Genomic DNA, 72,089 nt, shown 5'->3' with positions numbered 1-72,089 from the left:
GGTGATATTTCAAAAATGCCAGTCAGTAATAAGATGCTACCAACACATCTGGACTTCAAACTACACTACAACCTCCTCTTTAGTCTTTATCCTGCTTTGCTTAATCTTTTAGTCTTTGTTTCTGTTAGAAGAATAGAGTTGGATAATATGGAAACAAGATCACAAAGATACAATGGTGCAGATGGTATAATAAATTTCATTTACATAGTTGTGAAAAATAAGGTGTCCAATAAGGATCTGACATTCAACCAGGCCCTTGATTTTTACCTACAGCACATAAATGATTCTAGAAACTACCTTTAACGTATGCTAGAAAGGCTGGATAATTCAATATGTGCAAAGCATACAGAAGATGTGGCTGTGCATTATGTACAATTGGAGTAACTACATTCATTATGATTATTAGGACTGGCTTTCTTAGGGTTAATTTTTTATTTTTCAAAAATGTCAATTTCAACAATTTACTTAACAGTAATACTGTTGCATGTTTTAAGCTGAGTGTGGTGGAACATGCCTCTAATCCAGTGGCAAGGGCTGAAGCAGGAGGATTGTTAATTTATAGCCAGCTTCACCAACAGTGAGGCACTAAGCAACCCAGTGAGACTCTATCTCTAAATAAATACAAGATAGGGCTGGGGATGTGGTTCAGTGGTTGGGTGCCACAGGCCTGGTACCAAAACAAACAAACAAAGGGTTTTAAAACATGAAATTCCTTTGATGAGTGATATAAGTTATATCAGTATCATGGATCATCCTAATTTTTCACAATGTTCAGAAGCTATGAAAGACAACTTCAAATACCTTTAGTAAATATTTAAAAATTAATTAAAAGTACATGGCATTTATAAGATTGAAATTAGAAAAAAGAAAAAAGAAAAATGCTTTCTGGGACAGAGAGATAAACAAGAAAACCTAGTTAGGCAGACTCCAGGGTAATAGAAGGAAAACTTGGAAATAAGTTGTCCTCTTAACTATAGTCCATGAAAGCAAAGTTATGAAATCTTTATGTTTTCATTAAAATTTGGAGGCATAGAAACATCATAAAGTTTTGATTAAGTCATCTGAGAACAAACAGCAGTCAGAATTATTTAATTGAATTTTATTTTCTTTTACAACTTAAATTACACACAATTGTACTTGAAGGTTATCTTTAACAAAGAGCTTATTCACTTTCAGAAGAAAGAGGCCCACTGAAGATTTCCATCTTTCTGTTTCCTGCACTTAGTAATTCACTGCAAAATACAAGTAGACTCATGATGGTCCTCATAAAATAAAAAATGGTGTGCAGGGCAACCCAAATATGATCCTTCAATGCCAATTTATTTCTTATCAAAGACTCAAAAGAGTTTTCTCTCAAGTATTCTCTATGGGGTATATTAAAACTAAATATTTTCCCTCAGCTGAAATATTCATGTTATTTTATTGTGAAACTCAATATATCATAAAGACTAGATATTCAGGTTAAAATGTCACAAATTCCAATATGATAGTTGCCAATCCTAGAATGCTTTCAGTAGATCCTCACAGAGAAGTATTGAGATATTTATTTTATTTCTCTAAACAGGTAAAAATTTCAGGTATTATGTATTCTCATTATTACTTTTTCCAACCTCTCTTAATGTTTTGCCTCATTTCTGTCATTTTTTTTTTTTAATGTAAACTGGGCACAGTGGTGCATGCCTGTAATCCCAAGGGCTTGGGAGGCTAAGGCAGGAGAATCACAGATTCAAAGCTAGCCTCAGTAACTTAGTAAGGCCTTAAGCAACTTAGAAAGACCCTGTCTCAAAAAAAAAAAAAAAAAGGTGAAGATAGGGCTCAGTGGATAAGCACTTACACACACACACACACACACACACACACATACACACACACAAACACACACATATTTAAAAATATGGTGATTCAGGCCAGGCATAGTGGTATACACCTGTAATCCCAGTGATTAGGAAGGCTAGGAAGGCTGAGGTAGGAGGATCACGAATTCAAAACTAACTTCAGAAACAGCAAGGCACTAAGCAACTCAGTGAGACCCTGTCTCTAAATAAAATACAAAAAGGATACAGATGTGGCTCAGTGATGGAGTGCCCCTGATTTTAATCCCTGGTACCCACCCACCCCCCCAAAAAAATAATGAAATAGCTACTACAGTTCTTACATGCACTGGTTGAGATTCTCACCATGACTTTCAAAGTTCCCTGTACCACCATCTGCCTTTCTATTTGTCCTCCTGCGCTTGAGCTCATGTATGTGCCATGAGCTCCTGTTCCTCTTGAATACATTCCCTGATCACTCCCTATCTCACACCATCATACTCTGCTCTCACCTCCACTGTCCATTTCTACTATGGACAAAGCACCAGTTTAAATACCTTCCCCTCAGAAAAACCTTCGCAGACTGCACCAGGCAGGTAACTTACTTGCTAATGTCCTCCACTATTAAAACATGCACATATTTGTCAAATCATATAATCTTGAAGACATCATGCTCTCATTTTTACTTTAACAATTTTTATTTAAAATATTTTACAATACATTAAAACCATGGTGCACAGCTAAGGCTAAACTGAATTGATAGAGTTTTGTAGGGAACATCAGAGATCCAGGATGAGAACCTGTGTATTCAAATTCCATGAAATGATACTCTAATACACCACCCCACATGCCACACAAAGCCCCATGATCCAACCATCTAGGTAGAGCCAATATAAAATCAAGAAATCAGAGACAGAGGAGAAAAACAAAGCAAACAACAACAAAAACACTAGTCTGTTCTTATGTTTTGACTGCACTAATGGACGCAATCTTCAGCATGGCTCAAAGAGAATGTAAAGTGTATATGCATATTTGAAAAATGATAGTGAGGAAAAAAAATTAAATAATTACAGTATAAGGGGAGGAGTCAGAGCCAAAGGGAAAAGAATTACATTTTTACAAAACACCAGAGCATAAAGAGAATAAGGGAATCAGGGTAACACTCAAAAGTGCCAGAGTGAGTAATGATGCACATAGCAGGCAAAGAGTAGTTTAAGAGGGAAATCCACTGTAAGACATTGGACAAAGTCAAGAATGTATCTGGCTAATCATTCCACAAAATGTCATTTCTGAAAAGTTTTTAAAATTAGGATCTTTGAAGAAAGAATAGTAGAACGAAACAGGCTTTAATACCCTATGGACATATATGACCATACAACTAGTGTGATTCTACATCATGAACAACCAGAGGAAAGAGAAATTATACTCCATTTATGTATGTTGTGTCAAAGTGCACATACTGTCATGTATAATTAATTAGGGCAAATTTTTAAAAATTAGGATCATGTTCTACATGTATTGCCTGCTTTCACATATCCAGAGACATTTTTTTTTTATAAATTCACGTCATTTACATTAACATAATGTGTTTCTGAAAACTCTTTGAATAACTACAGAAACCTTAACAGGTTAAATTATAATTAGCATATAGTTAGATGGCATAAAAGCTTTTCAGCATTGGAATGAGCTTCACCATGCCTAAACTAATCAATATCAAAAACAAAATGGAAAGCCAAAGCAACAATTGTTTGGGGAAGAATTTTGAATTATGTTCTTTAATAAACTAGTGGAAATGAAAAGAGTTTGGTAGATGTTTTTCAGTATTTGTTTATCCCCTTGCTGAATATTAGTGGATTTTTCTCCTTGTATAAATCTACAGAGTCCACAATAAAATGTTAGGCATTAGAATAATAATAAAAAAACTTGTTTGAATTTGAGCATATTGATGGAGCAGACATGAATTGGTATTTATCAGTGAGATTTGGCCAGAATAGTGCTTTACCCTATAACTACATTTCAAATCTTGGCTTTACAGATTCATAAGGCAATGGAACTAATTTAGCAAATCCACATTTCTTGAGCTAATTCTTAGACACAAATACACTGAAATATGAGGACCTTGGAAGGGAGAGGACATGAAGAAGCTACCCCTTCTTTTAAGACCTATAGATGTGAAGAAAGGGAAAGGCAAAGGAGAAGCACGCTGTCATTTCTGAGCCTTGTCACACTCTTGGTCTGCTGCGGGGCACGCACATTGTCCAGGAGAGATTGCAGATTCACAGTTTCATCTTTCGTGGACTTTTTTTTGATGATAAATGATATCACATGTATTTTTTGCATGTCTATCATGAAAATAAAGTAACATCATATACTCTTATACTTTAGTAATGGCCTATAAGATTAAATAGAGTAAAATAAAGACAACTTACTTTTTTTTTTTTTTGGCTGACAATACTCTCTAGTATGTTATCAGTGATTTTTTTTTTTTTTTTTGCTAGGGAAAAAATAAAATATTTAATTCTCAATAACTTCACTGCATGTGGCACTTGACAATCTGAGTCTAACAGATATAGTAATGACAGTAAATGTGTTTATAAATTTGAATGATATTCTTATTGATTATTGCTAAAATGAATTACTTGCACTTTGGTATATGAAATCAGGGAAATAAAAATCACCAATTAAACTGTAATTATATATTTTTTTGAAAATCTGCTTTCTTTTTAACATATTTTGCATTTTATTTTTAAAGGGTACATGCTGTCACAAATCTCAATATATAGTTATGTATAACAGACATAATAATTTTAAACTAACATTCACAAATAATGTATGGTAATTTCCTTAGGCTTATCATTAACCTTTAAGTAGTATTTTATTTATTTTTTATTTATTTACTTAGTTATTTTTTATTCTAAATTGTTATATATGGCAGCAGTCTGCTTTTATAGCTCATTCTTCTGGGTTCTATTCCCTCTGCAGGGCCATGAGGAAAGTGTGCTTCTTATACCTTTAAGTTTAAACTAGTACAGATATAGTGTGGTGTCTCAGGATTTGCTTCTGATAATAATAGAATAAAAGACCGTCATTGCTCACTTCCGTGAGGAATTGTTCCAACTTCTGTGACACAGCTGATTGGTATGAGGTGTCCACCTGACACAAGGGGATCACCCCATAAGCAGGACTGGACCAATCAGATTCTATCTCTCAAATTCAAGAAGAGACTCAACTGTACCAGATGGTAAAAGTTGAATCAAATGTATGAAATATGATATGTCAAGAGCTTTGTAATGTTTTGAACAACTAATAATAATATAAATTTTTTAAAAAACCCATTTATTATTATTATTTTTATTATAAACAACAAAAAATGAATATTGAAAATAGATATAGAGATAAACATACAAACATATATGCACATATATATATACATGTGTATATAGATACAAAAATAAAAGCACACCAAATTGAAGACAAATAATATTATATAAATATAAAATAACAATCATAAGTAGTTTTTAAAAAAGCATAAATACTTAATGAATTTGGTGTCAACATACCTTATATACAAACAGAGATATGATAAAAAAAGAAGAATTGAAATGATGTTGGTGCCTTGAGAACTTTTCTTTCTGAATTTTTTCTGTTTGCTAACTCCTGATGTTTTACATCAGAATCACTGATTTCAGCTCAGAGAAATTGTTCTTTTTACTTGAAATGTTCCTAATTTCTCATATTCTCTTTCACTAAGATTATTTTCCTTCAAAGCTTATAAAAAAATTCTCACAATTTAAATCACAGTTTTAATAGACATAAGAAAGTATAAAATTGAACTATCTTTGAGTTACATATGAGAGTATTAAGTAGGCAACACCTAGTAAAACTCTGATATCCAATTGAAAACATTTTAACTTACCCACACAGTACAATTTCCCCTTAAAATCATGTGATTTCTTTTTATGTAAGAAACATGAAAAAAGTATTTGAGTGTTTATCTAAATAAATACTAAGTTTTTTACACTTTATATTTTTAACTGTCATATATTATTTTTTATCATTAATCAACAACAGTTTTCAATAATTTCCTCATGGCATTTTTCACTTCCTTATTTCTCAAAGTATAAATCAAAGGATTCAGCAATGGAGTCAGGATGGTGTAAAATATTTCCACTTCTTTATCAAAAGAGAAGGCAGAAGGAGGTCTTGCATATATAAATATGCATGGGACAAATAACAAAACCACAACAGCAATGTGAGATCCACAGGTGGACAGAGCTTTCCTCCGCCCCTCAGCACTGTGTGTTCTCAGGGAGAACAAGATGACACCATAGGAAACAAGCAATAAGGAGAGGTTGATGATGCAGAGTAACCCACTGCTGGCAAACACCAGAAGACCTAGGACATGAGTGTCAGTGCAGGCCAGCTCCAGTAATGGGTACAGGTCACACATGAAATGATCAATGATGTTAGGCCCACAGAAGGGCAGCTGGAAAGTAAAGAGAATCTGTATGATGGAATGCAAGAAGCCCCCTGTCCAGGACACCCCCACCAGGATGCCACAGAGCCTCCAGTTCATGATGGCAGAGTAGTGCAAGGGCTTGCAAATGGCCACATAGCGGTCATAGGCCATGGCTGTGAGGGTAATCATCTCTGCTCCACCGAGGAAGTGTTCAGCAAAAAGTTGAATCATGCATCCTGTGTAGGAGATGGTTTTCCTCTTGTATAGGGAATCTGCAATCATTTTTGGTGTGATGACAGAGGAGAAGCAGGCATCCAGGAAGGACAGGAATGCTAAGAAGAAGTACATGGAGGAGCCCAGCAGTGCAGGGCTACAGAGGATGGTCACTACAATCAGCATGTTGCCCCCAATAGTTGCAATGTAGACCAACAAAAACACAACAAATACTATTTTCTGAACTGTAGGATTCTGTGAAAGCCCCAGGAGGACAAATTCAGTTATGAAGCTTTGGTTTGTCATGATTTCTCTTGAAATAGAGTAAAATTGATGATACAAATCTGCAAGTATAATAAAAAAAAACATCAGACTAGTTTTTAAAAGTAAAACCAAAAAGCTGATATGTACTTATGACAGTTTTGTTTTTTGTTTTGAATTTTTTGGTACCAGGAATGGAAGCCTGTGTTGCTAACCATTGAGACACACTCCCAGCTGTTTTTCATTTTTTATTTTGAGACAGAGTCTCATTAAGTTGCTTAGGGCCTTGCTAAGTTGGTGAGGCCAGCTTTTAAATCATGACCCACTTGGCTGAGCCTCTTGAGCTTCTGAAATTAGAGGAGCATGCCCAGGTGCTATAGTCCTCATGAAACTTTCATTATCATATGAGTACTACCTATTGAAATATTATCACTAAGAACAACATCAAGTAATCAAGGCCCGCCATAGCTCAGGGCTCACTGTCTAGGAGCTAATCTGGTTTAAGTGTTATTATCTTAATTTTACTAATGGAAAACTCAAGTTTAAAGAATGTAAGTTCAAGCAAACAGAAGATGCTTGACATGGGATGTCACACACAGCACCTTTGCCCTCACATCCAAGGCATTTCCACTGGATCAACAAGGAAATGATGGGATTTATATTTTCTATCAGAGACTTCAATGCAGGCTGATCTTTCTAGAATTTCTATCCACTTGTAAAACTTAAAGCCTCTGATTCTTTGTTTATGTTTCAATGAAGCATCTTGATAAAGGAAATCCAACAAATGATGAGGAATGAGAATCTACATCTGATCCTCTAAACATGCAAACCAGCAGCAACCACATAGCTAAGGAAGAGAACAGGTTAGCTGTCAGCCATAGTCTAGAGGCTTAATCAATCATTTGCCAATGCTTACATGACCTACTCTGATCAAGTATAACTCAAGATGAATGTTTCAAATTGTTGAGACTTTCTTATTGTCAGATGGAGATGTTCATTTATAGCTTACCTGCTCATCTCCAAGGGTTATCATGAGGGTCAAATTTGAAAGCGTGGAAATGTTGCTTTTATGATGACAATCATAAGGTTACAAATTGGTTACAAACTAACCAATTGTAGTTATTATATACTCACTTAAAGAAACCAGCTGCCTTGTTTGCAGAATGCTCTTCTGTGAAGCATCCACATAGTTACTTGAACTATTGATATCATAGTCCACAGACAGACAGAGTTTCAAAGAATGATATGTCCTCACCTGTATGTATAATCAAAATAAATCAGTGAAATAGCATATGTGTGTGACAATATTAAATTTTCTACATATATATGTATTTTAAAAAGGTTAATAGAAATATAATGGGTTCATGTGAGAATAAAAAAATGATTTCTATGACTCCCAGAAACAATTTAAAATTTTTACATAATATATATATTTATGTAAATTAATACTTATTTTTCACATTCTTTAAAACAATCATTTCCATTGAGTTCTCAGGTCTTTCCTGACCAATGTCTATATTTTGAACTTCATAGTCACTTAAAAGAAAGCAACAACATAAAAGAGCATCTGTAAGTTCATTGGATCAGGTAGAAAACACTTATTACAGAATAAAGAATAGCAATACATCATTCAGCAGTGTTCAACTTAGCCTAGCACCCAAAGCAAGAAAGTCAAAGAAAGAAAATGAGTGAGAACATCAGTGGATATGGGTTCAAATCCAGATCCTTCTGTTTATTCTATAGCATGGATCAGGTTACTTAAAATCCTTAAAATTCTGTAAGATTCTAGTTGTACCTCTGGTACTTATGGGTTTAATGTCTACAAATAGGTTTCTTGTGTAAGTCAGATAAAGTCATATACATAAAAACACTCATGTTCATTAGCACTGAAGAAATAATATTTTTAAATGTACTGTACTTTTAAATGTCTCAAGTAGCCCCTGACTGTATTATTGTGGACTCAGACCCACCTGTATCCATGCCTCCTTCAGATTGCTTCATTGTGCAATAGGAACCAATGGAGTGGGAAGTTGAAGACAGGACCCTAAAGTCATCTAATAATTATAGACATCTTATCTCTATACTTCTGTGTTCTGAGTGGTCTAAGAGCAAAACCATTGCATGACTAAAATGTTGTTTAATGTAAATGAAACAATCCCTTCTTTCCCAAATGAAAGTAATTCTTAATATTAGTGTTAAAAATCTAACATGGAGAATATGCTCTGCTCCATGGTTCACAATTACAAGGTTTAGAATTTTAAATCATTAAATGTTACTTATCTTAAATAAAATATACTTAGATTGAATCCTGGGGTATCTAAATGACAATATGGCAAAATTAGTGAAATACAAACAAAATCTGGTGTTTACTTATAAAAATGCATTTATATTTATGTCAGACAATGACAAATGCACCCATAATAAGGTAAGGTAATAATATTAAGGGAAATTGATATTCTATATAAATTTTCTGTATTTTTACAACTTTTTGGTTGATCCAAAATTACTCCAAATAAAATTTAGTAGGAAAAAAGGCAGTGATCAGTTTCTCCTATCAAAAGTCTACTATTCCAGCCTCATTGTCTAACAGCAATGTGCCATTTAACAAAGCCCTGTGCCTCAAGCTGCCTGCCACAGTGTCAAATACAGAGGAATTATAAATATGAAGTTCACAGTAGAAGTCAAAAGGAATATAAGAAACACTTATGTCATAATATTTAAGCAGCACAAGCATACACAAAGGGAAGTAAAGGACTGAATGAATCACAAAATTATTGATTGTAATAAAAATACTTTTTAAATGTAATGATATTGAAAAAAAATGACAAAAACTTCCACAATCATTTCCAGAATCATAAATGTGTTTTTATTCTTTCTACAAATTTTCTAAACCCTAAAAAATATTATGAAACTTAAATGACAGAGGGACATTTTATCATGTAAAATGCCATAGTGTCATAGGAAACATAAATACAGCTCAATGAGAAAGATGCCTATTTAATGATATAATTAATTATATAAAGAAATAAAGGTAAGAGATTTTGCATCAAGTTAAGAAAGAAACAAAAACATAATAATTACTCCTTCACTTGTATTAATATTTTAAATAGAATTTTACAAGCCAGAAAATAAAATATTACAGTGAGAAAACCTTAATCTGCAATAAATACCTGGATACAATTATAAGAATATTTATAATTGAACATAATTAACAAACACAAGACTCTCCATTATGGGAATGATTCAGAAAGAGGATGTGAAATTTGAGGGAAATTCATTTGCAAAGATGGAAGCAACACACTACCAAAAAAAGAATCTTAAATTAAAATTGCAACCCATTGTAAGGTCTCCATTAATGGCCCTGCCACAGGCCCAGCCCTCCCAATCTTTATGCATTTACTGATGACAGATTTAAATTCACAGTCTCCTACAGGTAGAAGTTGAATGTGTCTGCATTTGTCCTTATGGTTTCTAAATATTGTTATTGCACATTGAAATAATAAAGTACTATTTGTAATTACCCTGCCTGTAATTTCTTTAAATCAACCATATTTCATCAATTCTTTTTAGTTTCAGGTAATAATAGGGTTCATTTGATATAAACATAAAAAGCATGGGATATACTTAGCTTTATCTGTCCCCAGTGCTTCTCCTATCCTTCCTCTCCTTTGTCCTCCCTTCCCTTACCTCTACTCTATTGTTCTTTGTGCTGTTTACTTACAGGTTTTTTTTAACCATATTTTTGACCCAGGATGTTAATCAACAATAATAGATAAATACCCTCAGAATTCATAGCCTTTTTTTGTCCCTCAATGTTAATCTTTAGCTTAACCTAAATGTTTAATCATTTATACTTATGACATATATATTTCAAATATATATATATATATATATATATATATATATATATATATATAGAGAGAGAGAGAGAGAGAGAGAGAGATGTAGATACAGATCATATATATATATATATATATATATATGTATACACACACACACACATACATGACATGCTTCTGTAATTTGAGAAAAAAATTCTGTAATAAATATCTGGATACAATACAACAATATAATACAACCACTGGTATGCTTCCAAATGGAGGCCTGAGCTACCTTGCTTCCTTTTCTGTTGTCTCAGTGGTTTAGCACAATTTAAGGTAGAGACAATCCACAGTGGCAAGTGCTACAATTCAGAGCTTAGCCACTTAGATTTTTCTGAACAATTCTGATGCAAAAAACTAATGCTACTTAAAATATAGAATGCACATAGGAACAATTAAACAATTAGTCCTAAAGACTCCATTCTGTGGCTTAGTCACTCTTTTTTAGGCTTAATATTTATCCCTGGGCTTTTTAGTAGTGTGTTGTGGAAATAATGAATGTTATATTCTATATCTATGACCTGTGACTTTAACTGCAAGAATTATCTTTACTAGATCAATATGTCAGTACTTTTTCTAAAATGTCTGAAAAGACTACTTTTTATTCTAAAACATTACAATAATGCAAACATTAGCAGGCAAATGACCTGTTGTTACTTTTAAGTGGAAGCTAAATGAGCAGATCTCTCAGAACTAAAGAGAAGAACCCTGGTTCCTAAAGTTGGGAAAAGTAGGGTGGGAGGAGAGCTGCGGTGTCCTAAAATAGGCAGCATAGCTCCTACTTTAGGATAACCAGAGTTGAAACCAATTGACTGTGTATTTATAAAAAACTGGTAGTGATGATTTTGTGTTTTCATAAGTCAAAAACATAATACATATTTGAGGTGACAGGCAATGCTGATTACTTTGCTCTAATCAAACTGTTCCCATAAATATATACAATCCTTATGTGTCCATTAAAATAAATAAAGAAAAAAGTTAATAAGTATGAGTAAAGATCTACATATTTGGAGAAATATTTCATGTCCTTTTGAATTGCACTCAATGAAATAGAAATTCTCCCCCACTAAACCCACTCAAAAATATGCATTACATGTGTTTCTAAGTGTTTGAATTTATATTGAAGATAAATGCCTGAAAATGGGTCTTATTTCATCAGAGTTGGTTTTATCAATCTAACAAATCTCTCCCTCCAAAAAAAAAGATGCACTCCAAGAACCACTGTTCATTGTACATTTATTCTGTGTCAACTATGTTCTGTGTGCTCCTAATGTATTATTTATTGACTTCAAAATCCCTTGACCTTGCTAATCATATAATCTTCATTCAACATGCCTGAAGTCCTAAAGGTCATGCAGTTATACCAAGTGCACAGTTATTGACATATTGATCCTGTGCCCTGCTCTAAGCACTACCACATCAAGCACAGTTGTAAGCATTGCACCTTAATTTTCAAACATCCATGAAAATCAAAATCATCAATCTCACCATGTGTCAGTTCTTTTAAAAAATTCTAGTGATGGCCAACTCTATGGAGAAACATTTGCTCAGTGAGCTGCAAAATATGATGTCCATATCCAAGTCTTTATACCTAAGAAAGAGGAAGAGCTCCTGTGACAGTGAAGGTAGAGAATGTCCCCACTGCTCCTCCAAGTGGTCTCATAAATAAAGTAAAAGAGAGAAAAAGAAATGAGCAATATTTCCTCCTGGATTTCCATCTAGACTTTAAAGAATCTTCCCTCATCGGTCATGAACTTGTAGAATCACTCTTTGGTTTTCCCCAGGGAGAAATTTTCCATCAGCATGATACTCCAAAACACAATTTTGTGGTTTTTTTTTTTTTTAACTTGCTCATGTATCTGCAAAACTTTTTTCCCGAGCAATTAATTTTCTGTTTTCCTGTCTTACTGACCTTGGATTTCTATTGAAGATGCTTTCATTTCCCATGATACTCAGCAATAGAGCACTGGGTATTTGGGCAAAGAACATACTGTCTCTTGCAGTATTCAGGTTAAATCCTGGGCATCTAGTAAATATAAACACAAAATTCTATGATAAACCATCCATCCATCACTCCATATGGAAAACCTAACTATAGCAAAGAGTATTTATGAAACAAAATATTTCATATAAAACATGTGAAGAAGTATGCATTATTTGATTGTTAGTTTTCTCTCATAAACTAATCTCATAAAATAATAATTTAAAGAAATTTACAAAGAAGATTGAAGGAACTTTCCTTTTTTAATTTACTTGGAAGATGGTGTGGCAGATGTAACTAAGGTAAAGGAACACAGCATTTAAAATGATGTTTTGGGGAAAACTTGAGCACAGATGTTTAAATTGCTTCAGGAGGATCCTCACAAACAATTTGCTCTTATTGCAGAATTTAAATATTTCATTCTATCTAATTTTATGTCTCCTTACACACCGCAAAAAATGCATAATTTGAGTGATTTTTAAGAAATATTGAAATCCATAAGGACCATTAATTCCACAGTCTGTGGACTTAATCCCTACATTTTATAATGGGGTATTTGTAGACTGTGTCCCCAACTCTACAGCCATGCACTGCAATCAACAGGAAGAGAGAGTGGTCAGGCAATTTAAAACCACAAAAACTTCAATTTAGATCATGAGATTCTCAACTAGATTCTGATACACACAGACAAAACCAGACTGAGAAGTGTGTTATCTCAGTGATCAACATGGAGTTTGATGCCACCACTGCATCTGATCAAAATATATCCCACTGCCCACCAGAGATTTTCATTCAACAAATCATTTGATTTTCACTTGTAGAACAAAAATGATTCTAAAAACTACCTTTAAGGGATGCTAGGAATTCTACATAATTCAATATGTGCAAAGCATTTACAAATGTGGCTGTGCACTATGTGCAATTGGGGCAATTACATTCATCATGATCATTAGCACTGGCTTTCCAAGAGGTAAATTTCACTGTTGAAAAATGTGAATTTCAATTGTTCACTTACTTATAATGAAGATATTTGTACAACTGCTTTAAAACATGAAGTTCCTTTGCTGTGTGAAATAATTAAGTTATACCATAGATCATCCTAGTTTTTTGTCACAATGATCAAAGGTACAAATGACAGATCAAAATAACTTTAGTAATTACAAAAATAAAATAACTTTAATGTGTACAGCATCTTGAAGATTGTTGTAAATATAAAATAAAAGTGAAATAGTTTTTGGGTTGTGGAAAATACCGGTATATACAGATGAAAATATGAGGAGTGAAAGCTTTTTTAATGACAAAAAAAGAAACAAAGCTATGATGGAAATAAGAATAAAAACTCTTTTTTTGGGGGGGCAAATATTCAATTTGAAATTTTCAGTTATCCAAATTTCAAGTTATATTCATACAATGAAAATAATAATAAAACCTGGAACAAGTTATCCTCTTAGTAGGAGGCCATAAAAACAAGTTTATGAAATTTTGACAACTTTTCTTTTAGCAAGTATAAATGTTGGAGCCATAAAAACATGTTAGCAGCTTTTCAAGGATAAATCAGTACCAAAGAAGAAAAGTCACCCAAAATTATTTAATTGATTTTTTTAACCTAAGTTACCTACAACTAGAATTGGTGATTATACGTAATAAAGAACCTACTCCTTTTCAGATGCCAGACACCTACTGAAGACAGCCATCTTTTTTTGTTCCCTGCATTTAGTAACTCAATCCAAAATATTTAAGCTACCTCATGGTTGTCCCCATAAAATAAATGCTGGCATGAAGTGCTTCCAAAATACCATTGATCCATGGCTTTGGAGTTGTCAAGTTGCTTCTCATTGAAGACTCAGAAAAGTTACTATCAAGTGTTATCTGTGGGTGTAAAAAGACTAAACATCTTTCCTTAGCTTTAGGAGGATCATTTTATGTTTTTAAACATAGAAAATAAGATTTGCACACTATTTTTTTTTACTTATCAATTCTATATTAAATGTTGCATACAGTTAATGACAAACAAAATCTCTTTCACTTTGGGTGAGATAACCTTGGTTTTCATTGTGAAAATCATTGGAATGTGCTGACCAAATATTCATGTTGAGATTTTATAATTCTGGTTATGATAATGGTCAGTTCTAAAATCCTTTAAATAGATCCTCACAGGCTTTTATTAAGATGATTATTTTTTTATTTGAAGAAGGAGAAAATTCATGTATTACCAATTCTCACTTTTTCCAATCACTCCTATATTTTACTTCCTATCACTTGAAAAGTAAATGTGGGCAGTTAAAATGATGAATAAAAATAATAAAATAGTTGCTACAGTTCTCAGATTGAGATGCCCACCATGACTTTCAAAGCTGTCTGTACTGCCATCTGCCTTTCCAATTGTCCTCCTAGGGCTTAAGCTCATAAACTTTCCAGTCTAACAATTGCTGTCCCTCCTGAATACATTCCCTAATCACTCCATAACTCACCATCAACCTTGCCTCTGCCATCCTCCTCCCACTACAATGTCCATTTCTACTGTGGACATAGCAGCAGTTTAAACAATATGTCCACAGAAACCTTCCCAGATTGCACCAGGAAAACAAATTATTCACTAATGCCTTCCACTATTGAAATGGGTGTGCATGCATGCATGTGTGTTGAATTTAATATATAACTTTTAAGTATAATCTTCTTTAATTTTTGCTTCAACATCTTTTATTTAAAATACTTTATAATATATTATAAATGCTCTACACAGCTCAGATTAATTTGGGTGATAGAATTTTGTAGGGACAGAGATCCAGGATGAGAACCTGAGGTTTCAAATTTCATGAAATAACTCTCTAAAACACCACCCTACATACCATGAAATAACTCTCTAAAACACCACCCTACATGCCACACAAAGCCCCATATTCCAATCATCCAGAATTTCTGCATCAGAGAGAACATTCTTTTTACTTAAAATTCCTAATTTCAAATATTTTTTCCTACAAAGTTTTGTTTTTTAATGTGTAATATGAATGGAAATCATTGTTATATGCTGATTCCCTTCCAATTTTAATAAATGTAAGAAAGCATAAAATTGAACTGTCTTTTATTTATGTATGAGAATATTGAGAGACAACTCCAAATCAAAGTGTGATCTTCAATTAAAGTATAAGTTTTCACTGCTCCATTTAGTGTAATTTCTCCTCAGAATTATGTAATCTCTTTCCATATGAGGCACATGCCAGACAAAGTGTTTGTCTAAATAAGTACTAAGATTTTTACACTCTGCATTATATTTTTTTTATACTACAATACACCATTTTTTCTGCACAACCATCAACAGTCTATTCCACAATTTCCTCATGGCTGTTTTTACTTCTTTGTTCCTCAACGTATACACCAAAGGATTGAGTAAGGGAGTCAGGATGGTGTAAAATATTTCCACTTCTTTATCAAAAGAGAAGGCAGAAGGAGGTCTTGCATATATAAATATGCATGGGACAAATAACAAAACCACAACAGTAATGTGAGATCCACAGGTGGACAGAGCTTTCTTACGCCCTTCAGCACTGTGTGTTTTCAGGGAGAACAAGATGACACCATAGGAGACAAGCAAAAAGGAGAAGTTGATGATGCAGATTAACCCACTGTTAGCGATCACCAGAAGGCCTTGGACATGAGTGTCAGTGCAGGCCAGCTTCAGTAATGGGTACAGGTCACATAAGAAATGATCAATGATGTTAGGTCCACAGAAAGGCAGCTGGAAAGTAAAGAGAATCTGTATGATGGCATGTAAGAAGCCTCCTGTCCAGGACACCCCCACCAGAATGCCACAGAGCCTCCAGTTCATGATTGCAGAGTAATGCAAGGGCTTGCAAATGGCCACATAGCGGTCATAGGCCATGACTGTGAGGATAATCATCTCTGCCCCAGCAAATAAGTGTTCAGCAAAAAGTTGAATCATGCATCCTGTATAGGAGATGGTTTTCCTCTTGTACAGGGAGTCTGCTATCATTTTTGGTGTGATGACAGAGGAGAAGCAGGCATCCAGGAAGGACAGGACAGCCAAAAAGAAGTACATGGGGGAGCCCAGCAGTGCAGGGCTACAGAGGATGGTCACTACAATCAGCATGTTGCCTCCAATAGTTGCAATGTAGACCAACAAAAACACAACAAATACTATTTTCTGAACAGCAGTATTCTGTGAAAGCCCCAGGAGCACAAATTCAGTTATGAAGCTTTGATTTTTCATGATTTCTCTGAATGGTTAAAGTAAAACTGATGATAGAAATCTGCAAATACAATAACAGAGCATCAGACTAATTTCTAAAAGTCGCACCATGAAGCTGACATATATTTATGACAATTTTGTTTTGATTGATTTTTCTTGGTACCAGGAATGGAAGCCTGTGCTTTTTTTTTTTTAATTTTTTTTTTTTTATTTTGAGACACAGTCTCACTAAGGTGCTTAGAGCCTTGCTAAGTTGGTGAGGCCAGCTTTGAAATTGTTAGACTCTCAAGCCTCTGTGATTACAGGAATGTGGCCACATACCAGGCTATTTATGCCTATATTATTATTATTATGAATACTGCTTACTTAATTATTATCACTGAGTACAAAACTGAAAAATGTGTTGAAGAGAGTTTTCAGTGGTCATATAAAATTGAAGGAGGGATGAATTCTTGAATACTTCAAAATAACCTAGTTTTAATAAGGGGAAAGCAAAGCATACGCATATGTTAAAGAAGCAGAATAGTTTTTATTTCAAGTGACGCTGGTAATTTAACAGTGAGTTCCAGGGTAAAGGATTTAGAATCATTCAGAAACTATGGAAAGATTGTGATTTATTAACCATGCCTGCAATAGGTGTGAAACAGTGGAGAGCAGAATGCTAATTATTACCTGTGAGAGTTTTATCTATATAAAGAAATAGAAAAATATGCACCTTAAGAGGCACTCAAAAATGTTGACTATTCCTTCATTTTTTCTTTACAAATATGAAGTAGGAATGGGAAGGACAGTAAAATGAGATAGAATTTATTACTCTACATACATGTATTATTATTATTGCTTTTTAATTTGTTTTAATTAGTTACACATGACAGTAGAATGCCCTTATATACTTTGATATATATAGATGGGATATAATTTCTCATTTTTCTGAGTATACATATTGTAGAATCACATTGGTCATACAGTCACATACATACATAAAGTAATAATGTCTGTTTTAGTCTACTATCTTTTTTATCTCCACATCCCCTGCCTTCTCCTCCTTTCACTTATGTCTACCTAATCTAAGGTTACACTATTTTTTTTTTGCATTACAATTCTTAATTCACATGTATACCACAATTTTTGTATTTCTGTTTTTATGTAAAGTATATTGACATCCAATTCAAGTCTTCATACATCGTACATGTATTATTACACAACTGGTATGACTCAGCACAATGTACAGCCAGAGGAATGAGAAAGTTATACTCCATTGTACACTATGTGTCAGTATGAATTCTACTGTCATGTATAACTAATTAGAACAAATAACAAAAATATGAAGTGAATATGCTACTTTTAGTATTGTTATTTACTTTATATTTATTAAGTTTTTTAAAAAATTGTTCTTTCAGATGTACATGACAGTACAGTGCATTTTGACATGCATATATGGAGTCTAACTTATTCTAATTAGGATCCTATTCTGTGGTTGTAAATTATGTGGTTGTACATGATTCATATATGAACATAAGAAAGTTATGTCCAATTCATTCTACTATATTTTATATTCCCATTTTCCCTCCCAGAAGTATGTTTGATTACAAAAGGGGGAATAAAGTTAACTGAATTGACCTTTAAATGAATCAATTCATTTTTTTTAAAGAGGAGGATTTGGGGGAAAATAGCCAGGTGTATAAAAACCATGAAAATGAGTTTTGTGACTCCCATTGAGAATAAGCAGAATTATTTAAAACTTTTTCATAACTAATATATATTTGTGTAAATTAATACTTATTTGTTCACTTACATTAAAACCATAATTTTCATTGGGTTCACAAGTCTTTCCCCACCAATGTCTGCATTTTTAACTTCTTAGTCCTTTTAAAGAAAATAAAAATATAAAAGAAACTCTGAAATTTCATTGGATCAATTGGAAACCATTTACTACATAATAAAGAATAGCAATACCTCCTCTAGCAGTATTCACCTAAGCTTAAGACCAAATCAGGAAAGACAAAGAAAGGAAACAAGTGAGAAATTCTGTGCAAGATTGTGTGAATCTGGGTTAAAATCCAGATCCTTCTGTTTGTTCTATGGCATGAATCAGGTTACTTAAAATCCTTACAGTTCTGTAAGGCTCTGATTGTACTTTTTCTGGTAATGGACTTAATGTCTATCAATAAATTTCTTGTGGAAATCAGATAAATTAAAAAACATAAAAACACTGATGTTTATTAGCAGTGAAGGAATAATATTTTAAAATGCACTGCACTTTGAATATTCCTAGTAGTCCCTGACTATATTATTAGAGACTCAGACCCACCTGCATCTATACCTCCTTCAGATTGCCTCATTGTGCAATGAGAAACAAATGGAGTGGGAATTGAGGACAAGGCCCAGAAGTTCTCTAATTAGTATAAACATCTTATCTCTCTACTTTTGTTTTGTGGGTGATCTAAGAGCAATACAACTGCATGACTAAAATATTGTTGAATATAGATGAAACAATCCCTTCTTTCCCAAATGAAAGTAATTCTTAATATTAGTGTTAAAAATCTGACATGGAGAATATGTTCTGCTCCATGGTTCACAATAACAAGGTTTAGAATTTTAAATCATGAAATGTGAATCTTAAATAAAAAATATTTTCTTGGATTGAATCCGGGTATATCTAAATGACAATAGTGGTAACATTAGTGAAATATGAACAAAATCTGGTGTTTACTTATAAAAATGTGCTTATGCTCAATTCAGACATTGACAAGTATGGCCATAATAACGTAAGGTAATAATATTAAGGGAAATTGAGTATTCTATATAAATTTTCTGTATTTTTGCAACTATTTGGTTGATCCAAAACTAATCCAAATAAAATTTAGTAGGAAAAAAGGCAGTGGTAAGTTTCTCCTATCAAAAATCTACAATTCCAGCCTCATTGTCTAACAGCAATGTACCATTTAACAAAGCCCTGTGCCTCAAGCTGCCTGGCCACAGGGTCGAATGCAGAGGAATTATAAATATGAAGTCCAGAGTAGAAGTCAAAAGGAAACACTTAAGTCATAATTTTTAAGTAGCAAACATACACAAAGTGAAGTAAAGAACTGAATGAATCACAAAAATATCGATTGAAATAAAAATACCTCTTAAATGTAATGGTTTTGGGCAGGGGATGTGGCTCAAGCGGTAGTGCGCTCGCCTGGCATGCATGCGGCCCAGGTTCAATCCTCAGCACTACATACAAACAGAGATGTTGTGACCGCCGATAACTAAAAAATAAATATTAAAATTCTCTCTCTCTCTCTGTCTGTCTCTGTCTCTCTCTTTAAAAAAAAAATTAAAAAGAAATGTAATGGTTTTGAAAAACAAAATGACAAAAATTTCCAGAATCATAAATGTGTTTTTATTCTTTCTACAAATTTTCTAAACTCTAAAAATATATCATGAAAGTGAAATGACAGAGGGACATTTTATCATGTAAGATGCCATAGTATCATAGGAAACATAAATACAGTTCAATGAGAAAGATGTCTGTTTAATGATATAATTAATGATGTAAATAAATAAAAGGTAAAAGATTTTACAGCAAGTTAAGAAAGAAAGAAAAACATGATAATTACTCCCCCATTTATATTGATATTTTAAATAGAATTTTACAAGCCAGAAAATAAAATATTAAAGTGAGAAAATCTTAATCTGCAACAAATATCTGGATATAATTATAAGAATATTTATAACTGAACATAATTAACAAACACAAGACTCTCCATTATGGGAATGGTTCAGAAAGAGGATGTGAAATTTGAGGGAAATTCATTTGCAAAGATGGAAGCAACACACTACCAAAAAAAGAATCTTAAATTAAAATTGCAACCCATTGTAAGGTCTCCATTAATGGCCCTGCCATAGGCCCAGCCCTCCCAATCTTTATGCATTTACTGATGACAGATTTAAATTCACAGTCTCCTACAGGTAGAAGTTGAATGTGTCTGCATTTGTCCTTATGGTTTCTAAATATTGTTATTGCACATTGAAATAATAAAGTACTATTTGTAATTACCCTGCCTGTAATTTCTTTAAATCAACCATATTTCATCAATTCTTTCTAGTTTCAGGTAATAATAGGGTTCACTTGATATAAACATAAAAAGCATGGGATATACTTTGCTTTATCTGTCCCCAGTGCTTCTCCTATCTCTCCTCTCCTTTGTCCTCCCTTCCCTTACCTCTACTCTATTGTTCTTTGTGCTGTTTACTTACAGGTTTTTAATCATGTTTTTGATCCAAGATGTTAATCAACTTTAATAGATAAATACCCTCAGAATTCATAGCCCTTTTTTTTGTCCCTCAATGTTGCTCTTTAGCTTAACCTAAATGACTAATCATTTATATTTATGAAATATAGATTTCAAATATATATATATATATATATATATATATATATATATATATATATATATGACATGCTTCTTTAATTTGGGGAAAAAAAATTCTGTGTTTCCACTGGTATGCCTCCAAATGGATGCCTGAGCTACTTTGCTTCCTTTTCTGTTGTCTCAGTGGTTTAGCACAATTTAAGGTAGAGACAAACCACAGTGGCAAGTGCTACAGTTCAGAGCTTAGCCACTTATGTTTTTCTGAGGCAAAAAACTAATGATACTTAAGACATTTAATGCACATAGGAACAATTAAACAATTAAACTTAAAGACTGCATTCTGTGGCTTAGTCACTCTTTTTTAGGCTTAATGGTTTTCCCTGGGCTTTTTAGTAGTGTGTTGTGGAAATAGTGAATGTTACATTCTATATCTATGACCTGTGATTGTAACTGCAATAATTATCTTTACTAGGTTAATTTGCCAGTACTTTTTCTAAAATGTCTGAAAAGACCACTTTTAAATATAAAACATTACAATAATGCAAACATTAGCAGGCAAATGACCTGTTGTTACTTTTAAGTGGAAGCTAAATAAGCAGATCTCACAGAAGTAAAGAGTAGAACCATGGTTCCTAAAGGCTCAGAAAAGTGCAGTGGGAGGAGAGCTGATGGTTAATTAGTGCAGCGGTATCCTAAAATGGGCAGCATAGTTCCTACTTTAGGATAACCAGAGTTGAAACCAATTGACTGTATATTTATAAAAAGCTGGTAGTGATGATTTTGTGTTTTCCTAAGTTAAAAACATAATACATATTTGAGGTGACAGGTAATGCTGATTACTTTTCTCTAATCAAACTGTTACCATAAATATGTACATCATTATGTGTCCATTAAAATAAATAAAGAAAAAAGTTAATAAGTATGAGTAAAGATCTACATATTTGGAGAAATATTTCATGTCCTTTTGAATTGCACTCAATGAAATAGAAATTCTCCCCCACTAAACCCACTCAAAAATATGCATTTGATATGTTTCTAAGTGTTTGAATTTATATTGAAGATAAATGCCTGAAAATGGGTCTTATTTAATCAGAGTTGATATTATCAATATAAAAAATCTCATCCTCCAAAAAAAAAAAGGATGCACTCCAAGAGCCACTGCTCATTGGACATTTATTCTGTGTCAACTATGTATTGTGCACTCCTAATGTATTATTATATTGACTTCAACATCCCTTGACCTTGCTAATCATATAATCCTCATTCAACATGCCTGAAGTCCTAAAGGTCATGCAGTTATACCAAGTGCACAGTTGTTTGATCAACTGGTATCACTGCATAGGACAGTTTAATCCTGTGCCCTGATCTAAGCACTACCACATCAAGCAAAATTGTAAGCATTGCATCATAATTTGCAAACATCCATGAACCCAAATCACAAATCTCACCGTGTGTCAGTTCTTTTTAAAAATTCTAGTGATGGCCAACTCTATGGAGAAACATTTGCTCAGTGAGCTGCAAAACATGATGTCCATAGCCAAGTCTTTACACCTAAGAAAGAGGAAGAGCCCTTGTGACAGTGAAGGTAGAGAATGTCCCCACTGCTCCTCCAAGTGGTCTCCTAAACAAAGTAAAAGAGAGAAAGAGAAATGAGCAACACTTCCTCCTGGATTTCCATCTAGAGTTTAAAGAATCTTCCCTCATAGGTCATGAACTTGTAGAATCACTCTTTGGTTTTCCCCAGGGAGAAATTTTCCATTAGCATGATATGCCAAAACACAATTTGTGTGTGTGTTTTTTTTTAACTTGCTCATGTATCTGCAAAACTTTTGTCCCGAGCAATTAAAGGTTGTTTTTTCCTGTTTTCCTGTCTTACTGACCTTGGATTTCTATCTGAAGATGCTTTCATTTCCCATGATACTCAGGAATAGAGCACTGGGTATTTAGACACAGAACATACTGTCTCTTGCAGTATCCAGGTCAAATGTCTGGGAATTTAGTAAATATAAACACAGAATTCTATGAAAAACCATCCATCCATCCATCACTCCATGTGGAAAACCTAGCTACAACAAAGAGTATTTATGAAACAAAAATATTTCATATAAAATATGTGAAGAGGTATGCATTATTTGATTGTTAGTTTTCTTTCATAAACTCATCTTCTAAAATAATAATAAAAAAACAAAATTTACAAAGAAGATTTAAGGAACTTTCCTTTTTTAATTTCCTTGGAAGATGGCGTGGCAGATATAACTAAGGTAAAGGAACACAGCATTTAAAATGATGTTTTGGGGAAAACTTGAACACAGATGTTTAAATTGCTTCAGGTGGATCCTCACCAACAATTTGCTCTTATTGCAGAATTTAAATATTTCATTCTATCCAATTTTATGTCTCTTCACACACTGCAAAAATTGCATAATTTAAGTGATTTATAAGAAATGTTGAAATCCAAAAGGACCATTAATTCCACAGTCTGTGGACTTAATCCCTACATTCCATAATATGGTATTTGTAGAATGTGTTCACAACCCTGCAGCCACACACTGCAATCAACAGGAAGAGAGAGTGGTCAGGCAATTTAAAACCACAAAAACTTCAATTTAGATCATGAGGTTCTCAACTAGATTCTGATACACACAGACAAAACCAGACTGAGAAGTATGTTATCTCAGTGATCAACATGGAGTTTGATGCCACCACTGCATCTGATCAAAACATAACCCACTGCCCACCAGAGATTTTCATTCAACAAATCCTTTGATTTTCACTTATAGAACAAAAATGATTCTAAAAACTACCTTTAAAGGATGCTAGGAAGTCTACATAATTCAATATGTGCAAAGAATATACAAGATGTGGCTGTGCACTGTGTACAATTGGGGCTATTACATTCATTATGATCATTAGCACTGGCTTTCCAAGAGGTAAATTTCACTGTTGAAAAATGTGAATTTCAATTGTTCACTTACTTATAATGAATATATTTGTACGACTGCTTTAAAACATGAAGTTCCTTTGCTGAGTGACATAAAAAATTAAGTTAGTACTATAGATCATCCTAGTTTTTTTTTTCCACAATGATCAGAGGCACAAATGATAGATCAAAATAACTTTAGTAATTACAAAAAATAAAATAGATTTAATATGTACAGCATCTTGAAGATTGGTGTAAATATAAAATAAAAATGAAATAGGTTTTGGGTTGTGGAAAATATTGGTATTTACAGATGAAAATCAGAGGAGTGAAGGCATTTAAATGTCAAAAAAATAAACAAAGCTATAATGAAAATTAGAAGGAAAACTATTTTTTGGGGGGGAATTCAATTTGCAATTTTCAGTTATTCAAATTTCAATGTTATAGTCATACAATGAAAACAATAATAAGACCTGGAACAAGTTATCCATTTAGTAGGAGGCCACAAAAGCAAGATTATGAAATTTGAATAACTTTTTTTTTAAGCAAGGATAAATTTTGGAGCCATAAAAACATGATAGAAGTTTTTCAAGGTTAAGTCAGTACCAAAGAAGAAAAGTCACCCAGAATTATTTAATTGATTTTTTTAAACCTAATTTACCTATAACTAGAATTGTTGATTTATACATAATAAAGAACCTACTCCTTTTCAGATGTCAGACACCTACTGAAGACAGCCATCTTTTTTTGTTCCCTGCATTTAGTAACTCAATTCAAAATATATAAGCTGCCTCATGCTTAAAAAGTACCATTGATCTGTGGCTTTGGACTTTCCAAGTTGTTTCTCATTGAAGACTCAGAAAAGTTACTATCAAGTGTTATCTGCGGGTGTAAAAAGACTAAACATTTTCCTTAGCTTTAAGAGGATCATTTTACATTTTCAAACGTAGAAAACAAGTTTTGCACACTATTTTTTTACTTATCAATTCTATATTAAATGTTGCATACATTTAATGGAAAACAAAATCTCTCTCACTTTGGGTGAGATAACCTTGGTTTTCAGTGTGAAAATCATTGGAACTTACTGACCAAATATTCATGCTGAGATTTCATAATTCCCGTTATGATAATGGTCAATCCTAAAATCCTTTAAGTAGATCCTCACAGGCTTTTATTGAGATGATTATTTTTTTTCTTTGAAGAAGGAGAAAATTCATGTATTACCAATTCTCACTTTTTCCAATCACTCTTTTTACTTCCTTTCTATCACTTGAAAAATAAACGTGGGCAGTTGAAAATGATGAATAAAAAAAATAAAATATTTGCTGCAGTTCTCAGATTGAGATGCTCACCATGACTTTCAAAGCTGCCTGTACTGCCATCTGCCTTTTCAGTTATCCTCCTAGGGCTTAAGCTCATAAACTTTCCAGTCTAACAACTGCTTTCCCTCCTGAATACATTCCCTGATCACTCCATAACTCACCATCAGCCTTGCCTCTGCCATCCTCCCCCCCATCACAATGTCCATTTCTGCTGTGGACATAGCAGCAGTTTAAATACTATGTCCTCAGAAGTTTTTCCAGATTGCACCAGGCAAACATGTTACTCACTAATGCCTTCCACTCTTGAAATGGGTGTGCATGCATGCATGTGTTTTGAATTCAGTCATATAATTTTAAAGTATAATCTTCTCCCATTTTTGCTTTATCATCTTTTATTTAAAATATTTTATATGTATTAGACCTGCATTACCCAGCTCAGACTAAACTTGGTGATAGAATTTTGTAGGAGCAGAGATCCAGGATGAGAATCTGAGATTTCAAATTTCATGAAATAACTCTCTAAATCACCTCCCTACATGCCACACAAAGCCTAATACTCCAGTTATCCAGTTGGAGGCAACATAAATCCAAGAAACCACAGAAAATTTACTGAGGAAAATTTTAACCTGTTCACAAAATTTCTTGACTAATAAAAAAGGATGTAATCTTCTGGATAGCTAAAAGAGACCATCATTTTGTATATCTATTTGAAAGATAATAGTAAGGAAAATATTTAAATGATTAGAGGATAAGGAGAGGAGTTAGAACCAAAGGGAAAATAATGACATTTTTACTAAGAGGCAAAGAGGAAAGATAATCAGGGAATCTGAGGTTAAAACCCACAGTATAAGAGTGAGCCATGATCCACGGCTCTGTGAGGGCATGGGGAAAATTTGCTCACTACACATAGAGTTTGGACCTGAGGTTGCTAGTAGTGCCCTGTCTCAGGAGCTGCCTTTATTTGTACTACAGTGAGAGACTCTCATTGCTGACTCATCTGTGAAAATGCCCCACATACTCTCCTGTACACCTTGATATCAGGTGGTCACATGACCAAGGATACCACCCTCATAGGCAGGATTGGACTGATCAGATTCTCTCTCTCAAATTCAACAAGTGACCACAACTCTAGGAGATTGTAGTGAGCCCACCTTTAAGATGAAGTGAAATGGTACTGGTGACTTGAAAGCTCTACTCTCTGGTTTTCCTAACTCCTGATGTTTTATATCACAATCACTGATTTCTGCATCAGAGAGAACATTCTTTTCACTTGAAATTTCTAATTTCAAGATTTTTTTCTATAAAGTTTTGTTTTTCAATGCATAATATGAATGGAAATCATTGTTATATGTTAAATTCGTTCCAATTTTAATAAATGTAAGAAAGTATAAAATTGAACTATCTTCAATTTACATATGAGAATATTGAGTGGCAATTCCAAGTCAAAAGTGTGATCTTCAATTAAGTTTTCACTACTCCACATAGTGTAATTTCTCCTCCGAATTATGTAATCTCTTTCCATATGAGGCACATGCCAGACAAAGTGTTTGTCTAGATAAATACTAAGTTTTTTACACTCTGCATTATATATTTTTATGAAAGAGAGAGAGAGAGAGAGAGAACTTTTTAATATTTATTTTTCAGTTTTTGGTGGACACAACATCTTTATTTTTATGTGGTGCTAAGGATGGAACCCAGCACTGAGGCACATGCCAGGCGAGCTCGCTACTGCTTGAGCCACATCCCCAGCCGTGCATTATGTTTTTTATACTGTAATACACTATTTCTTCTGAAAAACCACCAAGAGTCTATTCCACAATTTCTTCATGGCTGTTTTCACTTCTTTGTTTCTCAATGTATACACCAAAGGATTAAGTAAGGGAGTCAAGATGGTGTAAAACATTTCCACTCCTTTATCAAAAGAGAAGGCAGAAGGAGGTCTTGCATATATAAATATGCATGGGACAAATAACAAAACCACAACAGTAATGTGAGATCCACAGGTGGACAGAGCTTTCCTACGCCCTTCAGCACTGTGTGTTTTCAGGGAGAACAAGATGACACCATAGGAGACCAGCAACAAGGAGAAGTTGATGATGCAGATTAACCCACTGTTGGCGATCACCAGAAAGCCTTGGACATGAGTATCAGTGCAGGCCAGCTCCAGTAATGGGTACAAGTCACACATGAAATGATCAATGACATTAGGTCCACAGAAAGGCAACTGGAAAGTAAAGAGAATCTGTATGATGGCATGCAAGAAGCCCCCTGTCCAGGACACCCCCACCAGAATGCTACAGAGCCTCCAGTTCATGATGGCAGAGTAGTGCAAGGGCTTGCAAATGGCCACATAGCGGTCATAGGCCATGACTGTGAGGATAATCATCTCTGCCCCAGAAAAGAAATGTTCAGCAAAAAGTTGAATCATGCATCCTGTGTAGGAGATGGTTTTCCTCTTGTACAGGGAGTCTGCTATCATTTTTGGTGTGATGACAGAGGAGAAGCAGGCATCCAGGAAGGACAGGACAGCCAAGAAGAAGTACATGGGGGAGCCCAGCAGTGCAGGGCTACAGAGGATGGTCACTACAATCAGCATGTTGCCCCCAATAGTTGCAATGTAGACCAACAAAAACACAATGAATACTATTTTCTGAACAGTAGGATTCTGTGAAAGCCCCAGGAGGACAAATTCAGTTATGAAGCTTTGGTTTTTCATGATTTCTCTGAAATGATTAAAGTAAAACTGATGATAGAAATCTGCAAATACAATAAAAGAGCATCAGACTATTTTCTAAAAGTCACACCATGAAACTGATATATATATATATATATATATATATATATATATATATATATATATACACTTATGACAATTTAGGATTTTTTGTTGTTATTGTTTTTTTTTTTTATTTTGTACCAGGAATGGAAGCCTGTGGTGCTTAAAGACTGAGACACATTCTCAGGTCTTTTTTATTTTTTATTTTGAGATAGAATATCGATAATTTTCTTAAGGCCTTGCTAAGTTGGTGAGGCCAGCTTTGAAATTGTTAGACTCTCAAGTCTCTGTGATTACAGGAATGTGGCCACATACCAGGCTACTTATGCCTATATTATTTTTATTATGAATACTGCTTATTTAATTATTATCACTGAGTACAAAACTGAGAAATGTGTTAAAGATAGTTTTCAGAGGTTAGATAAAATTGAAGCATGGATGAATTCTTGAATATTTCAAAATAACCTAGTTTTAATAAGGGGAAAGCAAAGCATACCCATATGTTAAAGAAGCAGAACAGTTTTTATTTCACGTGACACTGATAATTTAACAGTGACTTACAGGATAAATGATTGAAAACAATTCAGAAACAATAGAAGAACTGTGATTTACTAACCATGCCTGTTAATAACTGTGATTTATTAATCAATGGGTATAAACAGTGGAGAGCAGAATGCTAATTATTACCTGTGACAGTTTTTTTATATAAAAAGAAATAAAAAAATATGCACCTTGGAAGCACTCAAAAATGATGACTATTCCTTTAATTTTTCTTTAATAATCTGAAGTGGGAATTGGAAGGATGGTAGAATGAGACAAACTTATTACCCTACATACATGTATTTATTACACTATCGGTGTGACTCAGCACCACCTACAACCAGAGGAATGAGAAGTTATGCTCCATTATATATAATGTGTCAACATGCATTCTATTGTCATGTATAACTAATTAGAACAAATAATAAAAATATGAAGTAAATTTGCAAATTTTAGTATTGTTATTTATTTTATATTTATTAAGATTTTTTTTAATTTCTTCTTTCAGATATATATGACAGACCAGTATATTTTGACATGCATATATAGAGTCTAACTTATTCTAACTAATATCCTCTTTTGTAGTTGTAAATTATGAGGTTGTACATGACATATATGAACATAGGAAAGTTATGTCTGATTCATTCTACTGTATTTTATATTCCCATTTCCCCTCCCAGAAGTTCACTTGATTAAAAAAGGGGGAATAAAGTTAATTGAATTGACCTTTAAATGAATTAATTCATTTTTTTTTTTAAAGAGAAGGATTTAGGTAAACTAGCCAGGTGTATAAAAACCATGAATATGAGTTTTGTGACTCCCATTGAGAATAAACAGAAATGATTCAAAACTTTTACATAACTAATATATTAATTTGTGTAAATTAATATTTATTTGTTCACTTACTTTGAAACCATCATTTTTGTTAGGTTCACAGGTCTTTCCTGACCAATGTCGGCATTTTTAACTTCAGAGTCCTTTAAAATAAAACAATAAAAGAAACTCTGAAAGCTCATTGGATCAGTTGGAAACCATTGTTGCATAATAAAAAAATAGCAATACATCCTCTAGAGTGTCCATCTTAGCCTAAGACCAAATCAGGAAAGACAAAGCAAGGAAACAAGTGAGAAATTCTGTGAAAGATTGTGTGAATCTGAGTTTAAATCCAGTTCCTTCTGTTTGTTCTATGGCATGGATCAGGTTACTTAAAATCCTTACAGTTCTATAAGGCTCTGATTATAATTTTTCTGATAATGGGCTTAATGTCTATCAATAAATTTCTTGTGGAAATCAGATAAACTCAAAAACATAAAACACTGACATTTATTAGCAGCAAAGCAATAATATTTTAAAATGCACTGCACTTTTGAATGTCCCCTAGTAGCCCCTGACTATGTTATTGTGGACTCAGACACAATTGCCTCTATGCCTCCTTGATTGCTTCATTGTGCAATGAGAACCAAATGGAGTAGGAATTGAAGACAGGGCCCAGAAGTCTTCTAATAATGATAGACATCTTATCTCTCTACTTCTGTTTTCTGGGTGGTCTAAGAGCAACACCACTGCATGACTAAAATATTGTTGAATATAAATGAAACAATCCCTTCTTTCCCAAATGAAAGTAATTCGTAATATTAGTGTTAAAATCTGACATGGAGAATATGTTCTGCTCCATGGTTCACAATCACAAGGTTTAGAATTTTAAATCATGAAATATTAATTATCTTAAATAAAAAAAATATATTCTTGGATTGAATCCTGGTATATCTAAATGACAATAGTGGTAACATTAGTGAAATATGAACAAAATTTGGTGTTTACTTATAAAAATGTGCTTATGCTCAATTCAGACATTGACAAGTATGCCCATAATAATGTAAGGTAATAATATTAAGGGAAATTGAGTATTCTACAGGAATTTTCTGTTTCGATACAAATTTTTGGTTAATCTAAGATTATTTCACATAAAAAGTTAATAGAAAATCAGTGATCAATTTCTCCTATTAACTTCTATAATTCCAGCCCCATTTTCTAATAGCAATATGCTATTAAACAAAGCCCTGTCCCCCAAGATGCAAGTCCAAAAAATTAAGTGTTGTGGTCACAGGGAATGTCAATTACCTTGATGTGATCACACTGTTCCAATAAATATATACAATCACCATGTGTCCATTAAAATATACAATGAGGAAATAAATTATAACTAATGAAAAGTTATACCTATATGGGGAGATATTCCACATTCATTGGGCATTTAATTCAGTGAAATGGAAATACTTCTGCTTATGCTCACAAAATAAGTACACATTTCTAAGTGTTTGGATTTGCCTTCAAGACTAAAAGCTGAAAATGGGTCACATTTCACGAGACTTGATCTTATCATTGGCACCAAATCTCTCCCCCCAAAACCGTTCACTCTGAGAGCTGCCGCTCACTGTGTCAACTCTGTACTGTCTGCTCCACATGCATTGTTGACTTCCACATCTCTTGAGCTTGCTAATCTTACATCCCTCCTTCAACATGAGAATCCTGAGGTCATAAAGGTCACACAGTTATACCAAGTGCACAATTGGTGCTAGACTACTCTGTGCACAGAGCTCAGCACCCCCCATGACCCACAATTTTAGCACTGAAACACAATTTGAAATCATACATGAAAATCCAAAAAGTTAAACTATAAATCTCACCATGTGTCAGTTCCCTTAAAATTCTAGTGATGGCCTCTCCTGTTCTCTATGGAGGAAAATTAGTTCACTCATATGCCCCAAACAGTGATATCAATATCCAATCTGCTCTCCACATAAAAAACTAGAGAGGAAGAGCCTCTCTGACAATCAAATGTCCCCACTGCTACTCCAGAGCAGTCTTAGGAATAAAAGACAAACAAACAAAGAGAAGCAAATGTTCCTCCTGGATTTCCATCTGGATTTTAAAGAGGCTTCCGTCATAGGTCATGCACCTGTAGAATTACTGTTTGGTTCCCCCCAGGGGCAAATTATTTATGAGCATGTTGTGCCAAGACACAATTTTGTGTGATTTTTCATCTGCTCAAGTACTGACAAAACTCGCCCCAAGCAATTAGAGGTTTTGTTTGTTTTTCTGTTTTCTTGTCTTACTACTCTTGGGATTTTATCTGCAGATGCTGTCATTTCTCATCTCACTGAGGAATAGAGCACTGGCTCAGAATATACTGTCTCTTGCAAGAGTCAGAATAAATGCTTGTGCATCAAGTAAATATAAAAACAGAGTTCTGAGATAAGACATCCATCCATCACTCAATATGGAAAACATGTACTTCAGCAAGGAGTACTTACTAAAGAATAATATTTCATATAAAATATGTGAAGAGGTACCAATTCTTTGAAATGTTCCTTTTTTTTCAGAAACTGACCTTATAACTATAATTTTAAAAACAAAAACAAATTTAAAGAAGAGATTGAAGGAACTTTTCTCTTTTCATTTATTTTTAAGCTATTATAGCAGACCTAATTAATGTAATGGAACATAGCATTTAAAATGATGTTTGGGGAAAACTTGGATATAGTTTTTTAAGCCCTCTCAGGAAGATCCTCACCAACAATTTGCCATTTTTGCACTATCTAAATGTTGCACCCTATCGAATTTTATGTTTATTCACACACCACAAAAAGTACAATTTAAGTGATTTTTGTGAAATGTTGAAAAATTAAAGCCCCATCACTTATATAGTCTATGAATTTAATAACTGAATTCCATAATGTGATATTTGCTGACTCTGTCCACAGTCCCTCAGCCACACACTGTAATCAATGGGACGAGAGAGGTCAGACAATTTAAAACCATGAAAACTTCAATTTTGATAATCAGGTTCTCAACTAGAATCTGAAGCACACAGATGTAACTAGACTGTGGAATGTGTTATCTCAGTTATCAGCATAGAGTCTGAAGCCACTCTGCCTCTTGCCAAACAAGACCGCATTGCCCAAAAGGGCTCTGTCATTCAACCAGTCCCTTGATTGTTCCCTGTAGTACATGAATGATTCTAAAAATGACCTTTAAGGGATGCTAGAATGGCTAGACAATTCAATAGGTGCAAAGCATACAGAAGATTGGCTGTGTGCTGTGTGCAATTGGGGTAATTGCATTCATTATGATCATTAGCACTGGCTTTGAAAGAGGTAATTTTTATTATTCAAAATATTGACTTTGATTGTTCATGTACCTATAATAGAGATGTCTGCACAACAGCTTTAAAACACAAAGTTCCTTAGCTGAATGATGTATTGGTACCATAGAGCAACCTACATTGTTTCACAATGATAAGAAGGTCTGAAGTACAGATCAAAATAACTTTAGTAAATATAAAAAAAATAAACTTAAAGTGTATGGAATCTTGAATATTGGTATAAATAAAAATAAAATAGGTCTGTGGTTGTAGAAAAGTCTGGTATCTAGAGATATAAAAATCTGAGGAGTGAGGACATTTGGGATGAGATAAATGAAACCAAGTTATAAAGAAAATAAGAAGGAAAACTCTTTTTGGGGGGCAAAATGTTCAATGTGAAATTTCTAGCTAGCCAGATTCCAATGTCACAGTCAAACAAACATAAAAACAAAAAATAACAAAACATGGAAAAAAAGTTGTCCCGGTAGTCAATGAAAACAAGACTATGAAATTTGCATAAATTTTCATTAAGCAAGTATAAAATTTGGAGCCATAAAAACATGACAGCAGTTTTTTAAGATTAAATTAGCACCAAAGAACAAATGTCACTCAGAATTTTTTAATTGAATTTTAACATTTTTTAACCTATGTTATATACAATTGGACCTAGAAATCATCCATAATGAAGATCCTTCCCTTTCCAGATTTCAGATACCCACTGAAGACATCAATCTTTCTGCTCCCTGCATTTAGTAACTCAATCTAAAATATTTAAGCTGACTCATTGTGGTCCCCATATAATAAAGACTGGCATGCAGAACTTCTCAAGTACCATCAATCAGAGGTTTGGGACATGCCAATTTGTTTCTCATTGAAGGCTCAGAACAACTTACTCTCAAATATTATCTGTGAGTATATAAAAACAAACAACAACAACAAGAAAAACCTAAACATCTTTACCCAGGTTTAAGAGGATCATTTTATGTTACCAAACATAGCAAACACATTTTGCACAGTATTTGTTACTCATAATTTCTATATAAAATGTTGCACACAACATATGTCACCCAAAGGGAGAGACAAAAATCTCTCTCCCTTTGGGTGACATATGCTGAGATCCATAGCCAAGTAGGAATGACACATGGCATTTTTGGTTGAAAGGTGACCCCAGTAAGCCATTGAAATGATAATGATTATGTTAAGATCTGCATTCAATTGGAGATTAGACCCCTGCTGTCTGCCTAGGCCTGCTACTTTGGAGCGCTCAAGGGACTCTGGGAGAGTCCCCATTGGTTGGGGAAGAGCAGTAGGAGGGAATTCCAGAGGAGGGATTTCCTGTTGGTGTAGTGTGGCCCAGGAGAACACCGCATGTGTGGTTCAGCATATTTCCCAGGAGTGTGCATGGCATTGGTGGGAGTTTCAGAAATAAAGTTTGTTCCTTCTTGAGTGGCTCGTGATTTTGTGCCCAGCTAGACTGCAGCAGACATACTCTTGATTTTCATTGTGAAAATTATTGGGACTTACAGACTAAATATTCAGGCTGACATTTCATAAGTCCCAGTATGATAATGGTCAATCCTAGAATCCTTGAAATAAATCCTCGCAAGTTTTATTGAGATGCTTGTTTCATTTCTGTAAAGAAAGAGAACATTCAGTTATTACCAATTCTCCTCACTTATTCCAACCACTCCCAGCTTTGGACTTCCTTTCTGTCACTTGAAAATTAAAAGAGGGTAATTGAAGTATGATTCATAAACATAATTAAATAATTACTGCAGTTTTCAGATGCACTGGTTGAAATGCTCAGCATGGTTTACAAAGATGCATGTACCCAAATCTTCCTTTCCAGTTGTCCTCCTAGGCTTGACCTCATCCATGTTCCAGGCTAACAACTGATGTCCCTCTGGAATACATTCCCTGATCACTGCCCAGCTCACACCATCAACTCTTCCTCTGTTCTCACCTCCACTGTCCATTTATACTGTGGACATAGTACCACTTTAAATACCACTTCTTCAGAAAAGCCTTCCCAGATTGCACCAAACAAGTAACATATTTGATCAAGTTTTCCACTATCAAAATGTGTATGAAATGAGCCATATAATCCATAAAGATATCATTCATTCATATTTGCTACAATAATTTTTATTAATAAGATTTTATAATATATTATAACTGCCTGCACAGCTCAGGCTAAAATGGGTGATATAGTTTTATAGGGAAATATCAGAGATCCAGGATGAGAACCTGAGAATTCAAACTCCATGAAATGACTCTCTAACATACCACCCCACATGCCACACAAACCCTCACACTCCAACCAACCAGGTAGAGCCAACATAAATTCAAGAAACCATAGACAATTAAGATAGGAAACTGCTAACATGTTCACATAATTTATTGACTAATAAATATGGATGCAATCTTCAGGATGACTCAAAGAGAACTCAGTTTATATGCATATTTGAGAAATAATAGTGAGGAAAATATTTAAATGTTTAGAGCATAAGGAAAGAAATCAGAGCCAGAGAGAAAATAATGGCATTTTAACTAAGAACCACAGAAGAAAGATAATTTGTGAATTAGCCCTATAGTACAAGAGAGAGCAATGATTCACGGTAGTCACAGAATAGTTTGGGAAGGAGAAAAATTGCAAGATGTTGAACAACGTATCTGACTTAAGATTTCACAAGATGTCATTTGTGAATAATTTTAAAATTAGAATCTTGTTCTTTGTTTTCTTCTTTCAGATAGTCAGACACATTTTTCTAATATTCACACTTTTTATATTAACAAAATGTATTTCTGAAAACTCTTTAAGTAACTACAGAAACTGTGATAAGAAGAATACGGAATTAATAAATTCCCAAGACAGTATGTGACCTGGGAGGAGGGAGGAGGAGGAGAGAAAACAAAACCTTTTTTGGGGGGGGTGGGGGATGGTGGTTAATGAGGTACTGAACTCAGAGGCACTCAACCACTGGGCCACATTCCAGCTCTATTTTGTGTTTTACTTAGACAGAATCTCATCAAGTTGCTTAGCACCTTGCTATTGCTGAGACTGGCTTTGAACTTGTAATCCTCCTGCCTCAGCCTCCCAAACTGCTGAGATTACAGGCACCAGCCCTAGCTGAAAAGACAAAACTTTGATTCTTCCAATCAATTATCTCCCAGTAACAGAAAAAGCCTTGGAAGGGAAACAACTATCAATCCAAGCGAGTCCCTGGGAGGAGGGCTCCTTTCCCAAATAAATTTACTCCCAGTAACAGTGAAACGTCACATGGGTCTTGTCCCCATGTAAATACAGTGACCCTGAGATGTCAGATGAGCACTGGGATCTGGACCCTGAACCCTTGATCTCTTCCCTGCAAAAACACTAATTGATATATTCAGTAAAAACCATGCACAGTAGAAACATGTTCCAGATATTTGCAGCCTTTTGCCCACATCTTGATAAAGTTTTCAAGGACTAAGGCACTCCCAAAATAACATATATAAACCTGTACCTCCCCTGCAATCAGGGCCATTTGCCACCCAGAAAGAGAGCCATCCTATGCCTGACTCTGAGGCTGAATAAAAGTTTCCTGAATTTGTGAGGTCTGCTCCCATCCTGGTTTGTACTTTCATTATGGTGCCAAAACTATTTTGGTTATTTTTGCTTACAAGGTAAAATTACTATTACTACAACAGTTACATTGTCTAAAAGCTAAAAACATTGGAATGTGCTTCATTATGCCTAAGGTAACCTGCAAAAAAAAAAAAAATAGAAAGCGAAAACCATAGTCATTTTTAAGAGAATTTTTATTTATTCTGTTCATCAGACAAGTAGGAATGAAAACTGCTGGGTTGATCCCTTTCACACTTGTTTATTCTTCTGCTGAATGTTAGTGGATTTTTTTCCTTGTATATAACTACAGAGTCTGCAATGGAGTGTTGGGCATTAAAATAATAAAACATGTTTGGATTTGTGTGTATGATGCAGCAGACATGAATTGGTGTTCGTTAGTGCAATCTGGCCAGAATAGTGTTTTACTGCATAGCTTCATTTCAAAACTTGGCTTCACAGGTTCATAAAGCAATGGAGCCAATCTATCAGATCCACACTTCTTGATCTAGTTCTTAGGGATAAATAAACTGAAATAAGAGGGCCTTGGAAGGCAGAGGACATGAAGAAGCTATCCCTGTTTTGAGGACAGACAGATATTGAGGAAAGGGAGACACATGTCTGAGCCTTATCATAATCTTTATCTGCTGATTACACACATAGTTCAGGTGATAAAATTTAATCTTTCATGGACCTTATCAGGGGTGATTGATGAAATTACATGTATCTTTTGCATGTGTGTTGTGAGAAAGAAAACTAATATATACTCTTTCACTTTGGAGATGTCCTAAGATTAAAAAGAGGGGAAAAATTTGCCACAAATGCTCAAATGGATGTCATCAGTGTTGATTTTCAAAGGGAAACATTCATATTTTATTGTAAATAAATTGATCCCCCATGACATTTTACAACCTGAGACTAGCAAAACATAAAAATGACCATCAAATATGTTTCTAAGTTTGAATGATCTCTCTATTTGCACTTAGGTACAAGAAGACAGAAAAATGAAAATCACCAAGTAAGCTGTAATTAATGCTCTTCAGAAAATCTGCCATTGTGTCAATCTTCTGGATTCTGTTGCCTCTGTGGGAGCATGGGAAAAGTGTGCCAACTACACCTGAAGCTTGGACCTGGGGTTGCTACTAGTGTGTTATCTCAGGAGCTGCCTTTATTTGTCCTTGAATAAGAGACTCTCATTACTGACCCTTCCATGGAATTGCCCCACCTACTCTCCCATAGCTGATTGATATAAGGCGGTCACTTGACCCAAGGGGAGCACTCCCAAAGGCAGGATTGGACCATTCAGATTCTCTCTCTCAAAATTCAAGAAATAACTCAAATTATAATAGACCTTAATGAACCCACCTTTAAGATGAAGTGGAAAGATGCAGGTGATTTGAAAGCTCTTCTCTCTGCTTTTCCTAAGTCTTGATGTTTTACATCAAAATCAATGGTACTAGTATTAGAAAATTGTATCTTCTCATATCAAATCTTATGTTCCTTTTCCTGATTTCTAATATTTTCTTTAACAAGAGCTTTATTTTTTCAAAGCTTTATATGAATGGAAGTCATTTTTATTTTAGTTATTTTTTTTTTGTTAGTTATCGATGGACACAATACCTTTATTTATTTATTTTATGTGGTGCTGAGTCCTTCACATGTGCTAGGCAAGTATTCTACCAATGAGCCACAAACCAGACCCTGGAAGTCATTCTTAATGGTTAAATCCATTCTATTTTTAAAAATAGATTTTAGGAAGTAAAAAAAAAAAAGAACTATCTTTACATGTAAGAGTATTGAGGTGTCAACTCTGAGGAAAGGGGTAATCTCACATTGAAAAAATAAATTCTAGCTTCCCAGCACATTAATATCTTCTCCTTAGAATTATTATATCTCTTCCCATGGTAAAACATCTGATAAATGTTTATCTAAATAAATGCTAACTTTTTTTACTCCTTACATTATACATTTGGTTCTATAATATTTTATTATCCCTTAAGACCACCACCAATCTCTTTGACACTTTTCTCATGGGATTTTTCACTTCTTTATTCCTCAAAATATAAATCAAAGGATTAAGCAAGGGGGTTATCATGGTGTAAAATATTTCAACTTCTTTGTCAAAGAGAAAGGAAAATGAATAAGACGGTGCATATATAATATGCCTGGGACAAATAACAAAACCACAACAGTAATGTGAGATCCACAGGTGGACAGAGCTTTCCTCCGCCCTTCAGCACTGTGTATTCTCAGGGAGAACAAGATGACATCATAGGAGACAAGCAACAAGGAGAAGTTGCTGATGCAGATTAACCCACTGTTGGCGATCACCAGAAGGCCAAAGATGTGAGTGTCAGTGCAGGGCAGCTTCATTAATGGGTGCATCTCACACATGAAATGATCAGTAACATTAGGCCCACAGAAAGGCAGCTGGAAAGGAAAGAACTTGTATGATGGAATGCAAGAAACCCCATTCCAGGCCACCCACACCAGAATGGCACAGAGCCTCCAATTCATGATGGCAAAGTAGTGCAAGGGCTTGCAAATGGCCACATAGTGGTCATACGCCATGGCTATGAGGATAAGCATCTCTGATTCACAAAGGAAGTGTCCAGCAAAATTGAATCATGCATCTTTTAAAGGAGATGACTTTCCTCTCACGCATGGAGTCTACAATCATTTTAGTGTAATGGTAGAGGAGATGCAGGCATCTACAAATGATAAGACTGCCAAGAGGAAGTACCTGGGGGGAGTCCAGCAATGCAAGGCTACAGAGGATGGTCACAACAATCCATATGTTGCCTACAATGGTTGCAATATAGACCAACAAAAACACAACAAATACTATTTTCTCAACAGTAGGATTCTGTGAAAGTCCCACAAAGACAAATTTAATTATGAAGTTCTGGTTTTGAATGATTTCCAAGGAAAAGGATGAAAGTACAGCAGTGATCATATAAATCTGCTCATATGATAAAAAAACAATTTGCTTCAGATCAATTCATAATATTGCAATCACCAACAAGTTGATGGCTCCAATGAAAGTTGTATTGTTTACCCTGAGTGATACTTATGCAGTTATTTATTTAAAAACACAAAATTAGATATGTTTGAAAGTAGTAGTCAGAGTTTTTAAAAATAAAGATTGGAATGAGCTACTGAATACTCCAAAATGCCAGCATTTTAATAAGGGAAAGAAAAGCATACATGGGTATTAAAGAAGAGTAGTTTTTATAGCAAGTGTCATCTTGATCATTTCAGAGTGACTTCCAGATGAGTTATTGAGAACCATTCTGAAACTGAAGCCAAGATATGAGAGAAGGAGGACTGTGATTTATTAACTATTCTTGTCCTTGTTATACAACAATGATTACTACCAGGTCATCCATTATCTGGAAACAGTCTCATCTATAAAAAGAAGTGTAAAACATGCACTTTAAGAAACTTCAAAAATAATGACTACTTCTCCAATTTTTCTTAAAAAATCTGAAGTGAATTTTCCTTTCAACAAATTTCATTCTTTTTTTTTTTTGAGAGGAGGATTCATGATAAAGTAATCACTTCAATAATAACTATGGAACAAGTATAGGTTTTGTTGAATATTTTTAATTCATCATTTAAAAATAAGGACAGAAGTTCATGCAAAAATGATGCCTACCACTGGGTGTCATCAATGTCTCTAAGTGATATATTCAAGGCCAGTCATGGCTTAGGGTTTAATATCTAGGTTCAAATCTTTTTTAGGTGTCATCATCCCAAATTTACTAATGGTAAGCCCAAGCTTAACAACCTATTTTCAAGCAAATAACACATTCTTGATAGGGATTGTGACACACAGAACCTCTGTCCCCACACTCAAGTCCTTTCCCTGGAATCAACAGGACAAGGATGGGGATTTTTTCTTTTCTAGCAAGGACTTCAGTACAGGCTAACCTTCCCAGAATTTCTGTCCCCATGTAAAGTATAAAGTCTCTGATTCTTTGTTCATGTTTGAATGAGGCATCATGATGAAGGAAATCCAACAAATGATGAGAAATGAGAATCTATGGCCAATTCCCTCAACATGCATCTCAGCAACAACCACATAGATAAGGAAGAGAACATGTTAGCTGAGAGGCTTAATCATTTGTTAATCTTACTATGACATGATTCACTCTGATCTGATAAAACTCAAGATAAATATTTCAAATGGATGAGACTTTCTTATCAAGCAAAAATATTCATTTATAGCTTACCTGCTCATCTCCCAGGGTTATAATGAGGGTCAAATATGAAAGTGTGGAAATCTTGGTTATGATGATGAACCTTACCAATGGTAGTTATTATGTGCTCACTTAACAAAGTCATCAGCCTTGCCTGCAGAAAACTCCTCCACAAAGCAGCCAGAAAATTACTTGAAATCTTGACATCACAGTTCACAGACACACACAGCTTCAAAGAATGATGTGTCTTCACCTATATGTTAAACCAAATGATTAGTGAAACAGCATATGTGTATGTCCATATAAATTTTATGACATATATGTGTTCATATATACATACATATGCAATTGTATTGGTTCTTTTTACTGATACATGACATTAAAATTTATTTTGCTAGAATTACACAAGCATGGAATATGACTTATACTAATTATGACCCCATTCTTATGAGTGTACATGATGGTAGAATTCATTATGATGTATTCATATAAGAATATAGGAAAATTAATTATGTTTCATTCCATTCTGTGTGTATGTATGTGTATGAACTGAAAAATGACTAAATAATGGGTTTTATGTGGGTATAAAACTATACCGAGTTTCATGACTTCCATTTACAATAAGCAGAAACAACTTAAAACTTTTATAATTAAGTAAATATATATTTCTGTAAATTAATACTTATTTGTTCCCTTACCTTGAAATAATCATTTCCAATTTGTTCACAGGTTATTCCTGGCCAATGTCTGTACTTTGGACTCCATAGCCATTTACAAGAAAACACATTAATATTAAAGAAACTGAAAGCTCATTAGATCAGTTAGAAACCGCTGATTACAGAATAAAAAGTAGCAATATATAACATCCAGCAGTGTTCACCATAGCCTAGGACCAAAGCAGGAAAGAAAAACAAAGGAAAAGAGTGAGAGCATAAACACCAGACTTGTGTAGACCTGGGTTCAAATCCTCATCTCTCTATTTGTTCTATGACAAGGATCAGGTTACTTAAAATCCTTACAATTCTGTAAACCTCAGGTTATATTTCTGCTTAATGTTAAATAAGAATATCAATCAATAGGTTTCTCATGGAAATCATATGGGTCATAAACATAAAAATACTGATGATCATCACCAGTGAATAAATAGTATTTTAAATGTACTACACTTTTGAATGTTCTAGCAGCTCCTGAATAAGTATCATGGACTCAGACCCACCTGCACCTGTGCCTTCACTAGATTGCTTCATTGTGAATCAAATGGAGTGGGAAGTTGAACACGGGGTCCTAAATTAATCTAATAATTACATAAATATTATCTCTCCACTTCCTTTTTCTGGGTGATCTAAAAGCTATATTATTGCATAATTATAATGTTGTCGGATATATCAATATCAATTCCTTCTTTTCCTGATAACAGTAATTCCAAAAAGTAGTATTAAAACTGACAAAGGAGACTATGTTGTGCCCCATGAATTACGATCACAATGTTTAGAATTTTAAAACATTTAACTCGTGTTATCTTAAATAAGAGTTGTCATGGATTGAATCCTACTACATCAAAGGGAAAATAGTAGCAAAAGTAGTGAAATATGAATAAAATCTGGTGTTTACTTAGAATAATATAGCTGTGTTCATTTTATGCATTGACAAATGTGCCCATAATAAGGTAAGGTTCTAATATCAAGGGAAATTGACTATTCTCCATGTATTTTATATATTTATGCCACTTTTTGGTTAAACTAAAATTACTCCAAATAAACATTTAAACAGAAATAAAAATAATAATCAATCTCTGCTACCAGAGATCTACAATTCTAGCCTCATTGTGTGATACTGATGAACCAATAAACATAGCCCTGTGCTGTGCCTCAAGCTGCCTGACCATAGGGTCAAACAGAAAACAATATTTCATGCTGTGCACAGTGGAGTTAAAATGGAATATAAGAAATTTTGATGCCACTGTTTATAAGGAGCAGGTACAGACACAAGGTGAAGTTAAAGTTTGCATCACAAGAATGTCTTTTGAAGTTATGCTATTTTTTTTAAAGTTCTAGCCCTACTAAAATTGTAATAAAACAACTTCATTAATGCCATCATTTTAAACACATATTGGTAGATACATCCAGAATCATAATCATGTTTATATCCTTTCTACTAATTATGCAACATCTAGAAATGTATTATGAAGGTGAAATGACATGGGGACATTTTATAATGGAAAATGTTGCAGTATCATATGAAATAGAAACCTACCTAAAATATTCAATGAGAAATATGACTCTGTAAATCAGAACATTGCACTTATATCATATGGTATAATTTATGAAACAATACTCAATGATATAAAGGAAATTGGTAGTGAAATATTTTGCAATAAGTCAAGGGTAAAACAGAAAATGTTTACTAGTACCTCCCCCCATTTATGTTGACATTTAAAATATATTTTTACCCTCCAGAAGAGAAAAATTTTAAATGAGACTTTAATTTATAAAATAAATATCTGCTTACTATTGTGAGGCTATTTATAATTGAACATAATTTACAAACAGCTCAAAATACTCCATAAACTGAACAATTCAGAGAGAGGATATAAGGATTAAGGAACATTCATTTGCAAAGGTGGACGCAAAACACTAGCATAAATAGGAATCTTAAATTAAAATTTAATTACAGTTTAATTAATGCCCCTACTATAGGTCAACCCTCTCCACCCTTTATGCATTTACTGATATCAGTTTTATATTAACATTCTCCTACAGGTGAAAGTTTAATGTGTCTGTATTTGTGCTAGAACATTCTTTGGCCTTCCCTTTGTAGTTACCATATCCTTAAATATGATAAAGCTGTAACTGAGATTGTTCAGGCCCACTCACAGCATGAATTGGGATCATGGGACCATGTCCTGGGATGGTGACCTTGAGGAATTTGCTTCCCTTTGTGCAACTATGCACACTGACCTCTTTATTCTTCCTATTAATTTTGTTGCATAATTTTAGCACCATTGTAAAGAGATACAGTTTCTTGGTTAACTTTCAAACATATACAAAAATTTCAAACCTAAATAAGGACTTAGAAGTAAGGCTCTCAGTATTTTATGATCATATCTCAGGCAGTAACATTCAGATATATTTGTGTGCACCTATATGTGCATATCAGTCACATCAGTTATATTTGCATACATTGTTTCTAAATATTGTTATTGCAAATTAAAACAATAAAGTTCTATTTAATTTACTTTCTCTGTACTTATGTAAATTAACTATTTTTGATTCAGACCAAATTTCAGCAATAAATTCCCTCAGATTTCATATATTTTTTGAACCTTGATATTTCTCTGATGCTTTTGCTAAATGTCTAATTTTACATATGTATAAAATTTATTTCGGAAAGATATCTACATATACAAATATGTGTGTATACACACACACACGCAATATGCTTCTATAATTTAAGAAAATATTTTCTGAGTTTTCATTGGTGTGCTCCAATGAGACTTCTTTTCTATTGTATTAATGGTTTAGCTCAATTTAAGGTACAAAGCCCACAACAGCAAATATTAAAGCAGTTCAAAGCTTAGCCACTTATATTTTTCTGAACAAATCTGAGACAAGAAGCTTATGCTATTTATGATATCAAATGAACATAGGAACAATTAAACAGAGATAAAATCCAAAGACTCAATTCTGTGGCTCAGTCACTCTTTTTTTAGCTTTAATGCTTTTCCCTGGACTTTTTATTAGTGTGTTGTTGTGGAACTAGTGCATGGTACATTCTATATCAATGAATCTGTGAATGGTCCTGCAAAACTTAGATATTTACCACATTAATATATTGGTATTATTTCTAAAGCATTTGATAAAACCACTTTAATCTAAAATATTAGAGTGGTGCAAACATTAGCAAGCAAATGATAAGTGAGAATAATCTTAGAAAAACATACTGAGAGTTAGTATAATAATATGCACTTGAAATAAGTCACATAGAAAGACAGATGTCAATTACACAGAGAAGCTAAAAAAAAGTAGGTCTCAAAGAAACAGTGTAAAATTATGGTTCTTAAAGGTTGGGAAAAGTGGAGTGGGAAGACAGATAGGGCGTGGTTAATTGGTAGAGTGGTGCCTGTGTCACTGGATAGGAAGAGAAACTATTGCATTATATCTATTTTTATGATTAATTACACTCCACAAAATGTGTAAAATTTAAGTGATTTATGAGAAAAGTTGAGTCCCTAAAGGACTATCACTTCCATAGTCTATGGACTTAAGAGAAGGTTATTTTCTCTTAATTAAAAATTTACACGTGTTGTCTGACACAGAAGAATCACCTGACATTCAGCAATTAAACTCTATCAGTATGTTCTGCAATCCTGGTTCTCATTTAATACCATTCTTAGCAACTTCTTTTCCTCCATCCTGATTTGTTTAATCTTTCATTATTATTTATTTGCTTCTGTTAGAGAAAATGTGCAATAAGATGTAAGTAATATTGTGCAGATGAAGTAGAACCTTTAAAATAACTAAACTGTTATATTGCAAATGTGAAAACAAGGCAGTGATTTTCCATCAAATATGAATCAGAAATTAGAAAAAGAGAGACAGAGGGAGTCTTAGCCAAGGAGATGTAAGGTACTGGGAGAGGAACTAGCAATTTAGCTTTCCAGAATTTTACCAACAATGTACAAGTTCCCACTGATCAAAAATCCCATCTTTATCATTGTTAAATCTCAGAACTTCTGGCAAGTTTCCAAAGAGACAGTATTATGGTTTAGGTATGAGTTGTACCTCAAAAGTTCATGGGTGAGACAATGCAAGAATTTTCAGATATAAAGTCATTAGATCATGAGAGAGAAAAACTAATCAGCAGATTAGTTCTCTGATAGATTAACCTGGTGGAAACTATAGTTGTGATTGGAGGAAATAGGTCACTGGAAATGACTTGGGGTTTCTAATTTGTCCCTGTTGAGTTCTTCTTCCTGGTTGCCATGTCCTGAGCTGCTTTCCTCTGCCACGCTCCTACACCATGATATTCTGCTTCATCTCAGGCTTATAGAATAAACCTCTGTAACGATGAACCAGAACAAATATCTTCTCTTCTAAGTTGTCCTGTTAGGTCTTTTGGTCATAGTGACAGAATCAAACTAAACATGTTACCTCCTGGGCAATTTCTTTCTATATTCTGAATACCCTATTACTTTATTCAGTTTATAGCAAAACTTCATGAACCAAATTTTTATGTAGGTTTTGATACAAGAGATCTAGACCTCCATTTGTATTCACGCATGTTTTAATAAGGCTGCTATTTAAATAGAAGCTAACATCTATTTAAGGTTTGGAGCTGGCTTATCAACTTTTGTGAACTCTTGACTCTATTTGTGGGAGAAATACTGAAATATTAATTCATCAGAAATTATCTCTCAAATCAGTGCCTCATCTATAGCCAGTCAGTCACAGGTAGCCTGTTTATATAGTCAGGTTGTTTGAAAGACTCCGTACCAGGGGCAGGAGTCATCTTTTGCTGTTCTTTTTAGAGTTTTTACATGTTGACGGGATGTCTCTAATAAGGCAGGATCTATTTTTCTATGATCTGACATTATTTATCTAGCTGCCTATGTTCACTGACTTCTGATGACTCTCTCAAAAATACTTAAAAATTGTTACAGACACAAATAAATCTGATGACTAAAGAATACAAGAAATGTAAACAATGATTCTTTTCAGCATTATGTTAAATTGTCTGGAGTTTTATAGCACAAATAGAGAGGAATGCATCTTCTAACTATGTCTTCCATCGAAATTGGCCATAATTACTGCACTCCTGAAATGTGAAGTCCTTTGACATTGTCCACTTCCCTGCTCTCCAAACACTGCTAACATCAGGGAGGATAGATGGTCCAATGAAGAACATAAATGATGTAAGTCAATGAAATATAATGAAAGAGATTCATATTCTAATCTTCATTCTTCAAAATGTAAATGAATCCAGAGTTAGACCCTTGTGAGAGACCAGTGCATAGTGGGAGGCCACACTGCCTAGTCTCAAACCCCACACACTGTCCAACAGTGGTTAGAAATTAACATATCCCTTGATAGTCACATGTGAAACAAAAATAATAAAAATTCTAATATTTTAGGGTTGCTTTAAATGTTATATAATTCAATATCAACAAAAATACAGATGATTTAGTTAAGTGTATGAACAAATGAAATGATTGCTTTCATTATGTTGTTTAGTATTAGCTTTCCATGAGGCTCTTTTCATTGTTGAAAATCCATTTTTTTAATTTACCTACAGTAAAGCTGCATAAATGCTTTAAAATATGAAGTTCCTTTGTGAGTAACTGAAATTATATAAGCACTACAGATCCACTGGTGTTTTATAGTGAAAAAGAATCTATATATGAACACTCCCTATAATTTTAATAAATGTAAAAATTAAAATACATATTGTTTTTAATACATGTGGCCCAGAAGGAGAAAAAACAGGAATAGAATAGATCTTTGCTTTTGAGGAAATTTGTGATTCTGAGATATGAAAATCAGAGGAGTGAGGACATTTGAGGTTAGAGAAATAAAATCAAAAATTAATGGAAATGAGAAAGAAAATGCTTTCTGAGACAAACTGAAGATCAATATAAATAACTTATTAGCCAAATTTCAATGTCCCTGTAGAAAAGCTTGGAAAAACAAGTTTTCCTCCTAGCCAGAGGTCATAAAACACTACTTATAAGATTAAGATATGTTGTTGTTGGCAAAGTTCACTTTTCTTTTCCCTTTTCCATTTTCTCTTTCTTCTGTCCTTCTTCCACATTAAGAGGAAGATGGAGCCAGGCATGGTGGTGCATGCCTATAATACCAGCAGCTAGGGAGGCTGAAGCAGGAGGGTTTATAAAACAAAGCCAACCTCAGCAAAAGTGAGTAGCTAAGCCAGTCAGTGAGACTTTTCTCTAAATAAAATGTAAAATAGGGCTGGGAAATTTACTGTGAGCCTTTGAGTTCACTTCCCAGAACCCGCCCCCCCACCCCCCCACCCCAAAAATATATATATATACAAATATTGAATTGCCAACTCAGAGTAGATGACTGATGTGAAGATGAACATACCATCTCTGACCCCAAGAATATTGCAGTTTCTATAGAATTGATTTCACTTCACATATAATTAGCAGCCTATGATGTTTAGATCTAATATCAATTTTATTTCTTTACTTTTTATACTTTTTTGTAAAGTCTAATATTTTATATTTCATTGGAAACCATTACCATTATATTTCCCACTTTTCTCATTGCATTTTTCACTTCTTTATTCCTCAAAATGCAAATCAAAAGATTTAGCAAGGATGTGAGCATGATGTAAAATATCACCAGTTTTGTTCAAAGAGGGAGGCAGAAGGAGGTCTTGCATATGTAAATATACCTGGGGCAAAGAACAAAACCAAAACAGCAATGTGAGATCCATAGGTGGACAGAATTATCCGCCACCCTTCAGAAATGATGGTACTCATAGAGTGCAAGATGACAGCCTGGGAGACAAGAAATAAAGAGAAAATTGTTATGCAGAGGTTCACTGTTGGCAATCACCAAAAGTCCAGTGATGTATGTCAGTGCAGGCTAGTTCCAGTAGTAGGTACATGTCACATAAAATGATCAATAATATTGGGGCCACATAAGGGCAGCTGGAAAGTAAAGAGAATCTGTATCATGGAATGCAAGAAGCCCCCTCTCCAGTCCACACTCACTAGAATGCCACAGAGCCTCCAGTTCATGATGGAAGAGTAGTGCAAGGGCTTGCAAATGACCACATAGCATTCATAGGCCATGGCCATGAGGATAATCAACTCCACCCCAGGAAAGATGATTTCAGCAAACACTTCCATCATGCATTGTTTATAAAAAGATGTTTTTCCTCTCATACAGTAAATGCACAACCATTTTTATTATGACAGCTGAAGAGCAGCATGCCTCCAGGAAGGACATGACTGCCAAAAAGTACATTGAGGAGACCTGTAGTGCAGGGATACAGAGGATGGTCACTATAATCAGCATGTTGCCTCCAACAGTTGCAATGTAAACCAACAAAAATACAACAATAGAATTCTGTGAAAACCCTAAAGAATGAGTTCTGTTAAGAAAGTTTGATTTTTCATCATTTTCAAGAGAATGGTAAAATAAACATTTATTGAAATTGCCTATTAACATTTGCAATTATATGAAAGAAAGTTTTGCTTCATATCAGATTACCAGAGCAAACCACTAGCATTTTTACAAAGTTTCTTGACTAAGAAGAAAAACATGCAATCTCTAGTATGGCTCAACACTGTACATGTATAGTTGAAAAATAATAATGAGGAAAATATTTAAATGATTAAATGATAGGGGAGGAGTCAGAGCCAAAGGAAAAACAATAGCATGTTTCTGAAGAGGCAGAGAAGAAAGGTAATCTGGGAATCAGACAGGGTGAAGCCCACAGTGTAAAAGGGAGCCATGTGCCATGGTAGAGACAGAGTAGTTTGGGAACGAGAACTATTGTAAGATGGTGAACAAAGACAAGAACATATCTGAGTTGTGATTCCACAAAATGTTATTTCTGAATAATTTTTAAAGTTGCAGTCTTCTTCTGTATTGTCATCTTTGAGATATCTAGAGATATTTTACTCCTTTCACACTTTTTATATTAACATAATATTTCTGAAAGCTCTTTGAGTAACTACAAAAACTGTAACACATGAACTTAGTATAGCACAACAGTTATATTGCATAAAAGCAAAAAACATCATCATGTCTAAACTAATCTACATAGAGAAGAAAATGAAAAGTTAAAGCAACAGTGCTTTTTGGCATAATATTGAATAATTCTGTTTTCCAAATTAGTGGGAATGACAAATGTTGGGTACATGCCTTTCATAATTGTTCATTCCTCTACTGAACAAGTGGTATTTCTTTTTTCTTTTATTTGTTTTCATTTTTAGTTGATTTTATTTTTTAAATACCTGATAGTGGAATGGATTACAATTCTTATTATACATATAGAGAACAATTTTTCATATCTCTGTATATTAAAGTATGTTCACACCAATTCATGTCTTCATACATGTACTTTGGATAATAATGTTCACCACATTCCACCATCATTGCTAACTCCCTGCCCCTTCTCTTCCCCTCCTACCCTCTGCCCTCTCTAGAGTTCATCTATTCCTCCTATGCTCCCCCTCCCTACCCCACTATGAGTCAATCACCTTATATCAGAGAAAACAATTGGCATTTGTCTTTTAGGGATTGGCTAACTTCACTTAGTATTATCTTATCCAACTCCATCCATTTACCTGCAAATGCCATGATTTTTCTCTTTTATTGCTGAGTGATATTCCATTATGTATATATGCCACATTGTTTTAATCCATTGCTCTACTCAAGGAATCTGGCTCCACAGTTTAGCTACTGTGAATTGGGCTGCTATAAACATTGATGTGGCTGTGTCCCTATAGTATGCTGTTTTTAAGTCCTTTGGGTATAGACCAAGGAGAAGGATAGCTGGGTCAAATGGTGGTTCCATTCCCAGTTTTCCAAAGAATCTCCATACTCATTTCCATATTGGCTACACCAATTTTCAGTCCCACCAGCAGTGTATCAGTGGACCTTTTCCCCCACATCCTCATCAACACTTATTGTTGTTTGTCTTCCTAATAGCTGCCATTCTAACTAGAGTGAGATGAAATCTTAGAGTGGTTTTGATTTGTTTTTCTTTAATTGTTAGTGATGATGAATATTTTTTCATGTGTTTGCTGATTGATTGTATATCCTCTTCTGAGAATTGTCTTTTCAGGTCCTTGGGCCATTTATTGATTGGGTTATTTGTTTTTTAGTTGCTTAGCTTTTTCAGTTCTTTATATACCCTAGAGATTAGTGCTCTATCTGATGTGTGAGGGGTAAAGATTTTCTCCCAAGATGTAGTCTCTCTATTCACCTCACAGATTGTTTATTTTGCTGAGAAGAAACTTTTTTAGTTTGAGTCCATCTCATTTATTTATTCTTGGTTTTAATTCTTGCACTATAGGAGTCTTATTAAGGAAATTGGGGCCTAATCCCACATGATGGAGATTAAGTCCTACTTTTTCTTTTAATAAACGCAGAGTCTCTGGTTTAATTCCTAGGTCCTTAATTCACTTTGAGTTAAGTTTTGTGCATGGTGAGAGAAAGGGATTTAACTTCATTTTGTCGCATATGGATTTCCAGTTTTCCCAACACCATTTGTTGTAGAAGCTATCTTTTCTCCAATGAATGTTTTTGGTGCCTCTATCTAATAAGATAATTATAATTTTGTGGGTTAGTCTCTGTGTCCTCTATTCTGTACCATTGGTCTATTTTGGTGACAATATCATGCTGTTTTTGTTACTATTGCTCTGTAGTATAGTTTAACATCTGGTAAAGATTGATTTAGCTGTTCTGGGTCTCCTTTTATATCTAGACAGTCCACAATGAAAGAAAAAAGTTAATTAAAATAAATTAAATTAAAATGGATTAGGTTAAATTACAAAAAAAAAGTGTTTGAATTTGTGAATATGACGAATATGACGTGTCAGACATGAACTGGTGTTCATCAGTGAATCCAGTCAGAATACTGTTTTATTTGTAGCTTAATTTCCAATCTTAGCTTCACAAATTCATAAAGCAATGAAAATGATCTAGTACATCCACACTCCATGACCTATTGCTTAGGGATAAATGAACTATATACAAGGACCTTGGAATAGTCAACTAGCATGTCATCTGTGTTGATTTTCTAAGGGAAACTTTAATATTTTACTAAAAGTAAATTTATCCCCCATGACATTTGACAACCTGTAACTAACAAATCTTAGAAATGATCCCCATATGGGTTCCTAAATTTGAATGATCTCTTTATTAATAAACACACAAATTAATTATTTGCACTTAGTTACTCTAAGTCAAACAAACAAAAATCACCAAGTAAACTACAATTAATGCTGTTTAAAAAATTTGTTTCCCTGGTTTCTCTGGGTTCTATTCCTTATGTTGGAGTTTGGGAAAAGTGAGCTCACTAGGCACCTATAGCTTCTACCTAAAATTGCTAATATTGTGGTATGTTGGGAGCTATATTTGTTTGAACTACAATAAAAGCTATATTTGTTTGAACTACAATAAGATGGTTCATTGCTGAACCACCTTGGAATTGCCCCACCTACTTTTCTATAGCTGATTGATATAAAGTGGTTACCTGACCCATGGGGACCACCTGATAGGCAGGATGGGACCAATCAGATTCTAGCTCTCAAAAGTCAAGAAATAACTCAAATTATAACAGACTTGAATGTACTCACCTTTAAGATGAAGTGGAAAGATGCAGGTGACTTGGAAACTCTTCACTCTGATTTTCCTAAGTCTTGACATTTTACTTCAAATCATTGATTCTAGTATTAGAAAATTGTATCTTTCCACATCAAAACTTATGTTTATTTTATTGATTTTTAATATTTTCTTCTACTATGTTTTCCAATGCTTTATATGAGTGGAAATCATTCTGATGGGGTAAATCCCTTTCATTTTTTTAAAATACATTTCAAAAAGTATAAATTTGAATTATCTTCAATTTACATGTAATAAGAGTGTGGAGTTGCCAACTGAGGGGGAAAGGATGATCTCAAATTGCAAATATTAATTTTAACTCCCAGCACATGAATCCCTTCTCCTTAAAATTATGTAATGTCCTTCCATAGAGGGACATATGATCAATTTTTTTTGCCTAAATACATAGTAACTGTTTTACTCTTTACATTATATTTTGCTACTGCACCATGATCTGCAGAGCATCAACAAATGATTCTTCAGTAGGGGTAATTGGAGTTGAAGAAAAACATAGAGACAAAGAATAAACAGAGATATCATCACGAAAAGCTGGGGCCAGGTGGGATGCTGTGCTCTGATGGAGGTACAGTCATCCAGACTAGTTCCTCAAGTTCACTATACAGGGTCTCAGAATCAGGAAGTTAAACTATAGGGACATTGTAAATTGTTCCAGGCTTGTAAATTGTCAGAGGCTTTTTTGTACACTAAAAGTTATAGAGCTATAAAAATTCTTTGCAGAGCTAAAAACATTCTGCTATGATCCTGTAGTTCCAAAGACACCCATTGTTCTGTGACATCTGATACCTGTTAGTGACAGAGCCAAAGTGCCAAAGCTGATAACATTCTTACCTTTGGCAAAGAATGTTTCCCTGGCTTGGCTTTTTACTGACATTGCATGGTCAGCTGATCACCAGGGGCTCATCTGATTTCCATAGTTCTGTATTTTATTTTCCCTTAAAACACACCACCAATCTCTTCCATACTTTCTTCATGGCGTTTTTCACTTCCTTATTCCTCAATGTATAAACCAAAGGATTGAGCAAGGGAGTCAGAATGGTGTAAACTATCTCTACTTCTTTGTCAAAGGGAAAGGAAGATGAAGGTCGTGCATATATAAATATGCATGGGACAAATAACAAAACCACAACAGTAATGTGAGATCCACAGGTGGACAGAGCTTTCCTCCGCCCCTCAGCACTGTGTTTTCTCAAAGAGAACAAGATGACACCATAGGAGACCAGCAACAAGCAGAAGTTGATGATGCAGATTAACCCACTATTGGTGATCACCAAAAGGTCAAAGATGTAAGTATCAGTACAGGCCAGCTTCAACAATGGGTACAACTCACACATGAAATGATCAATGATATTAGGCCCACAGAAGGGCAGCTGGAAAGTAAAGAGAATCTGTATCATGGAATGCAAGAAGCCCCCTGTCCAGGACACCCCCACCAGAATGCCACAGAGCCTCCAGTTCATGATGGCAGAGTAGTGCAAGGGCTTGCAAATGGCCACATAGCGGTCATAGGCCATGGCTGTGAGGATAATCATCTCTGCCCCACCAAAGAAGTGTCCTGCAAAAAGTTGAATCATGCATCCTTTATAAGAAATGGTTTTCTGCTTATATAGGGAATCTGCAATCATTTTTGGTGTGATGGAAGAGGAGAAGCATGCATCCTGTAATGATAGGACAGCCAAGAAGAAGTACATGGGGCAGCCCAGCAATGAAGGGCTACAGAGGATGGTCACTACAATCAGCATGTTGCCTGCAATAGTTGCAATGTAGACCAACAAAAACACAACAAAGACTATTTTCTGAACAGTAGCATTCTGTGAGAGCCCGGCAAAGACGAATTCAGTTACAAAGGTTTGGTTTTGCATGATTTCCAAGGAAAGGGTGAATGTACAACAGTGATTATGTGAATCTTCAAGTATGATAAAAACAATTTGCTCTAGATCAGTTCATAATATTATAATCACCAACAATTTGATGGCACCCATGAATACTGTATTGTTTTTATGAGTTCCAATTTTTGAGCTCTTATTTTCAAAAAGACAAATGAGATATGTTTGAAGATAAAAGAAATCGGAACTTGTGAATTATTCAAAATGCCCAGGGCTAATAAGGGGAAAGGAAAACATCCACAAATGTTAAAGTAGAAGATTTTTTATAACAAGTGACATCTTGATCATTTAATAGTGACTTCCAGGGTGAATCACTGAGAGCCATTCTGAAACCAAACCCAAGATATGAGAGAAGGAAGACTGTGATTTATCAACTATGCTTGTCCTGGTCATACAACACTGGTTACTACCAGGTCATCCATTATCTGGAAACAGTCTCATTCATAAAAAGAAGGAGAAAAATATGCACTTTAAGCAGGTCTCAAAAATAATGACTACTCCTCCAATATTTATTTAAAAATCTGAAGTGAATTGGCCTTTAAGTGAATTAATTCTTTTTTTATGAAAGGAGAATTCATGGGAAAGTGTCCAGCTCTATAATACATGTAAGAAATTAATGACGCCTTTGCCTGAGTGTCCTCCTGATCCCGAAGTTATGGATTCAAAGACAGCCACAGCTGAGAGCTCACTGTGTAAGTGCCAGTCTTTGTTAGGTGTTATCATCCCAATTTTACTAATGGGAAACCCGAGATCAACAACCTTATGTTCAAGCAAACAACAGATGCATGATATGGAATGTTACACTGAACACCTCTGTCCCCACACCCAAGTCCTTTTGCCTGGGTCAACAGGAAAAAAAAAAAAATGGGGATTTTTTTCTTTTCCAGCAAGAACTTCAGAGCAGGCTGCTTCTTTTAGACTTTCTCTTCAATTGTCAACCTTGAAGCCTCTGATTCTTTGTTCATGTTTGAATGAGGCATCTTGATGAAGGAAACCCAACAAATGATGAGGAATGAGAATGTATGGTCAATTCCCTAAACATGCAAATCAGCAACAACCACCTAGGTAAGGAAGAGAACATGTCAGCTGTCAGCCATAGTCTAGAGGCTTAGTTAATTATTTGCCAATGCTTACTACATCAAGACCCATTCTGATCAGGTATATCTCAAGATAAAGGTTTCAAATTGATGAGGCTTTCTTTTCAGGCAGAGATGTTCATTTATAGCTTACCTACTCATCTTCCAGGATTATTGTAAGGTCAAATTCAAAATATGGAAATATTGTTTAGGATGACAGGCTCTTACCATTGTAGTTATTATGTGCTCACTTAAGGAAACCAACCTCCTTACCTGAAGAAACATCCTCCATGATTCATACAGATAATACTTGAACCCTTGGATCACAATTCACAGACAGACATAGCTTCAGAGAATTATGGTCCTTGCTTGTATGTAAAGCCAAATGATTACTAAAATAGCATATGTATGTGTCCATATAAATTTTTCCACATACATTTGTACATATATATGTATATATGTGTGTATACATATTTATTTAATTTTAATGGTTTTTTATACTGATACATGACAGTAGAATTCATTTTGACAGAATTATGCAAGCGTGGAATATGTCTTATTATAATTAGTACCCCATTATTATTGATGTACATGATGGTGGGATTCATTATGATGTATACATACAAGAACATAGGAAAATTAATTTGAATTCATATCACTCTGTGTGTGTTTTTTTTTAATTTATAAAAATGGATGAGTTGAAAATTCAAAGAATGATGGGTTTTATATAAGAATAAAAAATAAACTGTTTCATGACTCCCATTTTCAGTAAGGAAAACAATTTTAACTTTTTACAGTTAACTAATATAGTTTTGTAAGTTAATATTTATTTGTTCACTTACCTTTAAATGATCATTTCCAATTAGTTCACAGGTTATTCGTGACCAACGTCTATACTTTGAACTCCTTAGCCATTTACAAGAAAACATTAATACAAGAGAAAATGTGAAAGCTCATTGGATCTGTTGGAAACCACTGATTACAGAATAAAGAATAGCAATACATCGGGCTGGGGATGTGGCTCAAGCAGTAGCGCGCTCGCCTGGCATGCGTGCGGCCCGGGTTCGATCCTCCAGCACCACATACAAAAACAAAGATGTTGTGTCCGCCAATAACTAATAAATAAATAAATATTTTTTTTAAAAAAAAGAATAGCAATACATCACCCAGTAAAGTTCATTTTACCCTAGGACTAAAGCAGGAGAGAGAAATAAAGGAAATTATTTAGAACATAAATACCAGACTTGTGTAGACATGATTTCAAATCCAGATCCCTCTATTTTTCTATGTCATGGATTATGTTACTTAAAATCCTTAAAATTCTATAAACCTCAGGTTATACTTCTGCTAATGGTTTAATAACAATGTCTGTCAATAAGTTTCTTGTGGATATCAGATGGGTCATAAATATAAAAATACTGATGTCATTAGCAGTGAATAAATAGTATTTTAAAATGCACTACATTTTTGAATGTCCTTGAATATGTTATTGTGGTCTCAGACCCACCTGTACCCATGCCTTCTTCAGATTGCTTCATAATGAAGCAAATGGAGTAGGAAGTTGAAGACAGGGTCCAAATTAATCTAATAATTACATAAATCTTATCTCTCTATTTCCTTTTCCTTGGTGGTCTAAAAGCAATATCATTGCATAATTGAAGTGTTTTTGGATGTCAAAAAATCAATACCTTCTTTTTCTGATGATGTTGATCCCAAATAGTAGTAATAAAATTGACAATGAAGATTATGTGGTGCCTCAATATATTGTGATCACAAGTTTAGAATTTTAAAATATATAACTCTTGTTATTTTAAAAAACAGTCATTGTCATGAATTGAATCCTACAATATCAAAGGAACAATAGTGGTAAACATAGTGAAATATGAATAAAATCTGGTGTTTACTTAGAATAATGCATCTATGTTCATTTTATACATTGACAGATGTATCCATAATAATGTATGGCAATAATATTAATGAAAAAATTGACTGTCCTACATATTTTTTCTGTATTTATGCCACTTTTTGGTTAATCTAAAATTACTCCAAATAAAAATTTAAATGTAAAGAAAAATAATGATCAATTTCTGCTACCAGAAATCTACAATTCTAGCCTTATTGTTTGATACTGATGGATGAATAAACTAAGCCCTGTGCCTCAAATTGCCTGACCATAAGTTCAAATAGAAAGCAATATGACATGATGTGCACAGTGTTGATAATATATATATATATATATATATATATATATATATATATATATATATATATATAAATTATGATGCCATTGTTTTTAAGGAGCAAATACACACAAAGTGAAGTTAAAGTTTGCATCATAAGAATGTCTTTTGAAGTCATGCTATTTTTTAAAGTTCTAGCTCTACTAAAATTGCAATAAAACAACTTCATTTATGCCATCCTTTAAAAAACATAGTGGTAGGTATTTCCAGAATCAAAACCATGTTTGTATTCTTTCTACTAATTACCCAAAACCTAAAAATTTATTATGAAGTGAAATGGCATGGTATATTTTACAATGGAAAATGCTGTGGTATCACATGAAACAGAAAAAAAAAAACACTTAAATTCTTAGTGAGAAAGATTACTCTATAAATCAGATCACTGCAATAATATCACATGATATAGTGAACAGAGCAATAATTAATGATATAAGATAATAATCAAACATTTTGCAATATATTGTTAGAAACAGAAAATCATTATTAATAATCCCACATTTATATTGATATTTTGAATATAGTTTTATCACTCAGAATAGAAAATTTTAAAATGATTGAGATTTTAATTTGCAACAAATACCTGTTTACTATTGTGAAAATATAATAGAGAATAATCAACACACAGAACAAGTCTCTCCATCATCAGAAGAGTTAAGAAAAAAGATGTGAAAATTGAGGAATATCCCTTTGAAAAGTTGGAGGCAAAACACTTTAATAACAGGAAAACTTAATTATAATTATAACCTACTTTAAATTTTCCTCCCTGCACTTTATACATTTATTGATATCAGTTTTAAATCACATTCTCCTACACGTAGAAGTTTAATGTGTCTGCATTTGTCCTAGAACATTCTGTGGTCTTCCCTTTCTCAGTAACCATTTCCTCAAATATGCTAGAGCTACACCTGAGATTGTTCAGTCCAAAACAGCATGAAATGTAGGCACTGGAACATGTCTTGGAGTGGTGACTTGAAGAAGTTTGCTTCCCTTTGCACAACTATTCAACCTGTCCACTTTTTTCTTCCTACTAATTTTATCAGCACAAACAATTTTGGCACCATTGTGAAAGAAATACAATTTTTTTATTAACTTTCAAACATATAGATAAAATTCAAACCTAAAAGAGGGATTAGACGTAAGGCTATCAAAATAAATAGTGTTTAGGAATCTTGTCTCAAGCAGTAATTTTCAGATGCATTTATGTGAACATATATGTGCATATCAGTCACGTTTGCATACACTATTTCTAAATATTGTTATTGCAAATTAAAACAATAAAATTCTGGTTGTATTACCTTCCCTGTAATTACTTTAAGTCAAGTATACTTTTAATTTAGTATTATTACTCAGCATATATTATGTCAGATTTTTGATACTTTTTTGAATATAAATGTTGCTCTGATGCTTTTTCCAAATGTCTAATCTTATACATGTAAAACAAACATTTCAGAAGGATGTTTACATATATGTACATACACACAATATGCACCTAGAATTTGAGAAAAAAAATGTTTTCATTCATGCACTTCCAGATGTATACCTGAGCCTTCTTTTCTGTTGTCTCGATGGTTTAGCTCTTTTCAAGGTACAGGCAAAGCCATAAGAGCAAGCACTAAAGCAGTTCAGAGCTCAGCCATTTGGATTTTTCTGAACAATTCTGAGGCAACAACTCAAATGCATGTAGGAACAATTAAACAATTACAACTAAAGACACCATTCTGTGGCTTAGTCAATCTTTTTTAGGCTTAATGTTTTTCCCTGTGCTTTTTAGGAGTGTGTTGTAGAAATAGTGAATGTTACATTCTATCTCAATGAATCTGGTACTCATCCTGCTAGATTTGTGTCAACCTTAATAATATGTCAGTGTTCTTTCTATAGCATCTGAAAATACCACTTTAGTCTAAAACAGAGTGGTGCAAACATTTGCAAACAAATGATAAATGAGAATATTCTCAGCAAGACAAACTGTCCAAGAGCTAGAATAATAATATGCACTTGAAATAATTAGGACAAGAAAAGACAGTTGCAACCTATTGTCACTTATATGTGGAAGTTACAAGTGCAGGTCTCAAAAAAGGAGAGGGTAGAAGCATGGTACCTAGAGTCTGGGAAAAGTGGAGTGGAGTGGGAAGGTGGATAGGGCAAGGTTAATTGATAGAGTGGTGCTGCTGCATAGGAAGAACAGCTTAGTTCGGTGACCAGGGTTGAAACAAACTCATTATATATCTCTAAAGCTGGTAGAGATGATTTTTAATTTTCCAAGTTTAATAAAAGACAAATATTTGCAGTGAAAATTATGCCAATTACCTTGATCTGATCAAGCTGTTCCCATAAATATGTACAAGTGTCCATTAAGAATTGATAATGAAAAAATTAAGAAGTATGAATAATCATCTATATATTTGGAATAATATTCCATATTCATTGTTTGGAGTACATTATAAATTCTCCCTTTTCCTCACACACACATACAAATATGCATTTGATGTGTTTCTAAGTGTTTAAATTACCTTGAAGATAAAAAGTTAAAAATGAGTCTTATTTCCTTGGACTTGATGTTATTATCATTGCACCATATCTCTACCACCAAAAAAGATGCACTCTAAGACCTGCTGCTCATGGAGCACTTATTTTGTGTCACCTATGCACTATGTTGTCCACATGTATTATTTCATTTAATTCCACATCTCTTGACCTTTCTGATGTTATAATCCTCATTAAACATGAGAAGTCACAGGTCATAAAGATTATGCAGTTATACCAAGTGCATGGTTGCTGACAGAGGCACCCTGTGTACTGAACTTGGCACCACCACAACACCTACAATTTTAAGCACTGCATGACAATTTAAAATCATCCATGAAAATCCAAAATGTTAAACTATAAGTCTCACCATTTGTCAGTTCCATGAAAATTCCGGTGATGGCCATCTCCTGTTCTCCACGGAGAAAAGTTGACTCAGTTGACCCCAAACTGTAATATCTATGTCCAATCTTTGCTCCAAATCTAAGAGAAAGAGGAAAAGCCCCTTTGAGAGTCAAGGTAGAAAACATCCTCACTCATGGTCAAAAGTTATCTTCACCATGGTTTCAGAAATACAAGAAAAGAGAGAAGCACTAATTTCCTCCTGTATTTTTATCTGGACTTTAAAGAAGCTTCCTTACTGCTTGCTTTTCCCCAGGGCTTGGAAATTTTTCATCAGCATGATGTGCCAAGGTACAATTTTGTGTGGTTTTTAACTAGCTCAAATATTTGAAAAACTTTTGTCCCAAGCAATTATAGTTTTTTTTTTCCTGTTTTCTCATCTTACTGCTCTTGGGTTTCTATCTGAAGATGCTTTTCCCATCATAACCCAGGAATAGAGCACTGGGTATTTGGGTGTAGAATATACTGTTTCTTTCAGGATTCAGGCCAAATACTTGTGCATCTAGTAAATATAAAAACAGAGTTCTCTGATAAACCATCCACTCACAGTTCATGTGGAAACCAAGTACTGCTCTCAGATGACAGTAGCAAGTAGTAGTTATTAAAGAAAAAATATTTTATATAACATATGTGATAAAATATACATTATTTGAAATGTTACTATTTTTTCTTTCAGAAATTGATCTTATAAAGCATAAATTTTATATATAAAAACAAATTAAGAGAGGATATAGAAGTATCTTTTTTCTCTTATTTGAAAAGTGGTATGGCAGATATAATTAATGTAAAGATACATCGCATTTAAAATGAAGTTTTGGGAAAAACATGGGCATAGCTCCTCAAGCCCCTTCAGGAGGATCCTCACCAACAATTTTCTACTTTTTCACTATTGAAACATTGAATGCTACCTAATTTTATGTTTATTAACAATCCACAAAATGTGTAAAATTTAAGTGATTTATGAGAAAAGTTGAGACCCCAAAAGACTATCACTTCCATAGTCTATGGAATTAAGAGGTTATTTTCTGTTAATTAAAAATTTACATGTGTCACCTGACACAAAATAATCACCTGACATGATAGTTTAAAAATATCATTCAACAATTAAGCTCTATCAGTATGTTCTGCAATCCTGGTTCTCATTTAATACCATTCTTAGCAACTTCTTATTCTCTGTCCTGATTTGTTTAATCTTTCATTTTTATTTATTTGATTCTGTTGGAGAAAGTGTGCAATAATATGTAAGTAATCCTGTACAGATGAAGTAGAACAGTTAGCATAACTAAACTATTATTTTGTACAATGTGAAAACAGTGAGGTGATTTCCCATTAAATTTGAATCAGGAATTAGTGAAAGAGTGACAGAAGGAGTTGAAAGATACCAGAGAGGAACTAGCAATTTAGCTTTCCAGAATTTTACCAACAATCTACAAGTTCCCACTGATCAAAAGTCCCATCTTCATCATTGTTAAATCTCAGAACTTCTAGTAAGCTTCCAAAGAGATAGTGTTATGGTTTAGATATGAGTGGTCCCTGAAAAGTTCATGGGTGAGACGATGCAAGCACTTTCAGACATAAAACCATTGGATCATGAGAGATGAAAACTAATCAGTGGATTAGTTCATGAATTGATTAACCTAGTGAAAACTATAGGCAGGTCTGTGTGACTGGAGGAAATAAGTCACTGGAAATATAACTTTGGGGTTTCTAATTTGTCCCTGTTGAGTTCTCTCTTTCTGCTTCTTGATTGCTACATCCTGAGCTGCTTTCCTCTGCCATGCTCCTACACCATGACATTCTGCTTCATCTCAGGCTTATAGAATAAACCTCTGGGGCTGGGGATATAACTCAGTTAGTAGAGTGCTTGTCTCACACACACAAGGCCCTGGGTTCAATCCCCAACACCACCAAAAAAATAAAATAAATAAAATAAAATAGCATAAACTTCTGTAACCATGAACCAGAACAAATGTCTTCTCCTCTAAATTGTCTTGTCTGGTCTTTTGGTCATAGTGACAGAATCAAACTAAACATGTGACCTCCTGGGCAATTTTTTTTTTCTGTGTTCTGAATACCCTATTACTTAATTCAGTTTATTGCAAAAGTTTATAAACTAAAGCTTTAATGTAGGTTTTGATAACCAGAGATTTATCATCTCCATTTGTACTCACACATTTTTTTTTAACAAGGCTGCTCTTCAAATACAGGCAAATATCTATATAAATATGGAGCTAGCTTACCAATAATTTGTGAAAACTTGATTGTCTTTGTGGGAGAAGTACTGAAATATTAATTCATCAAAAATTATCTCTCAAGTCAGTGTCTCATCTATAGCCAGTCATTCACAATTATGAAATTTTTTCATATTTTTTCATAATTTTCATGTTTCATATTTTCAAACTATCTCTCAAATCAGTGGCTCATCTATAGCCAGTCAGTCACAGGTAGCCTGTTTATAAAGTCAGGTTGTTCAAAAGACTACATACAAGGTACAGGAGTCATCTTTTACTATTCTTTGTAGAGCTTGTTCATGTTGACATGATGTCTCTGGTAATTCAGGATTTATTTACTCATCAATCAGCGTTACTTATTTAGCTGCATATGTTCACTGACTTCTGATGACTCTCTCAAAGATACTTAATAACAGTTACAGACACAAACAAATCTGATAATGACTAGAGTACAAAAGAAAATGGGAGCAAATATTCCTTTCCGCATTATGTTAAATTGATTGGAGATTTATAGCACAAATATGGAACAATGTTTCTTCTGTTTCTTCCATTGAAATTGGCCATAATTAGTGCACTCCTGAAATGTGAAGTCCTTTGACATTGCCCACTTCTCTGCTCTACAAACACTGCTAACATCTGAGAGGAACAATGGTCCAATAAAGAATATAAAATGATGCAAATCAATGAGAGATTGATCAATACACACACATGCACATTGATCAAATCATGTAATATTTTAAGTATATCCTTCTTCATTATTGCTTCAAAATCTTTCATTAACTAGATTTTGCCATATCTTAGGAAATGAAAGACATCTACCCAACATTTTTCATATATATTTTCATACCTTTCATTTTATATGTATATATATTTTTGGTGCCAGAGATTGAACCAAAGGGCACTTAACCACTGAGCCAAACACCCAATATTTTAAAATCTTTTATTTTCAGAAAGGGTCTCACTAAGTTACTGAGGTTGGCTTTAAGCCATGATCCTCCTGACTGAGCTTCTCAAGCTTCTGAGATTACAAGCATGCACCACAATGCCTGGTTTACCCTTAAACCTTTAAATCCTCTTTTGTTTCATTTCTTTTTTTAAAAAAAAGAATGTTCTTTTTAGATATATATGACAGTAGAGTATATTTTGACATACACATAAATGGAGTTTAACTTGTACATTATCTTTTGCTGATCATGTATTCATATATGAACACAGAAAAGTTATGCCTGATTTATTCCATTGGCTTTCCTGTTTCCTGCTTCATTTCCCTTAATTCACTTTTTTTTTCTAATCCAGTTAACTTCTATTCTTTCCTCCACCCTCCTTATTGTGTGTTATCATCCACATATCCAAGGGAACATTCAGGGGGACTGGCTTATTTCACTAATCATGATAGACTCCAATTCCCTTCATTTACCAGCAAAAGCCATATTTTCATTCTTCTTTATGGGTGAGCAATATTTCATTTTGTTTACATACCACATTTCTTCATCCATCATCTGTAAAGGACACTTAGGTTGATTGCATAGTTTTGCTACTGTGAATGAGCTACTATAAACATTAATGCCTCCTGCATCACTTTCCTTTCACTTTTCAGTAGCTCCCTTCCTAGCATGAGTGGAAGCTCTATGAAACCTGCCTCTTTCTCCTCCACATAATCCATAGTTCTCACGGAGAAGCACAACATGTCCAGATGAAAGAGGACCTTAGCTCCAAGGGTAGCCTAGGCTATGGTCCAGCTGCCAACTAGTAGGTGGCCTTTGGTGGCCTTTCCTCACAGCCATCTCAGTGCATACATTGTTCAGAGAGCTCATGTTTTAGTCATCTTTTGCAGATAAGAACAATTTATAGGAGGAAGAATTCATTTGGAGCAGAGAGTTTCAAAGCTCTCAGTCCACAGATGGCCAATGACCTTGTTCAGGGCCCAGGTGAGGCAGCACATCATGTGGCAAAGGCCTAGCAGAGAAAAGCTCTTCCCCTCATGGCAGCAAGAAAACCAAGAGCATCGGGGAAGGACCCAAGGGGAGATGCAAACTTCCAAGGAACACCCCAATGACCCAACTCCTCTAGGTCTACGCCACCTGCCTACAGCTACCACCCAGTCATTCAGACTAGGATGGACTGATTGTTTCAGCTCTCACAATCCAACCATTTCTCATTTCTGAATTAATAACAAGAGTTGGGGTGTGGACATCTCACATCCATATTATAACAGCTTGCTTCAGTGACATTCAACCAGTGCCATACTGTGCCACAAAGTAGATGCTGGTGGAACAGTATAGCAATGTTTCCTGTAATCTCCAGGGAAAAATGAATATGTAGGGATTTTATGTTTTTGAAAGCTGCAAACTCAGACATGACCCCACAAGTTGGCTTCCCACAGCAGCTCTCCATTTGAAGTGCACTTGTTACACTCTGGCCTGCTATCCAGCTCCCAGATCACCTAAGTTCAGACTGACTTGCTGTCCTGCAAGTGTTTCTATACCAATACTGTGCTCTGTATCTTTTTCTCTTTCCCTTTTTGTCACCATGCTCCTCTTTATTGTTTCAGATCTGCTAGGACAGGACTGGTGCCTGTGTGTCTTTTCTCACTGTTCAAATAACCAAAATCTCTGACTGTCTCCCTGTCCAGTACTGAACCTCACTCATCCCCTTAGTCACCCACCCTCTCTGCAGCTGTTTCAGGTTTGCATTATGGAAGAGCTGAGTGCTAATGAAGCCAGATTTAAAGTTAGGTAGTTAGTGTAGTTAGGTAAATTGGGTCTAAAATCGAGTGAAATCTAAAATGGAGGCCATGCTGAGAATGACTCAGGGAAAACAGGACAACTCATGGAATGTTAATGAAGTCCTGAAAAGGCCCTAGGCCAAAGTCCACCTCAAAGAAGTGTTAACCAACAGCCCCAACAGATTTCGAAATAGCCCATCCCAGAGAAGTGATAATCCCATCCCAAAAGGTGATAATTAGGCCCACCTGTGTCCCACCCCTCAGGCCTTCCAACCTACATTCCATCACTGAAAGAACTATAAAAAGGGGAGACAACTGCACTTCCACGGATTCCACCTTCTGGGTCCCCTTCTTCCTCCGGGAGAAGTCTTTTCTTCTGTCCTTTAATAAATTTCTAATCTCTACTCTGACCTTGCCTCGGCGTGCTTCTTTGGTGTTATTCTTCAACATCGGGGAGCAAGAACTCGTCACCGGTCAACAGCGGTAACATATTGGAGGTCCCACCGAGATATTCTGCACCGAGGTAAGCACCTCTCTACGCACCCCATGTCTGTTTGAGGTGCATCTTTCTCTTTCTTTCTGGAGGGTGAGGTGGGCACCCGTCGGCTACTTAAACGCAACTAGTGCAGCCGCCACTCTTCAAGACTCGGGTGAGAGGTTTCTCAGCCTAAGCAGCTCTCAATCACCTGTTCGGTACAGAGCAGGCATGTTGGGTTCTGCCAAAGCCGTTTCCAACTTTTCTGTCTGGGCCTGGAGAGCAATTGGCGTGAGTACACAGTGTCCCGAATCCCGATCTGCCTCGGATGCGTGGAGGTGGAGGAAAGAGTTTGGAACAACTGCGGAATCCCGGTCTGGGCTACTCTCAGACGTTTCCAAAGGTTCCTTTCTCTTGATCCCTCTCCCGACAGCCCTCAGGGGTATCTAGGGTGATCGGTAGATGAATGACACTGAGGGAAAGCTCCAATCACATTTGCCTCCGTATGGGCCATGCAACACTCCCAACCCAACATCCAATCCCTCCTGGATGTTCCCCTTCCTCCGCGGGTCAGAAACGTTAGCAATTCAGGTTGTAGGACTGAGAAAAAGGCATGGGATAATTAGTAAGATCTGCCCAGGTTCCCTAAGGTGCATAGGTAACTTTCAATAGTCTGTTTTACCACCCAATGTTTAAAATGAGCTGTGTTCCTTAAGCTGCTAAGAGAAGCATTTTTTAGAATCAACTCTGGTAATCTGCTAGTCTACAGAGCAAAGGCGAAGGCGACAAAGAGCACACGATTCAATGGGTTTTTAGTGGTCAGGAGGAAAGCAGTAAGGCCCTTAAGTCTGAATCCTCCCAGGGTCTTTGGCACAGGGCAAACTGAGACCCTAGCACTTTGCTAAAGGGGACCAGAAACCCCTTGGCAAAGCCAGGTGAGAGACGGGTTTTCTGGACCGTTTAGGAAGCTCAAGGTTAGGGAGACGTCCCTAAGGAGAACAGTTGTCTCTGGTGCAGCATGGGCGCCTGAGTCCTGTTTTCCTCACTCAGACAGGAGCTTCTCTCTCTCCAATACGCCAGGTGCACCACTAGCCTGCGTATTGAAAAATTGGGATAAATTTGAACCTCAGATGCTCAAGAACAAGCGCCTCATTTTCTTGGCCTGGCCTCAATACAAATTCTCTAATGGAGAAACCTGGCCACCAGAGGAAAATATCTTTTTACAGTTTGATAAAATTTACAAAAAGGAAATGGTGTGAGATGCTGTATATTCAGATTTTCTTTGCTCTAAGGGAAAATCCTAAATTATGCCAACAGTGTAAAGTAGACTTAGCTATGATATCTGCCATGGAGAGAAAAAATCTTGGACTCACTGAGGAAAAAAAATCAGAGAAAAATTTGGGCTGATCAAAGTACATACACCCCTCCCCCTTTAAGACCTAAGGCAGATTAAAAACTGATGCTACTGGAAGGTTAAGAGATAAGCCAGATTGCCTGGGATTGGATCTATCCAAAGGAGCTAATCTTGCAAGTGAAGGGGAAACTGAGGAATTCCCAGCAGCTGCCAAAGCCATTTTCGCTTTGGGGAAATTTCCTCATAATTTCCCTGCACTGTAAGGATTACTCCACCTGAATGCAGTAAAGTCAGTCACACGGAGACCCTTGATTTTACACCTATAGTTGCCCCTATGTGAGAACATCTGGTCCACTCATGGGAAATCTAAGGTGCCACTGATAGAAGTCATAATTAAATGAAAGTTCAAAACCTGGAGAGATATTTTCTTATCTGGTCGGTTTTAAAGGTTATTATAGATTGTTTCTTGGGGATAATCTAGGTTAAATGTGTGTCTAAAAGATGATGTTTCATTGTAACTAACATCTGGTATCTAAATGAGTTTGAAGCAGTGCATAATCTTGCAGTTAAAAGTTAGGGTTAGGTAATTGTTAAGTTTGTGATTTCAGATAATTCATGCCAGAGAACTTAAATACTTAGGATAGAAAATTAAAAGAACTCTACTTCCAAGTTGGCAAGTAACTCCCAATCATTGTTTTATTTTTACATCAATTTTGAACTGGGTAGCCTAAGGAGATTTCACTAGGTATACAGTGCATTGATTTGGGCAAGGATAGTAAATTATGATTTGGTATCTGTTTCTCTGTGTGTAGGATTTAGGAAAAGTGTTGAATTAAAACATTGGTCTGGCTTACTAAAATGACATTAATTAGCAACAGTCTTGGGAATTTTCAAAGCTTAATTTTAGATATACATGGTAGTGTGTGGATTTTTTCCAGGTGATTTAATGTAACTTTAGGAACTTCAGAACAAAGAAAGTAGCTTAATGATCCTGAAGGAACTTCTTCTGATGGTGTCTTTTATATTATCAAAAAAGATCCTATTTTCAGTTTTGTGTGAGCAAGTTTTTCTAGTATAGGAAGATATAAAGATGAAATTTTGTAAATTGTATCTTATTTCTACTTCCAAACCTAAAAATTGTGACTTATGGTTAAAATGCCTTAGGCATGAAATTTCTGCTCAGAATTCCGGTTTTCCAGGTCCTTCCAGACCTCAGCCAGGGCTTACGCTGATATGCAAACAGAAGCAGCCTGGAGCTCAGGCCCCCCCCCAAAAAAAGAGTAAAAGTGTCTTAAACCAAAGAGTAAATTGTATGGCATTTACTAATTACTGGCCGGTCAAGTTTTTTAGGACTTTTGCCTTTTCTTAGATTCTATATTTTTTTTGAGCTCATGATTTTGTTCCTACAGACAAGTTAATGTTTTTCTGATAAGTTCTATTTTTGATCAACTGGAGTTTTTTTTTTTTAAACATTGCAATGAGATTTCACCTGAGAAATCTGCAAGGCCTTTTGTGTTATGTGTTACACTTGTGTTAGTGTTGTATGTCGGTATGTCTGTGTGTATGTCCATATATCATGCAGTGATATGACAATTGACAGATGAGGAGCGCTCAAAAAAAATTAAAAATGGATCCAAATATCTTTGATTCATGTGATTCAAATGGCTCAATTTAAATCTGGTAAACAAATTAAAAAAGGAGATCTTAAGCTTATAAGTTATTCTAGGTGTTAAAAAAGGCCCTAATAAATGTCTATGAAATAATCTGCTCAGATTCAAAGGTTTACAAATATTGTTTCAAGATGTGAACAGAAGGAGTAATTAAGAGGGTTTAAGTAAGTGATAAAGAAGGTCTGTGCAAGTTGGTTATAAGTAAGTTTTTGAGCAAAGTAATATTAAAGAAATTAAACAGCTGGTTAAACAAGTGCTGTTTTAGAGAATTGTGCTATGCTATTTCTTTAAAAGCTAAACTTAGTTAATATAAAAACATCAATGTAATTGGTGCCATTAATGTGTTCATATCTTACAGATATACAAGTCTGTAAGGTAGAAGCTTTAGAAAGAGCATTATATCAAGCAGGTATTCTCAAATTGTATGGTAATTTTAGGCTTAAAAGAAAAACATGTTGGAAGTTTATCATTTGTGTTCTATAACTGGACTTGTTATCAATAAGTTATGTAAAGTTCCATGTTACTTTTTACAGAGATACAATTTAAATGTATTTTTAAGTTAATGAAAGCTTAATGAGAGCCTAATCTATGTGAAGGTTTTATTGCAAAACACCAAAGTACTTTGCTACTTTTCTACAAAAGGTTAAAAGCTTTCAGCCTTTCTTTAATTCTTGTTTTAGATGTGACATTATGTTGTGTTTGCTCAAGTTCACAACAATTTATGTAGGCTTTGTAAAATGATGTCCAAAAAGCAGAGATCAGCTTCAGAACTATAGTATTTAAGACTGTTTCTGTCAAGTATGTCTGTATCTGCCAAGAGACTGCATGAAGAGCCCCACCTTGAGATAAGGCTCTATGTCCCATCTCACTGTATGTGAAAGTGACTATGAAAGAAGTAGGCCAGATTTCAGTGCATTTAAAGTTGTGTCCAAAAGTTGGTTTTTGTCATGATTGCCAGGATCTCAAACAGGGGATTATAATGTATAACTCTGCCAGAATTCAAGGTAGCTATTACATAACTAAATATGTTTTTATCCTAGTTAGTTCTGTTTTGTAGTTTGCTTTTAGATGGTCTAAGGATTGCCTGTTAATGTTTTAAAGAGGTACTGCTTTAAGAACTCATAACCTGGGTTAACTTAAGATAAGGAGTTATCACCTACAAGATAGAGAGATAGGTACTAAAGCCCAGTACTTAGTATAAGGCTGTTGAAACTTATTTGCTGGATGTTTAAGATTAAGTTTTAAAGTTAAAGTTAAAAGGGGCCAAGAAAACCAATGTTTGGCTCTTGCCCTCTGAGTCAGTCTGAATCAGGGGATAGGGTCTTCTCCAAAGGGCTCTGCAACTCTAGGCCACATAACCTCCTGATCAGGGAGATTAATGAGACCAGTGGAGGACAGAAAGCCAATCAGTGCATTTGCTGTGAAGTGGAGGGTCATCAGAAAAGGGAGACATCCCTGATGCTCCCGAGGGATGGTCAAGCAAGGCCTGGACCCATCCTAGCGCAAATGGCACTAGCAGAACTGAGAAGCTGCTGTGAAGTTCCCAAGGACTCCCAGAGACTCAGCTGACTCTTAACAATAGATGGGAACAAAGTCAGTTTGACTTGCTTCATCTTAAACACTTAGCAAAGACAGTCAAAGCCAAAACATAGCTATTCCTGGACATTTTAAATAATAATAGTTAAATGTAACCTCCAACAATAAGTAAACTGAAGGCTGCAAAAGAGATTCTTAGGTAGGAATGCCTGGTAACTATCAAAAGGAACTGCCAGAGTAGTTTTTAGTTTAAGGCTCACAGATATTCCTAACCTACACAGGTAGGCTTGGTGTTTGCTAGTATGGTTATCCAGCCCTAAGTAACAGAATTAGATTTCTCTTAGACACAGAAGTCATACTAGTAAAAGGATTTTGCAAGATCAGATGATATTAAATTATTAAACTATATCTTAAGGGATGGACAACTGTAACCCTAAAAGTTAAATGTTGTGTTTACATCGCTGACTTTCTGGCAATGTGACAAATATCCTTAAAGATTTACATGCTCAGATAGAAGCCATGTCCTCAGCAACTTTGTCATGGAAACAATATCTTAGCTTCTGGTTCTTGGTACTTCCTGGTGGAAAACATTGTTAGTCTCTGTCTTTGCCATCATACTCATTGGCATATTCCTGTGCTATGGCATTTATTGCTGCATCAATATGGCTCCAGCCTACTAATGAATTCTTGTTTCTCTTATAGACCACCCATCACTCGAATGGCCCTCCAGCCTATTACTTCTCAATTGGACTTTTAGCATGGACCACTCGATAGACCCGATATTTTTAAAGGGGACTCCAAACTGCTTGCCCCGACATCGCCCCTTTTGTCAGCCTGAAGAAGCCAGAAAGATTTTCTTCGCCCCCTTTCCTTACAGCAGTAAGGAGTTCCCAAATTAGAGGGGGGAATGAAGCCAGATTTAAAGTTAGGTAGTTAGTGTAGTTAGGTAAATTGGGTCTAAAATCGAGTGAAATCTAAAATGGAGGCCATGCTGAGAATGACTCAGGGAAAACAGGACAACTCATGGAATGTTAATGAAGTCCTGAAAAGGCCCTAGGCCAAAGTCCACCTCAAAGAAGTGTTAACCAACAGCCCCAACAGATTTCGAAATAGCCCATCCCAGAGAAGTGATAATCCCATCCCAAAAGGTGATAATTAGGCCCACCTGTGTCCCACCCCTCAGGCCTTCCAACCTACATTCCATCACTGAAAGAACTATAAAAAGGGGAGACAACTGCACTTCCACGGATTCCACCTTCTGGGTCCCCTTCTTCCTCCGGGAGAAGTCTTTTCTTCTGTCCTTTAATAAATTTCTAATCTCTACTCTGACCTTGCCTCGGCGTGCTTCTTTGGTGTTATTCTTCAACATCGGGGAGCAAGAACTCGTCACCGGTCAACAGCGGTAACACTATGAGGTTCTACACTACAATCTTGACCTCCACCCAGAAGAACAGCATAGGACATATGTATTTAAAATTTTATACTGAGGAAGGCAGAAAGATTAGAGAGAGGTGAGAAAAGTCAAATTCAAAAGGAAAATGTCATTTTGAGCAACAGCAAAAAAGGAAGAATAGCAGGGGAAGAGGTAAGGAAAAATCCAGTCCAAACATTAGAGAGATCCACGGCAAAAAATAGATAAGAGTCGGGAGGAAGAACCATCAAAAGATTTGAAGTAGAGTGGTCATTTTTATCTGATAAAAAATAAAATTCTTGAATCAATTGAGTTGCAAACCAGCTCTCCGATAATTTATTTCAGATATCCAAATGCACAGATTCCCACATTCTATATTAACATTGCTATTTCTTACTAAATTAATGACATAAGCCAACCGTCATTAACACAACAGTTATAAAGCCAAAGAGAAATACATTGGAATCAGTGTCACCATGGCTAGGCAAAAATCAATATTA

At 34.8% G+C, this 72,089-nt stretch overlaps 4 protein-coding genes and 1 pseudogene across 4 annotated transcripts; all 5 read right to left on the bottom strand.

The window, feature by feature from the left end:
- Positions 1–5,868: 5,868 nt before the first annotated feature.
- On the bottom strand, positions 5,869–6,819 carry LOC101969971 (olfactory receptor 4C15). Its single transcript, XM_005330051.4, has one exon. The coding sequence runs from the start codon at positions 6,787–6,789 to the stop codon at positions 5,869–5,871; it is 921 nt and encodes a 306-aa protein (XP_005330108.2). The 5' UTR covers positions 6,790–6,819.
- An 8,990-nt stretch (positions 6,820–15,809) lies between these two features.
- On the bottom strand, positions 15,810–16,834 carry LOC144376755 (olfactory receptor 4C15-like). Its single transcript, XM_078045038.1, has one exon. The coding sequence runs from the start codon at positions 16,832–16,834 to the stop codon at positions 15,884–15,886; it is 951 nt and encodes a 316-aa protein (XP_077901164.1). The 3' UTR covers positions 15,810–15,883.
- Positions 16,835–27,196: 10,362 nt separating this feature from the next.
- LOC144376754 (olfactory receptor 4C15-like) lies at positions 27,197–28,159 on the bottom strand. Its single transcript, XM_078045037.1, has one exon. The coding sequence runs from the start codon at positions 28,130–28,132 to the stop codon at positions 27,197–27,199; it is 936 nt and encodes a 311-aa protein (XP_077901163.1). The 5' UTR covers positions 28,133–28,159.
- A 10,296-nt stretch (positions 28,160–38,455) lies between these two features.
- Positions 38,456–39,436, bottom strand: LOC144376644 (olfactory receptor 4C15-like; annotated as a pseudogene).
- Positions 39,437–52,088: 12,652 nt separating this feature from the next.
- Positions 52,089–53,931, bottom strand: LOC144376753 (olfactory receptor 4C15-like). Its single transcript, XM_078045035.1, has 2 exons — positions 53,006–53,931; positions 52,089–52,107 (listed from the first exon to the last, which is right to left on the bottom strand). Exons 1-2 carry the CDS (start codon positions 53,920–53,922, stop codon positions 52,089–52,091), a joined length of 936 nt encoding a protein of 311 aa, XP_077901161.1. The 5' UTR covers positions 53,923–53,931.
- Positions 53,932–72,089: the final 18,158 nt, after the last annotated feature.

This window comes from Ictidomys tridecemlineatus, chromosome 4, assembly GCF_052094955.1.
Source record: "Ictidomys tridecemlineatus isolate mIctTri1 chromosome 4, mIctTri1.hap1, whole genome shotgun sequence".
NCBI classification, from domain to species: domain Eukaryota; kingdom Metazoa; phylum Chordata; class Mammalia; order Rodentia; family Sciuridae; genus Ictidomys; species Ictidomys tridecemlineatus.
This window is presented reverse-complemented; position numbering and strand designations above follow the sequence as displayed.

Coding starts and splice junctions, on each gene's coding strand:
- LOC144376755 (XM_078045038.1), bottom strand. CDS start 16,834: ATGAAAAATCAAAGCTTCATAACTGAATTTGTGCTCCTGGGGCTTTCA.
- LOC101969971 (XM_005330051.4), bottom strand. CDS start 6,789: ATGACAAACCAAAGCTTCATAACTGAATTTGTCCTCCTGGGGCTTTCA.
- LOC144376754 (XM_078045037.1), bottom strand. CDS start 28,132: ATGAAAAACCAAAGCTTCATAACTGAATTTGTCCTCCTGGGGCTTTCA.
- LOC144376753 (XM_078045035.1), bottom strand. CDS start 53,922: ATGCAAAACCAAACCTTTGTAACTGAATTCGTCTTTGCCGGGCTCTCA.